This window comes from Astatotilapia calliptera, chromosome 18 (genome assembly GCF_900246225.1).
Source record: "Astatotilapia calliptera chromosome 18, fAstCal1.2, whole genome shotgun sequence".
Lineage (NCBI taxonomy): Eukaryota > Metazoa > Chordata > Actinopteri > Cichliformes > Cichlidae > Astatotilapia > Astatotilapia calliptera.
Window position 1 is genome coordinate 15339145 of NC_039319.1, and position 60948 is coordinate 15400092.

General features: G+C 40.4%; 2 protein-coding genes across 2 annotated transcripts; one reads left to right on the forward strand and one right to left on the reverse strand.

Annotated features, from left to right (window-relative positions):
- Positions 1-11869: 11869 nt before the first annotated feature.
- wnt9a (wingless-type MMTV integration site family, member 9A) lies at positions 11870-32532 on the reverse strand. Its single transcript, XM_026150162.1, has 4 exons — positions 32392-32532; positions 18746-19005; positions 18341-18603; positions 11870-15950 (listed from the first exon to the last, which is right to left on the reverse strand). Exons 1-4 carry the CDS (start codon positions 32481-32483, stop codon positions 15447-15449), a joined length of 1119 nt encoding a protein of 372 aa, XP_026005947.1. The 5' UTR covers positions 32484-32532; the 3' UTR covers positions 11870-15446.
- An 11080-nt stretch (positions 32533-43612) lies between these two features.
- wnt3a (wingless-type MMTV integration site family, member 3A) lies at positions 43613-56851 on the forward strand. The gene is made up of 4 exons (XM_026150682.1): positions 43613-43785; positions 48485-48726; positions 53783-54048; positions 54146-56851. The coding sequence occupies exons 1-4, from the start codon at positions 43664-43666 to the stop codon at positions 54623-54625; spliced, it is 1110 nt and encodes a 369-aa protein (XP_026006467.1). The 5' UTR covers positions 43613-43663; the 3' UTR covers positions 54626-56851.
- The last annotated feature ends 4097 nt before the right edge of the window (positions 56852-60948 follow it).

Genomic DNA, 60948 nt, shown 5'->3' on the forward strand with positions numbered 1-60948 from the left:
TAACAGCCAATGTCCAAAGACCTTCCAAATGCCTGGGGAACTATTGCTCAAGACTGCTTACAACAAAGCCTGGCTCCTTGGAAGCAAAACATAAAGTAACGAGTGGTGGTGCAAGACTTTTGCACAGTACTCTATATTTTCCTGCACTATTCCTTATTACTGCTTTTACCCATAAAATCTGATCTTCTAAGATTTGATAGACTGCGTTTTAGCTGCACTGTAAAACCGTCCACTGCATTCACTCAAAACATAGTAATGTGTAATTTAATACAACATATTTCATTGATGTAATTTTAAAGACGAACACCTTATCTTTCAACAGTAATTTAGACAAACTCCTCAGGTTCATGTTACATGGCTTGAGCAAACAAACAACTTTGTCACACAACAATCTAGAAAAAAAAATCAACTAGCTGGAGTAAATTAAACTTTTGTCTTTGGCCAACCAAAAAAAACCTTTTTTAAATCGATCTATTATTCGTGTCAGCAGGTGGATATCCATGTGGGCGTCTCACCCACAAATGAAAGCGCATGAGATCTCCCTTAGTCAAAAGATTTAAAGCAGCCCGAGGCTTCTGCTTACATGGATTTCTTGCACATTTCCTACATTGTTTAAAACTTTAAAATGAGTATCCACCACTGGTTCCCGGGTCTGCCGTCCAACAAGATTCATACAAATATTTCTAACCACTACCTACATAAAGAGTCTGCTACTTTCTGCATTAAATGTTGGTGTTGGAATTATATCATAGGTGCCAAATTACAAAAGGATACGTGGGCATGTTTCTTGTGTCATTCAGCTGGTCAGGAGGAGAGGGGTGAACGATAAAGACTTGGGGTCAATGTGATTTGAGACTGCAAGGTGCAACCTTCTACCCTTGCTAGCTGCAGCCAAGTAATGGAGCACACACTGACAGCTGCAGCACAGTGTTGAATAAAGTGTATGCAAGGAAACACAGAGAGAAGGAGACAGTTGCTCAACCTGTCGACAGCTTCTCCATAATTCAATAAGTCAAGGTGGAGGACCATTCCTGAGAAGCTACAGCAGCTCCAGAAATAGCTGTCTAGTATGATGGGTGTTTTTTTTCCATGGTAATCTTGCTTGTCTCTCTCAACAAGACTGCTAAGATAATTGAAAACACACACGTGAAAAAAACACAAGTATCACTGACACCAGGAATGTTTCTTTGTCCTGAATGGTTCTGCTTTGACTGTCCTGTTTTAACATGTTCCAAGAATCTCTGAATCTGTCTACAGGTCAATATATTTGACAATGCAGCCCTTGTTCCATTATCTTTAAAATGAAATTATTCATCACTATTTTCATGCATGATGACAATGTGTCTCATGTTTGCATTGCCAACGAAATACTGGCCTGTCAGTGCGATATAAAGCAAAACATTTGTGTAAGATTTTTGGCGTTGATTGTGAAGTTTTTGCAATTTGTCTTTTCAATAAGTCTGCCTAAAAAAAGTACATGTACTTCCAAATGTGGCTGGCTGTTTTGTATTTCTGTTGTGAAATATCAAAATATTACTAAAAGCAAATTACAAAGTTTAGTGTAGAAAAACAGTAAATGACTTTTTAAGAAACCTACCGCAGACTGTTGCTTCAATTTCCTCTTCAAATTCCCTCTTTTTGTCAAAGAAAAGCAGTATTTCAACTTTCCCACCATCTCCTCTCAATATATCTGCCCCGCTCCAATTGTGACTTAAGTCTCTGTTGGACCCCGGCCAGCATGTTAACTCCAGCTAAATCAGTGGATTAACAGTTTAGTCCAACCTCATCTCACACACACACACACACACACACACACACACACACACACACACACACACACACACACACACACACACACACACACACACACACACACACATGCACGCACCTTCAGCACCACCAATACTAATCTTAAGGAGCTGACCTCAGCCAACAAATGACCAAATTCACACAAAATGAAGACCCGCCCCCGTCACCAATATGGTCTTTCCTTTCTTCTGTCCTTATGAGAGGCTCCTATTGAAGCAGCCAACCACACTTGTTGAGATTGTGGTGACAGATCCTCAAGTGCCTCTCTCTTAAACTAAACCCCACTATCCTTTGGGATTCAATTTAGTTGGCAAATGCTTGTCACAAAAACAGCAAGGGTGGGAATCCAACTAAAGCAAACTATCTTGCATTTATAGACGGGATTACTATCTCCTTAGCTCATATTCCCACACCAAATTTGTCGTTTGTGGCATAACAGTTGAGGCGATGACTGAATGAATGATCGGCCTTTCCATATGCCTCGCACTTTTACCCTATTTGTGCTACTCTGTCTTAATTTGTATCCAATAGCAGCGGCTTCACCGCCTGCTGTTAGCAGGCTACGCTGGTTGTGACCCATGAGGTCAGCGTTACTGTTGAACCCGTGCCACAGCGTCTGGTACAGTCAAGCGGGCAATGTGCAGCTGTGTAGGACTCTGGGCTGGAGAGCCACTAACACACACCATGCTGTCACACTGTTTGTCATTCCACATGTCTGTCATACTGAGGTCTCTGAAGCCAACAGGAACACATTTTAGTAAGATGATGCAAAAGGAGAAGCACTGAGTCTTCCTGTGTCTGCATCAGTGTTTCCCATAGGCAAATACTCCAAGACCTACTCTAATGACACAGAATACATGCGGTTGGTTAGGCTTTATAGCACACGCAAAACCATTATGGCACCTGTTCTGACATAAACGGTAGTAACCAGACCAAAAAGCAGCGCACATTTCGGTGCTTTTTCGGTGCTTTTTTTTCCCTGAGATGTCATACACTTTGGATTCTAGCCAATCATTTTACCTTTACAAGGATAGTAGGCGGGCCCAGGTAGGTACGTTCTTTTAGAGCAGAGCTACAAATTAAAAATGCCCAAGGCGAAGCGGTCAGAAGTCTGGCTGTACTTCACAGCAAAAGATGCAAACTCAGCAGCCTGCAACAAGTGCTTTAAGGTGATACTGTGCAAAGGAGGTAAAACCTTGATTCTGACGACGAACCTGGCGACGTATAGCGTTTTGTTAAAAGCCAAGAAATGCAATGTATTTGATAGCTTGCTGCGAGACCTCACACCGGCACATCTACTGCGGGTGTGGTGCCTGTTATCGACCCGGAGTTAGCAACATCCCCCAAGAACCTGAAGAGTCCTGGCCCCTAGCCCTGCCAGTGTAGCAGAAATGATGACGGATGATGATGGCAGCAGCAGCCGTTCTTCTCTGCGTGAGTAGCTTAATGTTGTTCGAGTGTAATGAGTAGGCTAACTAGGTTATTAAATTAATGCCTGTAAGGTGAACTAGCAAACACCATCAACAACACCAGTTACATGTGGCTGTCTTCTTGTTTGTTGGCAGATACTCCCTTCACCCTGGCCAAAAAGGCTAAAATGACCAAGAAAAAGTGGAAAACAGCTAAACAGGTTTTTGGACAAAGTTTGAGTTTTATTTCCATTGTTTAAGCACTTCATCCAGCCAAGAGTGATACCATATATGCCCTATAGCTGCAGAAAAGGCTAACATTGTTATCTTTTTACAAAAAAGAGCTAAACATGAGAGGTTTTTGGACAAAGTTTGTGTTCTCCATTCTTTAACCACTGGTTCGAGCACCGTTTAAGCACCGGCACCGTTTCAAAAGTACCGGTTTGGCACCGGTATCGGATAAAACCTAAACGATACCCATCCCTACACATGACCTCCACAGTCATCTGATTTCAATCCAATGGAATGTGGTGGAACAGGAGAGTCTTATTATGGATGTGCAGCTGACAAATCAGTAGCAACTGTGTGCCGCTATCATGTAATTATGGAACAAAATCTCTGAGGGATGTTTCCAACACCTTGTTGAATCTGTGCCTTAAAGAATTAAGGCAGTTCTGCAGCCAAAAGGGGGTCCGATCCATTATAGCAAGGTGACTGTATGGTTCTTAATTCTCTGATTCTTTCTTTAACTTTGCAATGAAGTAATATGATTTCAAAGTATACAATAGCAATTTTCATTACAGAACATCTCCATACAATACTAGTGAGCATAATTAGTCTGCTTTGTTAAAGTGGTCTGTATAAATGATCTTGTAATTAGAGGACGATGCATGAAGCTAGAAAAATAAATAGGAAATTGAAGCTCACTCGTACTTTGTAATCCATCCCTGATAAGAAAACATCCTAGAAAGCTAAAGCTAAACATGAAGTTTCTATCCATTCAGCAGCTGTGGATAATGATGCCAATTAAGCCAACACTCTATAGCACAAAGTGAATGAAACATCAAGATGAGTAAATAAAGTCCTGCTTCCTTGTTAAATTGTCATATTTGTTCTATTAACTGTGAAGTGCTGTTCTAATTGAAAAAAATAACACATACAATCTCAACAGTACAACCAGCCTGTTCACTTCAATTAAATCGTATTTATAAAGCACCGATTCGCAACAACAGTCACCTCAAGGTGCTTTAAATCCTTTAAGCCCTACAATATCACAGAGAATCCTCCAACAATCAGTCGATCCCCTATGAGGTAGCACCTGGCAACAGTGGGAATCAAGAACTCTCTTTTAACAGGAAGAGACTTCTGGAAGAATGAGACTGAAAATGAAAGCAAACACTGAGTGCTAAAACCTTAAGTCATGTTTGTTTTGCCATCACCACTATGCCTCCTGGGTTGGTTGTTTTCTGTCTTTTGAAGAGGAAACCTTTCCATAAGTCATTTCAGGAATACTATTATTACTGGTTATTTAAGACGACAGGTACATATGACCTGAAAGATGGAGGCCTGATTGTGTTTTGGAGGTAAGCAAGTAAAATGAAGAAAGATGGGGGCAGCATGCAATTTAAGTCATCAGAATACAACCGCTGACTTTGCAGTTATCCAGGATCAGCATTATGCACTGGGTTATCAGAAAACCTTTGTTTTTATCATCATCACTCAACCCTTCTGGTAATTTAGCACATGTTCGTGTTGTGTTGCAATGGTGCAATAGCTAAGCCTTTAATACCTAAAGGTAGCAACAAACCCATGTTTTACGTTGGATGTTTTTGGCCTCCACAGCATCACCCGTCCATCCTTTTTCCTCCCATCTCATCTCATTCTGCATTCTCCGGGTCAGAGGCGCCTGGTCTAGCCACGGTGCCATGTATCCTAATCACATAAGCGCACAGGCTAATCCTTAGGACAGCTGGGGAATCTTTACTGCACAATTGAAGCATGAGCTGGACAGCAGCTTCATGGCCCATCTCTGTAAACCCCCACGCTTTCATTGGCCTGCCATTTTAACCCTCCATCCACCAACACACACATAGTCACCACAAGTGCACCTAATTTCCCTAAATTACACACGCACAAATGAGTGTTTCGAAGGTCAGCGCAGCTGCTGATAGAAACTTCCAGATCTTCTTCAAATTGCAGTTGTACAACTTTCCCTTATGTGCTTATATAACATCAACATTTTGGGGGGAAAAACTAAACAGAATTTGTCCCAGTTGTTAATATTTCATACATCCCTGATGCACAAAACAGGTGGTGACCTGGTTAAAGGAAATTTCTCCTTCACAATTGTAAATGACTGTTCTATTCTGACATTTAATGTTATGTAGTTATGGTATTGAATATCCATTCACTGATCTCCAAAGTACTTACTGTCTAGGTGAATTGATGGACTGAGGAGTATATATCCATCGCATACATCCTACTGGTAATACATCAGAACACTGTCCTGTCTAGGATATCTACTTTGATGAACTGTTTTCCTGAAAACAGTCTCTGTTAGAGCAGTTAGCGCATCCATCTCCTCCGAGATTATGATGAATAATGGAGTAATACGAGGAATTTCCTCAAGAATAAAATGTTTCTAACCCTGCACCTCTCCTGGCTAGCAATACAATTCTCCTGGTGCAACTGATGTCCAACCCCCCCCCCCCCAAAAAAAAAAAAAAAAAAAAAAACCAGGCATCTCAACAGATCTATGTTTATCCCATCCCCCTAGAAACCCTGCTATGGGGTCTCTGGGGCTTTCCCTGGTCTTCAAGTATGTTTGCCAATGTAAGAAACATATGCTCCATTATTATTTATAGAACTATTTGTTTGTTTAGTATTCTATTTTTTCCAGAAGGTGAATGTCAACTCAGGTCTGCTCACTTTTTCTTTTTCTTTTTTCCTTTTTTTTTATTATTTACAATTTATGTGCCATATTAAATTCTTCATTTGTGCAGAGGTAGGAGTGGAGCATGTTATAACAGAAGGAGTGTTTTTTGACAAATGAGCTTAGTCATGTGAAGCTGACATTTTTATGATTGTGAGCAAGTGTTGAAAACCTCCCGAGCCAGTTATCATCATTATCCATCGCAGTTTGTGGAGAGGCCTCAGTCATGGTCTATGAGCTTTCCCCCTACTCACAGGTTTGAAAAAAAAAAAGCATGGGGACCTCCAGTACAGAGTGATTCATTCCAGTGAAAAAAACAACACTGATAGTTTTTACAGCAAATAGTATCACAAGACATATTAAAGATATATTACATGTCAGCGGTCATGATGGTGCTTAGTCATTTGTGCAGCCGGTTCATTTTCAGTGTTTTTTTTTTTTAATGTTTATCTGAATCTGAGTCACAGCTGCTTCCGGAGGGGATACTGAGGTGGTCCTAGGCCAGCAGAGCGATATCTCCAGCGAGTCTGTCCGGGGTCTATTCCAGTTGGTCCCGCCCTAAAAACCATACGATGAAGCTTCACAGACAGATACCCAAACTGTCTCACCTGGCTCCTGGATGCGGAAAGGCAGGAGCACTACTTTTGGTTCCTCCCGAATACCTAATCCCAAATCCTCACCCTGTCTCCAAGGTTTAGGCCAGACACCCCTCAGAGAAAACTAATTTCTGCAGCTTGTATCCACAGTCCTACTCTTTCAGTGTCCGCAGCTTACGGCCACAGGTGAAGGTAGGAACATAAATCCATGGGTAAAATAAAAGCTTCACCTTCAAGGTCACGTCTTCACCACAACAGAGCAGTGCTGCACTCTTGTGCAGGATTTGAATTCCTCCACTTCAGGCAAGAACTCATCCCTTACTCAGGTAGCAAATCCACAGTTTCATGACTTGACAACCTCATAGTTTAGATTGATTTTAAAACTAATTTGGTTACAGTTTTTACTGTAGAGCTCAGATCTGTGTTGTTTTTAAAACCTTTTGTATGACTGACCTCAACTTCCAGTGAAGAAAATTTTCCTGTGGTTGCACAGGTTTGTTAAATGTGCTGCTGATTGTAAAGGGTGAGTTGAAATCTTTTATCAGACTTGGTTCATTATATATGGAGTGTTAATCTTTATGTAAGCTGCCTTGCTTAAGGACACAGCCTCTCTAAACCTTTTCACTTGTCTTAACTGAAATTCTTCAAGCAATTCAACTAAAATCATCCTTGTACAAACAACAGATCTACACCACAAGATGTTCAGTACACATTATACTGAGTAATAATATTTTTCCATATTATGGTGCTTTTTTTAAAAAAAAAACCATGTTTTGAGAGATTCTGAGCTCACATGTTTTTCCAGCATGAGGAACAAGCAGGAGCTTTGACAGGTGCTTAACAACAATCAAAAACAGTTATAAACAGGGTATGCTATTGGGCAGGGTGCAGGAAGAAGGCAAGAGGCACATACTCTTTAGACCCCTATCACACTTTCCAGAGAGGAACTCGCTTTTTCCCAACTTACTGAAAAAAAAAAAAACAGAAATCTGTGAGTTGCTCAGACCGGAGCTATGAGCTAAGGTGTTTTCACAGTGCTCAGCACATATGTTAAAGCAATGTTTTGATGTTTATAAAGCTAATGCTTGAAGATTAACTAATTATAGTAAATCTCATATTCCTTTATGCACTGATTTCGAGTGCCTTTACCTTTTAAAGTACGATGAAACTGTTCAGAGTATGACTTTGTAGCCAATGCAGTTGACCCTTGTCTAAGGGTCAAACACTTTAATAATATTTTTAACGTCAACTTAAAATTAACTATTAAAAAAAAATTAAAATAAAAAAAAATGTACTTGGTGTTGCAAATTAGTTGCATATGGATACAACTTTGTGGAGAACGGGCTCTTAATATTGTGACTAAGGGTCACTATTTACGTCCAAATTTCAACAGTATTGATGTCAACGCTCTTATTGGTATTGGATTGATACATCACTATAGGATTGTTACTTTGTTTCTATCCTGAAGTTCAGTATGTAGCCCACTGAATTTGTTGACCCAAAGTACTTTAGAGGCAGGCGTATTTATATTTAAGGTCTCTAAAAACCCAGTTTTAAAATACATAAAGAGCTGAAAGCTGTTTTTTGTTGCATTAACTAATTATTGTGGAAAGTAAAATGGAAAGTGGAAAGTAGAATTTGCAAACTGATGATGAGAAGTGTTCTCTCCCTTATAAAAGTTGCCCTTATAGGTTATTGGCAATACTGGCCCTGTACTTATTTGGTATTGGATCGATACCAAAATTTGCATTATCACACATCACTTATTTGTGACGTTCGTATTTATTTATCCTATTTCTTTATCCATTAAAACCACTCCACAATCAACACCTTTTAGTTAAGCCCTTTCAAGGCAGCATAAATGCACCGTGTGCAGAGAGGTGATGCTGGAAAAACAACTCATCTGCCACTTTCAGCAGTTCAAAAATAGTCTCTGCCTTTCTGCTTGACAGCCACAACCAGAGCAGACTAGGAGGATGACAGTGGGAATGGTAGGTTGTCAGGAGGAGGTGGGGAATGACGCTCTTTTCTACTTTTTTTCCACCTTGTGCTTTAGTTGCACCCTCTTCCTTCATGCTAACAGCTGTCAAAACGTTTTTTTATTACAGCAGACCGCAGAGTTGCAGTTCATATTAGAGGCTGGTACAGGGCAGGAAGTTTGGAGGAGTCCAGCAAGCGGGGCACATTAAAGCTTCCTAGTTTCTCAAAGCAAAGCAGCTAGGACCCAGGGGACGAATTGCTAACACCAAGAAGGTACTGCTCCCACGTTAATTTAGGTACACATGTCAGACATGTCAAAGGCTTTTGCGCTGATGTTTTAGGTGTTAGAGCAGATACTCTCGTAATTGTGTTTTGTTTTCACTACTGTATGTGAAGCTTCTATTAGCCTAAGATCACAGAACCACTTTCCTCTTGGATTAATTGAGCTTTAAGACTTACATGATGAGGCCTCCACATATTTGAAAGATTGTTGAAAGAGAAAACTCTGAAATCTCCACTCTGCTCGGGGGATAGAGCCTGTTGAAATAATATGAGTTCGACACGGTGATTCCCCAGCTGATAGCAAATGTCCGAACACGGTAAATCCAAAACAGAAATGTTTATGTCTTGCATTCAATAGTTTTAATGGTTACATTGTTTGGAGTTGATGTAAAAACATCAGTGTTACGGTAATATACAGTGTAATATGTCAGAGGCTTTTATAATCAGTTTACACTAAATCAATATAAATTGTCATAGCAATGGGGGAGCGGGGGGATACAGCATGAAACAGTGACGATCCAGCAAGGTTTGCATCAGATTCCCCAAAACACCTAACCTCAACCGTCTTATTACGTAGCAAAATCACTTTTCTTATTTAAAAGGTTGGTCTCAGGGATTTTATTTTCCCAACATTTCCCAGATGGAGACCTTCTGTGTCTCACATGTTATTTGCTGTTGTAGAACAGAGGAAAAGCTCTCAATACCGGCTTGATTTTGACTACTCACAGGTAATAATTATACCAAAAAAAAGCAAACAATTTATTGAATCTTTATTTCTTTTTTCTCTTTTTTCTCCATTTTTGGAAATTTAAGCCAATACCATTCATTTAAAGAAATCTTTATTGAAATTGCTACAATTTAATGCCCGAGAAAAGCCACCCACTCAAATGTAACTGAACATTTAAAATTAAAAATTGCACTCACCTTCCTAGGCATTGAGAACTGCCTTAATTCTTTGCGTCATAACATCAGTGAGGTACTAGAAACATTGCGCAGAGATTTTGGTCCATATTAAATGTGTGTGTAAAATATACACCATACCATTACACCACCATCAGCAGCCTGAAAAGAGACAGAAGGCAGGATAGATCCATGTGTTCATTTGATTTATGCCATAACTTAACACTACCATCTAAATGGCATAGAAGGAATTGAGGCTTATCAGAACAAGCAATGTTTTTTCAATCTTCTATTGTTAAATGTTGGTGATTGTGTGCAAATTGTAGCTTACGTTTCCTGTCCCTAGCTTACAAGAGTAGCACCCAGTGTGGTCTTCTGCTGCTGTAGACAGGCTTCAAAGTTCGACATGTTTTGACATGCATTCACAGATGCTGTTCTGTAATAAGTGGTTATTTGGGTTAGTACTGGCTTTCTACTGCCATTCTCCTTTGACCTCTGGAGGACTGCTGATCATGATCAACTACCAGAAGTTTTCTCTATTTTGAATTATCCATCCATCCATTCGCTTCCGCTTATCCTTATCAAGGTCGCGCAGGGCTGGAGCCTGACCCGGCTACCATAAGGCAAGAGGTGGGGTACACCCTGGACAGCCAACGCAGAGAGACAGACAGCCATGTAGGCAATTTAGAATAACCAATTAACTTAACCCCACTAACTGCATGTCTTTGAACTGCGGGAGGAAGTGGGGTACCTGAAGAGAACCCCCGCAGACAAACATGCAAACTCTACTGCTAGATGGTGGATTTGAACCCAGGTCTACTTTGGGCCATTCTCTGTAAACCCTAGAGATGGTTGTGTGGGTAAATCCCAGTTAATCAGCAGTTTATGAAATAGTCAGACCAGCCGGTCTGGCACCATGTCACCTTGTTTCAACTTCAGCACATTGTCTTGACTTGTTACGTGCCTAAATGCATTGAGCTGCTGCCATGTGATTGGCTGGTTACATATTTGCATTCATGAGCAGTTGAACATGTGTACCTAAGAAAGGAGCCAGGAATGAACATATTAATTTCTAGTGATGTGCGATACCACTGATTTCCTTTCCGATCCGATACCAAGTAAAATTCAGGGTGGTATCGACGATACTGATACGATACCGATACCCTATACAAAAACGTATTTAATTTATTCTATCTCAAATTATAGCGTCATAATGATTACAGGACATCAGATTACTTGTTCTTATCACTTAATAGTGCAGAGTTCATCATATAGAAATAAAAAACTGAAGTTTTGCACTATTTGAACACCTTGCCTGCCTGCAGCACTAAAGGACTCAGTGAGAGACATCTGTCTCGCCCTAGCAGCACCTGTCCACTCCTCCTCTTCAGTTCGCCTCAACATATGCTCGTCATATTCTGTGATATGATTTACTCTGAGGTGTTTGACAAGGTCAGTGGTGTTGCCACAGCACCTCACTTTTTTGCCACATGTATCGTAAACCATGCCTCAGCTGTTTGTGGAGGTAAAATACGTCCGCACATGACTCCAATTACGCTCAGCCATTCTTGTGAGTGCGCACGCCAAGGGGCTGCGACACATTTATACAGCTATATTTCACACATGACTATGAAACCCGGAAGAGGAAGTTGTTCCTTCGAATGTAGACAATCCGAATGTTATAGTTTCTTTCCACTGTGTTCCTGTTAATGATAAACTACAAATTTACCCTAAATTACTAAAATATCGATATTTTAATGTGAGAATCGATTCTAGAACATAAATGATTGGTATCGGAGGAATCGATATTTCAGGATCGATCCGCACATCACTATTAATTTCACATTTTCAGAGGCTGAATCCAGCAAATATGTGTCATCAGTAATGGAAGAACTTTAAATTCAAGGCATGATATACTAATTAAACTTCAATGCTACCAAATAATGCACGTACATATTAAATAATTTAAAAATCCATTTATTATTTCAGATTTTTTCCGCCTTTGTTATACAAAGATGTTAAATAACTTAAATACATTCTTACCAGTCATTTGTGATCTGTTTAAACCTACAAGCTATACACATGAGGTAGAGGAAAATAATTTAGAGTTCCCATAAGACATGAATAAGTGAACATGGACAAAGCTTTGTTGGTGTAATATTATCACAAAGGACAATACATAGCTGGTGTATTTTATCTTTGTTTTACAAGCACAGCACAAATCCTAACAAAAAGTACATGTACATGTAAAGTGACCCTAAGGTGAACAAGTCCATACTGATCATCAGTCCTTTCACAAAACCGCTGATTATACAAGATTAAGTTCTATAAAATATTCTTGATAACTGTGATTTTCTTTGCATGCTTTCAGAAACTGCATTACCGCGAGTGAATTAAACCAACTAAAAGTGAGCTGATTTGAATTTTGTTAGGATTTGTTAGTGCTTAGATAACAATCTTGAGATATAAAATGAAATATGTTGATAGTATACACTGCTTCTCGAAGCCTCCACCCCAAAAGGAACAAACACCCAAAAAGAAAACAGAGTAAAAAATACAGGATATAAAATCAATTTAGACTTTGAAGTTATTTACACTAAACACATGCTCATAATATATTTAAAAAATAATTTATCTTTCTTTTCTCTACAACATAGAATTTTGTACATGATCCACTGATGACTAAACAGTGCAGAGTTTTGGATTTGAGAGCGTGGATGACTGTGACATCTAAAAACCCAGCGGACTGCTGCATCATGCTCCTCTTTTCTGGACTAAATTTCTACGCCTATGTACAATCTATAAACAAACAAAAATGCAATCTGTTTGCATTTCCTGTCGTGTCTGTTTTGAATCCGTTCAATGGTAGAGAACCTCACCATGTTTGGGCTGAGGCGGAGTGTGTGGCGCAAACACACACCAGAAGCTGTGGCAAGCAGGCATTTGTGCTTTGCGTCTCTGCATAGCTATTATGGTTTCCATGTAGCGTGCAAAGTTCTATGTATATGTTTTGACCAGTCTTTATTTGGCATGCCATCTCATATCAAAATGCTTGGAATTCATCTCCTTTAGACAAATAAGCCATGCACGGTTCTCTTCTTATCAGAGGGAGCTTTGATTTAAATCACTGTGAAACTCCTTTTTAAAAATGCACTGTGCAGCATTGATGATTGAAATCCGTAATCATCTCGTTTCAGCAGCTGTATGCCGTTTCAGCAAATGCTTCACTCATTTATTTAATTTCAATTTGTGTTTCAGATGCTTGTGAGAGTTGAACATGTGCCTCACTTTTGTCTCTATACCACAGGAGAAGAAACCTTTGCTATTTACATTTTTTAATAAAAAACAAGAAGAAAAAAAGATTCTGCACTGCACTGTATCCATAAATACAGATCTTTAAATACTTTAAAGGGCTTTTGGGCTTCAGTGCGTGAATGGTGCTATAATACAAAGCTGGGTCCCTCACTCAGTAGTTAATTCACACCAATCTAAAATATGGCCTATAAGGTCCTGTATTTGATAAAATATAATGTTTCTAAGCACTAAGTGCTGAGAATATGACAAAATTTTGTCTGCATTGTTTGTGTGCACAGAGGCATTTCTCATAAAACTGTAATGGAAACAATTTGCATGTTCTTCTTATCAGTCAGCTAGTTAGCTTTGCATAAACGCCGCAAACTTGGACACAGCGAGACTGAAATGTGCCCTAAGGTATCAAAAGCCACCTTTCAGTACCTTTAAGGTTCACTGATTAACAAGTTACATCCTGTCTGTTTAATATGTACAAAAAAGCGTAACAAAGACGAGGCGTGGTTTAACTTCCTGGATTAAACAAACAAGATATAGGAGGCCAAACAGTGAGTTTAGAGGTGCTGATGGGCAAATTTTGTTAAAAGTAGCAGTTTCCTCTGTTTCTTTATGATAGGCTAAGGAAAAACCAGACTGAAGTTTATTATTTCATACCACGCAGTACTTCCTGCAGTGTCAAACCGTCACTCTTGTATGGTGGGGTCAGCATGCTGCGTTGTGTTAACTGTGTCAAAAGGTGCTCAGCAATAAGATGAAAAGGTAAAGTTAACTTATAAAAACAACTTCACTGACTTCAGAAAGAAGACAGCCGATTAGTAAAACGTAGACATAAATTTGCGGAACAATTACACAAATATTAGTTTTATAATAGATCTTTATATTAGCTAAGAGGCTTGTGCTTTCAGCTTCACTTGAACAAAAAGTCAGTCGCCCCATACTGTTTGAACTTCCACTGTACACACTGCGTGTCAATGTATTTCATATGGCTCAATCAAATTTGTGGAAGCAGAAGAGGAAGGAAGAATACGAAATAGCAGGGAGTTAAATTCCTCCAGTTCTCCACAGTTTTCTTTAGAACTACAAAGTAGATTTAAGCTTCACAAAGCTCTACACTTTTTGATCTGAGTCTCACGTGGGCCTTCTGCTGATCAAGAGATCACCTGTTGCTATGCTTTTGACTGTAATAACAAGGCCGCTGTCATCTCCACCTTGGATTCAGATGTTCTTTCTGGTTTAGTCAAACACATATAGTGGTTTAAGTTATTCCCTGAACACTGGCCGAGAATAGCCTAAACTGACTGGTTTAGTTATCTTCTGTTAATGTATGCACTAACAGCTTCATATTACAATATTACAAAAAAAGAAAAAATTAAAGATATTTTTGTTCCTCCTCATGAAGGAGTAGTCCCAAAGGATCTATAAATTATCCACAGAAAGATGTCAGACACAAGCGTGCTGCTTTCCAAAGGGCCTTGTCAACATGAATCAAAAAGAAAACTGAGCAAGAGCACACAAACAACAAAACATTTGTGTGGTTAGTGGTTTGTTTTAACATAGTTAGATAAGTGGCTTATATAATATCATTACAATATAACTGAATTTATGTACATATATATGCAAACACACAATGTGTGTGAGTGTAAATATGTGCGTGTAGAGTAATTCTTACACCCTGTCTTTTTCCTTTTTTTTTCAGTTTCCGTATATGGTTTTGAATCGCCATAAAAAGTCGTCACTTAATTTTTCCGCTCCCCCCCCCTCGCTATCTACCTCATGTTCACATGCTTACAAATACTGTACACACGTAAAAATTGACAAACACACACACACACCATTCCTCTTTGGGCAAAGCCCCAGAAATCAGTCTGTTGATGTAACTGTCCTTGTGTTGTATCCTCATTAACTGGGCGTTAATCGGTTTTCTTGTGAATTGATGACAAAGATTTTTGTTTTTCTTAAAGGAAAGTGAAAGCGTCTCTCTTCAAGGTAACGCTGTGATAAAGAGCTTGAGATGTTGACCCAGTTGTCTGAGAAAGTTTTTATTCTGCAGGACCTCTGAAACCCAACCCACAGAAATCCCTCAAAGTGCTTATTGCTTCTTGGCTCGCTCCTTTTTTGCTTGCAGAATGCTGCTCCGACACTGAAAGCAAAACTCTGCATGAGAAAAAAAAATGCTCCTCTTCAACACAACCACCTTCCTCAGACTGAAAGGGCTGAACGGTGCCCCGTTTACCCCTTGCAGGTGTAGACCTCCTCTCTCTGTGTGCACTGCTTGCATTCAACGTAGCAGCACCAGCGCACCTGGCATTGGCAAGGCCTGGTCACCTCCCTGCTTTGAGTGTTGTGGCCTCGCCCGCAACAGATAGCATCACAGTTTTTGTCCTTGTAGCATTTGCGGGCTGCGGTGCCCGGTGAATATTTGGTGGGTCTACAGAAACTGGGTGAGTCCTCGATGTGGAGCAAGTCCATAGTGCGGGGGATTTGATCGTTCAGGCCGGGCAGGGGCTGTTGTTGTTGCTGCTGCTGCTGCTGCTGGTTGCGGCCCGTGGAGATCTCTCCCTCCCCGGTGGCCTCGTTGGTGGAGCTGCCGACCTTGACGGAGGTCTCGTAACGCTGCTTCAGCTGCTTGCCGATCTCATGGAAGGGCTGGAGCTGCCTCCAACAGGTCTGGACGGTGCAGGAGCCAGATACGCCGTGGCATTTGCAAGTGGTCTCCACTCCAGCCTTGATTACCTGGACCAGAGACAGAGCAATACTGTTAACCACTGAGAACCAGTGAAGGCACACAATGAAAGGTATGCAATTTAACAAGCTTTTGTTTAGCAAACAGAACTTGAAAGAGCCAATTCATTAAAGTATTCTCACAACTAGATGAACTGGGTGGAGTACGGCGGCTTGGGAAGGTTATAGACATATATTTTACATTCATTGCTCTCTTTCATATCATAATTAAAGGGGAAAAACTTCACTTATTGCTTGTGAACTAAAGGAGAACAATGGCGTCTGAGGCTTCTTGTATAAAAGAAAAAGAGAATTATAGTTTGTGGGAGGATTGATTTTGTTATAATAACCACAGATGAAATTTTGATTAAACAGTTGTGGTTATTATGATAAGTGAGGGGAGGTTATGGGTAAGAAGAAGCCACAAAACAATCCATTCAGTCAACTATGGGAACCCTTCATACCTCCTCCTGTACTGGGTACTTTACTAAAATGTGTTTTTTAAGCCCAGAGTTGATCAACCCAGCGCTATAGTGCGGTCATTTTGGCATAACCCAGAGCAAAGTCACGCAAACGTTTGGGAAGAGAAAGAATATCGAAGAAACCGTTTTTTGTCTTACACAAAATCACACATAATTGCAAGTGAAACAGAGGAATTATCAGCTAAAGAGACCACAACACGTTACTTTAATATCACTTGACCCCCTAGCAGTCAGCCAGAGTTCATTTCTGCATCCACCACGATGTGTAAAGCAGAGTGTGTCCGCGAGAATCAATGACAATAACATATTGTCTTATACAGGGTTTGGAAACAATTTACAAATCTTTTCTCAGACTGTGAGCGAGATCGGGGAGCAGGAAGTGCATATTCATCACACCAGCAGGTCAAGAAAATTTGATAGGTCAGCCTTTAAAATGTCGGGGGGATGCAGAGGCTCGCACATTCCAATTTTGTCCTCGGCGTGGGAATTTATCCTGAGCGAATGCGATACACCTCGCTACATGTGCAAATTATGAAAAGAAAAAAACAAAGAAGGAGCCAAAACAATGTTGTAAATCTTTTATCACAAATAAAATCTCCAAGGAGGCTGGATTTAGGAGAGCCAAGTTGAAAAGGAAGAGCTCGCATTCGTTTGGGGGAGAGTTTTATATCTGTTAATATTTGGGAAGTGTGCTTTAGCTGTAATTCATTTTGAAACCAAAATGAAAAAGGCCACAACAGGCACAAAGCACAGTAAAAGAAATATATTCCAGACCATTAGTTTGCTTTGGCTTGACATATTAGGAGCATTTATTCTGCTATTAAAAACACTTCCAAGATGAAAAACCCGTATTTGCTCACCACAAACAATCACTGAATTCTACCAGAGCACAAATGAGACTCTTAGCCTATCTAATCTGAGAGAGAAAACCAAATATTGACTAATGAACACTTTCAGATTTCACTAAAATTTACAGCAGCATTACTCTGGGTTTCTTTTAAACTTGTGTGTTGGATTTTTGAAACACTTCACAATTTTCAATTGATTTTGCTCTCCCAAAATGCCCCAGTTAACATCATCCAGGTGTAGGGAAGTTCAGGTCCCATCTGGTGATCCTAATTACATATTTGGAGACAGTTAAGATGGAGCAGTTTGAGTCAAACAGCAGTGCTGTAATGTTTAAACTCCAGTACAAAAGCAAAAGCCAAGATATGGAAATGCAGTGTATCCGGGATATGGCGCAAAATGAATCGGTACTTCACATTGATGTTTGCCGACAAAAAGAACTCAGAGTATATTGTATTAATGCTATTTTCCCATCGTTTAAATGATTCATACAAGCAATTAGCAAACCTTTCTGTTTACATAATGTCTGTCTCGCCATATGAACTCTGACCCTCTTCAAACTGAAGTGTGTTTCCTAGTTAGATTCATGTGTATGGAATAACTCAAAGTCTGTAGAAATTGCAGCGTTAATAAAAGGCGAGTGAAGCTGACACTTTGGGTAAATATACTGCTATGAAATTAGAGTTTGATAAATCTTTCTTTTTCTTTGACTGTTACTCCTTAAAAGTTTTCCAACATCGCTGACATGTAGATGAATAACTGTCACAAATTAAAATGAAGTCGAATTTAATGTTTTCAATAAATTATTAGCTAATATTGTTGCTGTCACAGACCATCATATACCTCTAAGAGGCAACAATGTCGTAGAAGGAGTTGGAGATCTGAGATCAAAGCAGCAGATGTTGAGATATTTGCTTTTGTTGCGTCGGCTGACTTTTGGCTCGAAGCACGGGTCAAGCTCCAGAACGAATGAATCCCCCATTTCCCATGGTGCAGCTAGATCGCGTCATTGGATAGACCAAGTAAGTAAATAGTGCTATCGGTCGGTACGTCATGACCATTTGACGCACTTACCTTCATGCCCACGTTCGTATTGTGCATGTCCACACGTGCACGTAGATCCTTGTTCGAGCGTTTGCCCAGGAAGTCCTTGACAAACTTGTTTGCGTATTTGAGGTTGTCTCCGCAGCCTCCCCACTGCCACGCCTTACGGTTCTCCAGGTCGGGGGCCTCGTCGCATGTACAGCGCTCCATGCGTCCTGCGCTGCAAGCTTTGGCCATGGCATGAGTTAGACCCGCTGAGGAGATGGCGTACAAGAAGGCCGTCTCTTTAAATCCTAGAGAAGCCCGATGGAGAGTGGCAATTGGGAGACAGGAAAATAAAGGGTTTTCTAAAGAGTTGGCTCACTCACACATTAGGTTTTAAGTGCACAAGAATAAAATGCATATTCAAATGGGAAGAAAAGTAGTAATAATCACCTCTTTTTAATATGTTGGCTCGGTGGCGCCCCTCTAAGGTGCAGTTCCACCTCTCAAAGCGGAATTGGTACTGGCATTCTAGGGCGCTCATGGTGATGGCCTCTCTTAGAGTCTCCGCCACGCCCGGGTCTCGTCTGCACATCCTGCGCTGCTTCTTTTCTAGTTTGAGCCGGTCACACAGCTTGAAGTGGGCCCTGCCTATGCTCTCCTCTGGTAAAGAGTTCAGTGGCAGGACAGACAACGGTTCATTACCTGTCAACCTGGAAGAAAGCATCACAAGCCATTTGGAAACAGAAAGATACTGGGATTGTCTTGATAAAGTATTCAGACAGAACAACAGGATACTGACAAAGCTATACTGCATAAACAGCACAGGAAGCACAGCTGCTCACATAATGCTCAAAAGTTTGGTTAATGTTCAAATGAATTCAGCTGTTCAGTGGTTAATGTTCAGGGGAATTCAACATTTGCTGGAGATTGAGATCAACTCTCGGTGGAGGTGTGTCTGAGTAAAGAGCAAATTCTCTGCAGTGGTGGAAAAGTCAGGTTTACCATGTAATTCTTTTGAATTTTGGATACCTAAAAATCCCGTTGTAGAACAATGGAGTTATAATTAGCTTTTGTTTTAAAGCAAAGGAGAAACAAATTATACTGTTAGCATTTTTGTGAGAAGTTTTTATCCACGGGGAAATTTAAAAGATACGGGGCACTTAATGTAAGAGTGCCTCTGGAGTACTTTCAAAAAAGAAAATGTACTCAGTAACTTTTTATTTCAGAAGCAGGGAAATCAATATCTCTGCCCCTTACAATGTAAGTACACAGTATTATTAGTGGTGTGGGCTTTAAAAATACCTGTAGTTGTAATTAGTTTCTCCTCTCCTTTAAAACTGAAAAAAGGTTACTTACTATGTTTTTTTTACTGTAGTGACATTTTAAGTACCAGTAGGAACACAAGTCTTTGTACTGAAAATTGCAACCTATTCACAAAGATTTACATGGGCAACTGGACCGTAGGTTATGGGCTGTATATTGACGTTCTACCAAAGGTTCCTGAAATCAATTTTTTTTCCATTTTACAGCAATAAACTTACAGCATCAGCTGCATACTGAACACTTTAATACTGCAGTACGAGGTTATAATGTGCAGATGACAAGGCATTCAGTTAGTGTGGGGACATTTTAAACATTTGTACTCTGTGATCGTGTCTGTCGTGTTACAGTAAAACAGTAGCCAGCAAATGGTTGGTTAAATATTTATACCAGATCCTTCAGATGGGTGGCAGGTTGTACCTCGCTGTACAGATTTAAACATGGCACACAGTATTGCTGCTGTCATTATAAAAAGTCTTATATATCGTATAAAAGTCTTTACATCTGAAAATCTAGACTTTCTGTAGGGGACATAAAACGTGGTGATCTTTTTAGTTCTGTGTTTCTGTCCCACCTCACTCTGGGCTAAACTCTCATTTATGATGTCATCAAGGGGTTTCACTTAGGGGCAGACTGGAACAGCAATTTGACTCCATCCCACGCCACTCTGTTCATGCAAATTGTAATCGAGTACTACCTGGTCATCAGGCTTTTTACTACATAATTATTATGTCAAAAGATTATTGGACATCCACTTTGGAAACTGGAAAGTATGTTGATGGTGAAAGTGTCGGTATCTACAAAGAAAAAAATGAAATAAAATAAACTCTACAAAAGAACAACAAGTTAATTCATGTGCTCTTTTGTATTTTGTGATGTTGACATAATATCTTTATCTGATTTGACATAATGTCACAGTTATCATTAATTATGGTATGTAGCAAAACCCCGTCACTGAAACTGGCCCACTTATCTGGAATAAATGTTAACAACATTATAAACACAATGGGACCAACCAGCCAATCTCAACACTGAGGTTTTCAGGTATGCTAACAGTGCTCTCAAAATGCCCACAAAGAAAACCTTGAACTCTGCAGCTTTATTTTTTGACAAACAAAAGTATCAAACAAAATCCCCCGAAACTGAACTTAAGATACACCGCCACAAGAAGGGTGTGTGTTTAAGCTACAGTCCACCCAGACCCAGACCTTTTTTTTAACCTTTTATATTGAAGAAGACCTTCTTAACAGGTGTTACCTGTTAAGAAGCACTCCCTTGCAGAAAGCGAGAATGAGCAGATTCAAGTGCACATCTGTGCAAGTCTTTGGGGTGTGAACTCTGATGCTAAGCATGCTGTGGAGATGCATGCAGTCTGCGGGAGTCAAGGGTGTCTGAGAGGTCTTTCAACTCACTCCTGTTTGCTACATATAATGTAGCAAACTGTCAAGATGACTGTTCACAGTAGCCCAAAGTGGCCCTCAGGCTACTGGGAAATGACACGGTGCTCCAGACAGCCAATGGTTAAAGTTAATCCCAGCGCTCTTGATGAAGCGAGTACAAGTTAGAAATTATATTTTTAAATAATGCTTAAACAAAATTTGTTGTTTATTATTACGCTCAGCAACATTTATGAATCAAACAAAGGCAGACCATCAGGAATGAGCTTAAGACTCTAAGAACAACTGCATAAATGAGGCACCTGTATTACTTGCTGTACTTTAAATACAGCAAGTAAGAATTTCAATTCTAAACATGGTATGGAGAACATGTGGCAGACTTGCACTCCTTTCGTCAGTTTATTTAAGGGATGCATATATAAAACACACAAAGCGGGGACTGCCACATAGCTGGCAAAACCTATAACCAGCGTTCTGAGGTTGTGATGGAGAGCGCAGGGCATTACTTTCATAAACACACACGGGGGACATGACTGTCAGCCTGTGACCATTTTGGTCACACCAACTGACAGGACTGGCACCCTAGTTGTTCATTATGTGTAATTTCTGGCCTCCTTTACACTGTTAAAGTGAAACTGAAGAATAAATGGATTTACTGAACTCACAAAATGCACAAGCTCTCTGGCCTGTGTGCTTTTTGCAGCCGGACTTCAGACTTTTGAAGGATACTCGTGCAAGGAGCGACACAGTATTTATCAATGAGATTATTTATCAATGATCTGGACTTCTGGCATTCAGTGTAGGCTGAATTTTCCAGTGCACTAAGGATTACAGCTTGCACATGTCAACACCAAGGCACAACATCTGAAAAAGCGTACTTGAGAGACAGTGAAGAATTATTTTATTTTGAAAAGAGAGCAATCGGAACTGCATTTATTTTTTGGGCCAATGTTTGCTGCTTTCAGCTGTGATGACAAAACATATTTAGCATTTAAGATTAACACTTTAATCCTTCATATTTCCACTATCACAGCACTAATATACCAACAGTCATAAATTGTTGTCCATCCGTTCCTGGTTGCTAAAAGTATGCATACAGCCAAACCAATTAAAAGAAGTCCAACTTTATAACTGTGAAGCGTAACCGCAGCAAATGGGAACGTTGCCTCACAGTTTACTACAGCCAAGCAGTCTGAAAAGAAGATGGAAATAAATTCTGCAATATTTTTGTAAAGGTGCAGAGCACCTGCTCACTGTCTACACCTGGTTAGTTAATGTACCAGAAGCGATGAGCGCTGATTCGCATTACTCACATTTTAGACTTCTTTATTATTTTTCAGAGAATATTCTGTCACCACTCATGATCACTTGAGTCACGAACAGAAGGTCACAGGATTTATTCAACACAAGATTTGTTTTATTAAGTCCAATAACCGACTGAAATGTTTCCCCTCGAGTGCTCAATTTAATATCAGTGAACTTAATAGTTCACAGATGTTATTTGATATTTTTCTTTACAATAAATTCATAGTCTGGTTGAGAATCCGTGTAGTCAAATCAAAAAAGGAGTCCTCGGGGTTTGCTTTCAGAATGGGTCGAACGGTTTTCTTTTTGCAAAGTGTGTTTGCCTATTCTTAACTTGTCTGACAGCAAGTTCAAATGGAAACCTGGCAAGCTGCGTCTTGACAGAGATCGCCCTCCCAACACACTTGGAGAATAAGAAAAATGTATGGTTTGAGGCGTACGCAGCGAGGCAAAGGGTGTCTTTCTCTGAACAACTGACATTTTCCTCTAAATTGTTTCACGCTTTGTTAAGACACTCTGATTGCAATGTCAAGGAAACAAACATAAAGTCTCTAAACAAACAAATCCAACGGGCCCGGCGTGTCGCGTACGATTGCCAACCTTTCCTCAGCACTTCTTTTGCAAGCGAATGTCAGGGATTGAATAACGCTGCAGAGCAAAGAACCTGTCATGTTAAAGAACATGTAAGACTTTTTTTAATGCACACAACATTTTGCTCATGCAAATGTCTGGAAATGAACACAGAGACATCGATTAAGTGTACTGCTTTGGAAAGACTGCTAATGGTAGCTGAAATATACGAATACCAATATGCTGTGGACATTCCTCAGAAAGACATGCACAGTAACACGTATCAGCTCAGACCTTCCCAAACCCCTACATGCCTGCAAGTATTAGAACGACAGGCCTCAGATGCCTCGGCAACGTCTACTTGTCTGAGACAAAAATGATGGTAAGCGTGAAGCTGGAGGGAAGCCAAAGATGACACGACACTGATCTCAGCACCATTGTCTCTTTTTCAAAGAAAGGTGGGGGGGGGGGGGGGGGGGGGGGTTCTAGCTAGCTGCAAAGAAAGCCTGAAGGCAAAGCAAGGAGGAGAGGGACATTCGAGCAGAGAAATACTTCTTCACATCTCTGGAGAAGAAACTACTGGCCAAAGCTCACTCTTGTGCAATGTTTCCACTCTGTGGCAGACGAGAACGCAGTCAAATAGTATCGCAGATGTACCGTGCTTTATTTTCTTCTATATTTAAAAAAAAATGTTTACAAATGGATGCACTTTTTAATACTTGATGAGAGGAGCTGTTCATTTTAATCCGATTCAAATTCGCTGGATTCAAGATAATATTTTCCCTGGATGAAGGACAGTGACCCCTGCTATCACACAAAAGGGTCGCACACATTCCAATAAGATGATCTGAGAAAATAAATAAATAAATAAATCACACTGCTGTTTGCTGAAGAATGAACTCATTCAACTCGCTAAGAGGAAAAGAATTGGATAAGAGTTAACCTGGGTCAATCATAAAGTCGACTCTGAGACTCGGACAAAAAGGAATAACTGGAGTCTTCCTGCAACGGTGACAACAATCGCTCGCTCCATGAGAGCGTTTCTTAAAAAATATGGGACCACTTTTTCTAGAATAAATGTAATTCACAGAAAAGGTCAAAGGTGAACGACGCAAAGACAGCTGCTAATATACCGTGTAGATATCCAATTTTTTAAAGTTACCTATAATTAACCTTGTCAGATTCGTGTTCACATCAACACATCCAACAGTTTTCACTCCTACATGTCGTTTATATCACGTCCATTAAAAGCATCCATCCTGAATCCACGTGATTATCACGAAACGTGCGCGCTTCAAAGCAACGCGCATGCATCTTCGCAGTATCTTCCCCACAGTGAATAAGAAAGCACGAACATGTGTTTTCACATCACGGTCCATTTTCTGTCGTGTTTTTGTTTGAGGTGTTGGCACAGCAACACCAATTACACACGGAATATAACACCAACATATAAAACTCATTATTATCCCATGTGAGGTGGGATTCCTGCTGATGTTTGCTCAGCTTTGCTTTTTCCATTCACACTCTTGCCTCTACACACTGTGCAGACATCACTGACCTACTCTCACGCTGCACCTCCTCCACTGTCTTTCACTTGGTAACAGTGCAGTTTGTTTAGTCCTTTCTCTCCACCTGTCAGCACCTCCCATTGCCCGTGACATTTACTTTATATACATTTTCCAATGCAGCGGGTTCAGCGAAAACGGCCCATTTCACGCGGCGGAGCACGACAGTCAATCCTTCAAGGAAATCATTGACTAACTCTAAACTTTGCCATCATCACTCGCTCTCTGACTTTACATTGCACTCCTGGAAGTGACCCTCAGCTGGTAATTCTGCTCTTTCTTTATTAGTAAGGTATGTAGACAGCTAAGAATACCTACTATCTGTCATAGTCAGAAAAAAAATCCTATTACTTAAATGTGCTAGGCCTAAACAAATTCTTTCTCAGACTACAAACGCAGCTTGTTAATTACTCGTGGTGCTCATGTGCCCACAGAGACATATATTAACAGTCTCTGTATAGACATTAATCTCGAGAGTCTAAAGTTGAAAACCTTAGAAAAAGTAAATCTAAATCAAGCAAACACGCCAAACATCTGGTTGTTGAATAAGAGGTTATTTTCTCCTTTTTGTTAATGTGCGTTTGAATTTTGAACAGTTGGCGGCCAAACAGAAATTTTTGCTGACGATACATAAGAAGGGATGAGTCTTAAAGAATTAAGAGAACGTACAGGGCTCGAGCTGCGGCTCTGTATGGATGCTTTCTATGTTAGGATCTGCAGCCTCTGTAGGAGATATCCATATTCAGTAAACATGATATTACAGATTGCTGACCTAGTGTGTAATCACCCCCTGGAGATAAGAAAACCACCTGCTGAGCAATATCATTGAAAATATGTTTTCTTAAATAAAACAACAAGTTAATACAGTAAAACAAACAAAAAAAACTTTCAGTTTTCTGTTTTTTGGGGTAAGAATTCACGCAGCTACACGCATGGATCTATGTGCACACGCACGTGGAGTCTTACAACCTTAAGTCAACACCTACAAGTTGTGGCTAAATGCGCCCAGACAGGAAAAAAAAAAAAAAAGCACAAAAGCCACAATTTCTCCATCAGCCTCAACTTGCAGGTTGTGTGGTCTACTGTCTCCTAGATCACAACCAACCCCCCTCCTTCTTCTCCTCCTTTTTTCCCCTTTTCTCCAAACTTCCCCTATTCCCACTGGTCAGTTAGTCTAAACGAATGTCAATCATTCCAACCCAGCTGTTGGCTCAAAACAAAACGGTCTCTAGACAAAACTATTGCCGTCTACGACCTTAACCTACACAAGACAATGATAGACGTGAACATGTGTCCTGAAAAAGTTTAACTGTGATGAAGACAAACTGCCGTGCTCACCTGATATTAATATGTGCAATGTAAGAAAGCATATTACTCTGAAACTCTGAGTTTTTGCAGTAAATTAGGCTTACCATCGGCGATCCCTTTTTCTTTTCCTTTCATTTTTCCTGCTGCCATAACAGCATTTAAAAATCCTCCTTTTGGGGGGGGAGAAAGTTGTGTGCTTTTCTCAGAAATGTTGGATGAACTTCAGACCACCCTGCCCAAGTCCCATCTGGTGTATCCCAGGCCATGCCAGAGGTAGTAGGAATGTGAGCGTGTGTAGTGTTTTCCCACTGGCCCTCTCTAACCATTGCTGACAATCTGCTCCACAGCTTAGACATGAATAATTGGAGAAACCATGTATCAGTGTCGAATGACTCTCTGGTTGCTGTTGTTCACCTCCAAGAAGAAGTGTAAGAGAAGAAATCCTACACTGACCTCAGGCGTTTTCTCCATGGTGAAAGAAACTGTTAATTCCCCGAATCATTAAAACAAAAACAAAAAATGGGGGAAAGAGTAAACGATTGTGTATATGGCTAAGATAAGATAAGTCCCTAGTTGAAAGCGCTGGGTGTTGTGATTGCTTCTAACAAGCTGTGACTGACACAGTGCAGTAACACGACAAAACAAAGTGGTACTGGCCTGGGACTTAAGTAAGTCATTATTAGTTGAGTAATGAGCCTTTCTGCGTAGTGGGAATGTCGTGCAATGTCTAGAAGTACTGCTGTTCACAAAGCTAGGGGGGGAAGTCCGCTATCTTGTATGACTTAACAGGATATGACCCAAAGTTATGTCATCTGCTGTCGTTTCTGGTCATTTACAACCCACAGAGGGTATGTCAGACTACTCCCATAAAGTATCTGAAGGAGACAGGACTCTGATATTTTAAATGTATATGATACTACGCATGGGTAATAAGTTTCACTAGAAAATACTTTTGTTTTACAGGTCAAAAAAGTAGGAAAAGGGGGGGAAAAAATCTAGTGTCCAGCCTAACTTTTTAATCCACGACTGTGAATGTGGAAACTGGTAGCCGAGTGGCAGCACTATAGGATCTGGCCCTGGGAATGGGAGTGCGGGGCATGGTAAGAGGTTTAACTGCTATGTGAGAACTCGAGGCTTCTAAGGTCAGCAGCTCAGTTATAGTCACTGTGTGACTGGCACAGATTGGGCGTGCAGCAGTGTCCGCATGACTCCCCAGTTCTAGCCCACACCATGGCACAGAGTAGCCCTGTACCAGCGCACCGACACACCAAACACACTCAGGCACACATACTGTACTCGGCTCTCACCGATTCCACGTGCTGAACCACACTGTGGCTATTTGGTGAGACTTTAAGGTCAGAGAAATTCAGCAAAGCAGATACAAACACAGTACTTTTTTTTTCCACATATAACATGTTATTCCTTTAAATCTCATTTCAAATATTAAAGCCCAAATACCTTTTGTCACAGCATTTTTCAAAGTTAAAGACGCGAAGTGTCGATTAACCGCGTCTGACAACGATTTTTTTCGGCTGTTTTTGTGCTCACTCGTGACTCGTATGTTAACGGGAGTGAGAAAAGTTTGACTCTTGACAAGTGCTTGATGATTTAAAAAGCAGCTGAACGTCATGCAAATGGGCCACTTTCAACGTGAAATGAAATCTGCCCCAGGGTGAATCGCAGAACGTCTTCCGTGCCTTGGCCTGTTCACATCAGTGTGTGTCTCACTGTGTCCATTCTCAAACTAATATTCTGCCTTTATGGATAAATAAGCCTTTTGGGAGAATCTTAGAGTATATAAGCACACCCATCCCAGTGAAGCATCTGAGTGCACATCAGCTTAGTCTTCTATATGATCGTGTTTATGCAAGATAAACTCAGGTTACCCTGCAAACAGGTGGATGATACTAAAAAAAGGGTTTTATGCTGACTGCTGCAGAAATAATCTGTTTGATTTTTTTTTTAAAAGACACTAAATGTATCAAAATCTATTTTTCTTGGATGTGATAAAAGCAGATATTCTCTGGAAGGCCAAAGTTTTAAGTGAGGGTTTTGACAGTCTGCTAATCTTGTCACGTGTGAGGTGCCATGTCTCTTCTATCCCCACAAACTACGCAGAGAAAACTCGCCTGTGGTCAAGGATGGAAAACACAGGACATAGTGGTCACACTAACTAGCATCATCTCGTCAATGCCTGACCACTAAAAGTATCTTGAGTCTATATTAGTTTTCCTGTTTTGCAAATTGCCCATGTCTCCAGCTCCATCTGCAAAGATCATCATATGTTTGCATTTTAACCAAGAAGATTTTCCTCTCCGTATCTTCAAGCAATCCATCAATGAAATGTACGCCTGGACCTGCTGCCCTTTTATAATCAAGCGTCTCTTAATTGTGGTCTGTTTGGCATCCTGATGACACGAGAACTGTACCTCCTTCAAATGTGAGCACGCCAAACGCATTTTGAAAGCCTCTCCAAACCATTCAATCTTCAAAAATATCCATCACAACCATGTTATTACACAGTATGAGCCCCATAACAGCCCACATCAGGGGCCACCGAGCTCTTCTTAACAAAGGTGAGTACCAAGCTCTGTAATTACTGATGGTTCAACCCATAAAATCAGCAGCTACACTATGCATCTTCCAGTTTAAAGACATGTAAATTTGTGCAAAAAAAAAAAAAAAGTACAGCTTTGCTCTATAAGCTTAAGTTCAAAGACATTTTGAACCCATCATGCAGGATGACCACAAGTGGGCATAAGCCAAGTAAATGTTGCACTACATTTACATTTAATGTTTTCACGTTTTGTCTCCTATTTATACACAAGAAAGAGCTGATGGAAGACCATCCTGCACTCTCAGACAGTACTGCACCACCATGTGGTACCCACTAACATAGCAGGACTCCAGAAGGATGTAACAGGGTACAGAGCTCAAAGCAAAGCCTGGCTTAGCTCAAATCTGGATGTATCAAACAGAAATATAAAGAAAACAAAACTCTCTTTTAAGAGGGACGAGCGGTCAGCTATCTAAGCTTCCAGGTTCGCGTGATCTCACTACACTACACTGTCATGAGAATCCTATCTTCTTGGCTCATGCTAAAGTGATACCCTTTGAGGTGTGGCTTTGGCCACAGGATATCCTATGTAGTTGGGAAATCCCTCTATCAACGGTGCTCCCCGCCCTGCTGCACGTCAGGGCTAATCAGTCCTTAAGGCCTGGTAATGAGACGCTTGCCACCACTGTCTGCCAGGCAACGCCAGCCTGAGCCCGCACTAACTCTGCTCCTTCTAATGAGTGGTAATCACCCAGAAGCTCCCCACAAACCACTGCAGGGATGCCAGCACGCACATAAGGCAGGCAAGCCAGAAGACAGGAGGGTTGGGGGGGAGGAGGGAACCAAAGGAAATGGTTAGATGGAGCTGCTTAAAAAACAAATTTTAACATTTTTGCACTGTGCTCAAGAAGTAAGGCTCCTTTGAAACTTAAAAAAAATGCCGTTTGATACATGCCAGGAACTAAGTCAGCAAAATGATAAAATCCTCAGACGGGCTGCACACTGAAGAAAAAAGAAAAGAAACATCACTCCTCAATAAATTTACACACATCCCATTTGCTATCCTGTTGCTCTTGGCTTACTGCCTCACTTAATGGAGCGCTGAAAACAATAATTGCATCTGAAAGGAGCTCTACTCTTCAGGATCAAACCGATGATAGAGATTTTAAGGATATTGCAGCAATTAAATAGCAACCGCTATATTTGCTTCTTCCGGATGCTGCGGCGCGTCTGTGATTAGTAAATCCCAGTTGCATGACTGTGGGCAGCCTTCCTGTATATGTCGCATGTGTGCTAAAGAAAAACAAACCCTTGACTCAGTGTAAGGACTCACATCCAGCACAGTTTACAAGACCGCAGAATGACAAGCCTTTTACCAAAACTTAAATTTAAACCAACAGAGTCGTCTCAGAGAGCACTCTAAGCCCTCACGGGGTCACCTGAGCAAACAAATCATCCCCTTTGCTGACAGTTAACGCCATATCTAATCAAGGTGCTGTAACCTTAAGGTAAGTAAGGCAAGCTCAGTGAGCATCTCCAATTCAAGCTCTAATGATAACGGATTTAGCAGAACCAGCACCTGCCACAACAGGCTGAGGGAAAGAAAATGAGTGTTCACATTCTTGTGGCAAAGGATGACAATTTAAGCGGGTGCTTGGCTACGCCAGGAATCCCACCCCACCCTCAGCTACAGCAGACTAGAGGCAGGAGAGATTGTGTTTATGTTACACTTATGCTCCACCGCACTTTGGAAATTGGGTATGCAACATTGACCCTCTATTTTGAGTAAATCAGTACCCAGGGATGCCTCGTGCTCATGGAATACTTATTTGAACAGGTTTGTGTTAGTATGCCCCCTGGTCAAAGCTGAGCAAGACTGTGCTGGAGTGTCACCGGTGTCGAGTTTCTGGGAAGCCGGCCACGGGGCAGTCACATTTTGTATCTGTGTCACCTGCGCAGGCTCTTTCAGTATGTTTCATGTTCCTCAGCAGCAAGGCTAAATCATTCACTGACACTCATTCATATTCCTTTCTCCCTGGGCCACAGAATAATAAATCTGGAGTATTGTAATACCACATGTCTCTCTGCACTACACATGCCACAGATAGAGAACAGACTGACATAGGTAATTGAAAGCAAGTGCTAACTGAATAAGTAAATATGCATTACCATTAGAACCATTAGGGCTGATTTTGGTGCCAATTTGGCACGTCATCTTTAATACAAGTGCCTGCCAAAGGGCGACACTGCAACAGGAGGGGAGACAGAAACAGAGAGCAGTGATACATTTGTCCTTCTAATGCAATTTTAGAAATGAATTGAAACCAAAGACCAAGAGGCAGAGAGAGAAACTACTTGATACGTGCATGAGTATTAGACATGATGATGCTTTGCTCAGAAGGGGCTGAGATATTTCCATCACACGGAACTACTGCAGGTGTCATACAACTTGCTTGCATCACCCAGTTTCCAAAATTAGTGCCAACACTTTGTGCAACACTCCACCCCCACCCCCCAACAAAGAAAAAAATATTACCCAGAGATCTGAAAAACAGTTACTGTGAGATACATAGCGTTTTACTACTTCCAAAACTTCTTTTGCCTTGACTCAATAGCAAATACATACTATTCAGATAACATTTGCCTCCAGGAGAATGTAAAACCCACTTCAACAGGTCGGCAGGTCTGACATACTAGGCTAATGGGCCCTTAGGGGACAGTTCTTGTGCTCTCTTGCAGATTCACATCAGTTCCCAGATCACCTAACACTCCTGGATCCTGCACAACACCCATACCTACCATAAATTTGACTCTGCTGGCAAAGCTTCAAGTGTCATCACTCTGCAGTCTACAACCGTTTGTCTCTGTGTGTCTGTGTGTGTGTCTACCCTGTAGGGGAGCACTAATAGCACCCATCAACAGAGATATTTGTAGATAATACAGAAAAGCACCAAGATCTTAAATGTGTTTAATGTGCATTTCCACTTGCACAGGTACATTCCAGTCTGTGGGTTTCTTTTCGGATTAAAACTCTCCAGCTCCAGGTGAAATATGGCTGTGGTCCCACCTGACATGCTGACCTCATTTGAATGACCTTGGCTTCCCAGCACTGTTAATGTTCTTCTGTAACTAAGACAGAAAAGGAAGCTAAGAGTGTAGAGTGTACGAGTAAGCAAAGTGCAGCATGAGTAGCCACTCTGAAGTGGAGGTCATAGTGGGCTACACCTAAAATCCAAGGCGTTCCCTGGGAATGACTTACTTTGAAATATACACCCGTGTGCGCTTTCTAAATGAAACAATGTTAAGTGCGGGACGCGATTCACGAAACGCTAAATTTTTCAGATTAGTTTCCTGACACGTGTTCCAGCTGTTTTCGTTTCTCCCGTTTTTATCTGATGGAGGTAGCAGAAGAAGAAAAAAACTGCCAAAGTTGTGTGATGTTTTTGCTGGATGGGGGGATTTTTTCTGTGCAAGCTGAGCAGACGTTTCGGCCACCAGTTCAGTCAGTCAGATCGCTTTATTGTTACCAGCTGTTGAGTCTGAGGCATATACACTCACCTTTCGGCTCCACGGCTGTTTTCAGAGTCGACTAAGGATATGATTTTACAAGTGTTTCAGCAAAATAACCCCTTGACCGCTACCTGCCACTCAAACGTGCTGCGCTCACTGAACAGTGGGCGCTGGCTCAATTGTCAGGGAAAGAATGGAGGGGAGGGGGCTCTCACCGGTCAAAATCATACATACTTCCACCTATATTATATTAGATTATATTTGATTTAATGTCATTCTAAGATAACCAACACACTGCTACTTTTTTTTAATTAGCAGCACCTTCACTGAGGTAAATTCTTGAGCAGACAACCGGCTGCACACACCAGCTGTGAGGCCTCCAGGTGATACCTCGCTGACCCGAAATCAGTGCTTTAAAAAAATAAACTTCCTTATTCCACTTTCTAAACTCACTAAAGAGTTTTCAGTGACTTACGACATTTAAAAAAAAAAAACCTGCTTTGAACCAATCAAATCAATGAAAAGTAGCATCATGGACTTAACAGTGCGTCTGTCATCTCTTACCCGAAATATGCTATGGTGGGTCCAGGCAAGTTGAGAAGATACACTATAACTGTGAACGATAACCATCCCAGGAGTAGGTGTCCATCCAGCATTTTGCTGCGGCTCCAGGGCAGATCATTTCGTTTCTCCTGAGTAGCTGTGTAAAATCCCTTGTTGAACGTTCAACACTTCTTATACAGAGAGGAGCTGCTCTGCGCTCCTCCCATCAGCGGAGAGAGAGGGGGGGGGAGGGAGCAGCACCGCGATACATACAACCCAACTGATTCACAATTCCCCTCTCATGTTTCAGAAAGATTATTCATCTCAGTGCGTCTTAATTTATGATTGGTGTGACAGTTTCTCCTCTGTGGGCGTTTTAAGCACCACGCAGTCGGTGTTTGTGCAGATTGAAGTCGCTCTGAGCCGGACTGGACGGTGTGATAAAATACCTGCACTCAGTGACTGTTTATTTCCAGAATGGCAAACCAAGAATTGGTTTGAGTGCAGCACAAGCAGCACTGAAATATCGCAGCAGTGTTATTGTAGTCTATACACTGCCCTACATAGAAGTCCAGGTGTGTTTTTGTTTTGGATTTGGTGTTTTAAAATGTCTTTCATGTGCACGTGTTGGAAACTAGCTGAGGGTTATTGTTACAAGTACTCTACTCAGATACTCAAATACTATAAGTATACTTAAGTATGCACAGCTGATGAAAAACCCTTACCACAAGGGCACCGCTGACTACAGAGGAAGATCATGTGATTTTACTGAAAGCACCAGAGCAGCTTCTGGAGTAGTTTTTATTATTATTATTATTATTATTATTATTATTATTATTATTATTATTACAAGTGTATTTTGCATGGCAATTGTGTTATAAACTCATGTTTGATTTGTTTAGGTTAGAAGTTTTATATTGCTGTTATGGGCAATTCACTCACACTCATTTCTGATACTTTACAAGTATAATTTTACTCGTAGTATAATTTTACCTTAGAACTGAAGAAGCTTCTCGGATGAGAGGTGAAACTTCTTCAAGTAACTTAAAGAAGTCCAGACGCTTTTCTTTGCAAGCTCCTTTGACTATAATTTTACTCAGATTACTACTTACAATAATGTTGTTGTTGTTGTTTTGTTCTTTTTTGTATAAGAAAAAGATTGTGTGCATCCCTCTGTAGACATTTCTATCCTCCAAAGTGTGTCATACCTTGGTTCTGTAATCAGGATTTTGGGGTAGTTCACACATTTACAGCTTCCTGTTTTGTAGATCTTGCCTAAAGAGTGTCTACTGAAGTTAAATATCCGTCAGGTCTTGCCTTTTTGCAAGACGCGGTGATCAGTTCTGCTAAACCAGCTGCGCTGAGGTGAGTTCACCCGCAGTTCACAATGAAGTAAATTTGTCCGCAAATATAACTGTAGGCGATTTCACAAGAAATCTGAAAGCAGAAGATGAAACCTTTAATCGCTTTGCAAAATATCATATTGAGCATCATAAATCAATTGGCAAGCTATCAATCGTTCAAGGAAGTAATGTGAACCTTTTGGCAGGCCTGCTCCTGAAAAATATTTACTCTTCCTACGCACCGATTGCTCAAGATTTTGAGATTACCAAAAGTTTTGGTTATTGTCACAGAATGCCTTCTTTAACATGCGATCACCTCTGCCTCACTGGTGTTTGAAACATGTATGCTTGTAGAACATATATGGCCCATGAACATATACAACTGCAAAGCTTTATTTAATGAATGCACATTTTATCCTCTGATGATACACAATTAGGTTGTTATTTATTTTTCCCAGAAACACCCGGCTGATAAAACAACAGCGTTCATAGATTTCTACACAATCAGTGCAATTACAGTGGGAGTGAGAAGCAGCACTGGTTGACATAGCTGACCTCTTGATTTGTAAATAATATCCACTTACTGTTTGCCAGCTGAGAATATCTTTAGGCAGGGACAACCCTTCTTAACTCCTGTGTAAACACCTTTCAATCGCTCAGCTACCAACTAACATCTTTTGTGTCCACACACACCTTGATTTTTGGCACGTAAACAGAGAGAGGGATCTGAACTTGGGACGAGTCCAGGTTTTGCTCAGCTACACCTGGGGAGCACTCCTGCCAGGATTCAAGATGAAGTCTATTCATTCCCAATCTCAAACAATATCCAGCGCATTCAGCGCAGATGGGCCAAGTGACTTCACCGAGCCAACTTTCTACTTACTGTGTGTAAACACAACAGCACCTCAAATTAAAGATTAAAGCCAGCAAGTTTTAAAATTATCATTGCACGCTCTGGGTGATATTGGATCTGTGCTGATCACTCCCCAAAAAGACACATCAGCAGTTATTAATCTTTCAAATTTTTTGCGCAATTAATCTTTCGTTCAGAGGTTTTAAGCACTGACTGAACTAGTGTGGAAAAGTGTTTATGAGCAGAACTTTGGTATTTTGGGTTAAATGCTTATTAGCTTTCTAGGAGAATATGCAGCTGGTTACCTTAGCTGAACAGAATACAAGCTTAGCTTACATTTGGCTGACCAAAGGTTAAAAAAAAATTTTAAATCCACCTACCAGCACCTCTAAATATCACATATTGGTTTAACAATCCATAGAAAAATCAAGGTAGTTTGACATTTTACATTGATTTATGTGTTGGAAGAACACCACCACAGTCCACAATAAAACTACGTGTTGATGTTTTTATACTCTAGTTTTTGCAATCAGCTAAAGCTTCAGAAAGAGAAGGAGATTGTGTTGTATTTAAAATATACCTCCCTGTTTCCACCCTTTTTATTTAGGCGATGCTGAATATAAAGATTAAAAGATCTTCTCATCTTACTGCCCATCTGAATGCATATTTCTAGTCACTTTGTCAAAGCAGGTTAATCAAGACAGCTCAAGCTGTAGTTCTTGCAAGTTTATTTTTTGCATGATTTCCCTTTCAGTTTGGACAGTGCTCAATATAATCTGAAAATTCGCACAGGTGAGCACATGAAAGCACAGGAATGCGCTTTTTTTTCATCATTATAAGCTTGTCAGTCCTTCCTAAAGGGCAGTTATTCAAAAGCCTATAGGCCCCCTGTAAGGGCCTTGCTTCTTAATAACACCTGGTGTTAAGGAGATCAGCGGGAGGGTTTGTCAGTACATGACAAGAATGGACACTAATCCCAAGCAATACCCACTGGTCCTGCATGTCTCTTGAGTGGGATAATTGATTCCCACACCCTTCTTAAAACATACTCGCCCCCTCTTCTCAGACCGAGCAACCGAGAAAACAGAGCTTGTTTCATTCTGGCGTCGAGGGAACACCGCTATGAGGACAAAAGCGTGTGCTTTTTCTTTTTCTTTTTTACTTTCTTTTTTCCCCCTAAAGCTCCTATGAGAGTTGAACTGAAGGCTGTCATAAGTGTTGTAGGTGGTAGTAGAAATTTGTTTGGTAATACACCCTAATCTCTTCAGGTTGTCTGGAATATTCCTCTCTTTGCTGTTGCAGATCCCGTAGCTAGGCCTCCTCCTGCTTCACAGACCTTCTCTCAGAGGAAAACATGCATATAAGGGAACTAAATGCATTTTTTTAATAGATTAAGACAAGTGATACAATGCAGAAAAAGAAACAAAAGCACACAAAAAAATTCCACCAACTTTGTTTCAGCTCCAAGTGTGACCAGAATACTCATTTCAGATTAGAGTGTTAGACTGCAGTGTTACATTTCTTTGCAATTACAATGAGGTTCCCTTTGGGCTTTGAGGTTAGTCTGACCATTGAAATAAGTTGGAATGTAGTGTAGGATGTAAATCGAGTCTGGGGTATTTCCTTGAGAAGGCGAATGCATTCAAAACATCTCAGTGTTACGGCACATATTTTAAGAAACAGGGTATACAAGGCAAATTAGACAATAGGAGGTGATCTAGAAAGATGTAGGCAATTAGCTTAATTCAAGGCAGATTGCATCTCGTAAAAGGTATGCAAAGTTCACGCAGAAATATGGTTTTGCATTCTATATAAAATGTCATTTTGAGTAAAGAGCAAAGATTAGATTCCTCCTCCCTCTCCTCGGAGACTTGTGTATTAGCCTTGGTCTGACCTTGTCTTGATATCACATCCCTGGAGAGGAATGTAAATCGTATCCGTCCAATCCCAACCCAGTTACCACCAAACTCCTTGTTCTCACCACCTCTACTCCGCTGCAGGGCCACATGATCTTTTCCATGTACCAGACATAATTTGTGGCTTAGGTTTGGAGGCTGACGGTGCGTCTGCGCCACTCTGCTGTTTCAAGCAACCGGCGCACCATCTGCAGCAGTTCTCAGCATTCAGGATACATACAGGAAGAGTCCGTCTTCGTGGGCTATCACGAGAGCTCTGGAAACCTCCAATCGCATCCGAGACAGCAACAGTTTGGGGATTACTGATCAATACATTTAACATGTTTTTCTTCCACTAGGAAGATTTTTTTTGCAAGTTAAAAAATAAAGGAGCAAAAAGCCCCACTAAAAAACACGCCGCTCTTAATTTAGGAGACACCATGATTGTTGTCTAATTCTCACTCTTGGATTTCTTGTGCAAAAACAAAACAGTAGCTGCTCTCTCTGTTGTGGAACTTAATCCCAGTCCTTCATTTGTGGCAGTTAACCTATCATCCATGCACATTTTCTAGTGAAGTGTTATGACACACCTGAACCAAATTGTATGCGAGCGTGTTGTGGCCTGAGAATGTTTAAGTATGCACATCTAAGCCACTGCTGCCATGCAACTGCATAATGGATACTTTCCTTCCAAAAGGCATATTTTGGATTGTTTCATTGTATAACAAATTTGTTATGTAACAGCTGTATTAAAACAGTTTTGCTCACGCAAGCCTACATTATGCTTTCTTGTAAACAATGACATTAATATCAGACCGCAGGCTGCTATTGCCCAAGCAGCTTGAAACAATCCACCTCATGGTTTTCCAGCCACGTGTGAAACACCCAGCCTGAGAGGTGTTTGCAGAATTGCAGTTTTCTATTTGCCCTTGAACAAGCATTGCTATTCATCTAGGTTGACTTCATTCGACTGAAGAGAGCACCTAGAATGACACAAAGCAGTCTCAACAGTAAAAGCCAAGACATGTCAGCAGTTCTGTGCCAGGAAACTACAGGTTGCTGTACATAGACAGACGGGATGGTAAATGTATAGTGAATGGGTCGCGGTCCTGACCGGCAGGTGTTGTTGATGGAACGGTATGATCTGCTTTGCTTAGCATTAATGAAACAAGACAGAGTCCAGCCGAGCAGCTGCAGCCGGTGCAAGTCTCCCCCTCTGCTGATTGCAACCTGGGATGACCCCAGGAAAAAGTGTCAATGTGTGGGAAAAGATGAGTGAAGAAGATCAAGAAGACAGAGGAGAAATGAAGACTTTGTCGTTTTCTCAGCAGCTGATAAAAAGCACTGCTCCCTGATATGACATGCAAGGCTGTTCCTGTAACGAAAGCTGTTTTGTCTCTTCGTGCTTTCTGGCCCCCAGAGCTTCATCTCACTGCCCTAATGTGTGACTTCACCACTAAGACAATTATCTGAGTCACTCTGAGGAAAAATCTTATAACCAAAGACCTCCACCAAAGACTGATTTAGACTTGCTTTGACCCACACAGAGAGACAATCATCTATTTGCTTCTCAAGGTTTCAGATCGTGACCTCCTAGGGAGTTGTTTTATTACATTTAGATCAAATTCAGCTTGACTTTAACTCTATGTCTACATATGTGTGTAACAGAACCCTGTATATCCTCTAGTACCCCTTTCACCGATGTGTTTTTGTCTTTTAGGCAATTTTAGTATTAGATATGTTTCCCTTTTATGCTAATACTTCTCTAAAGGACTTCTCTTTGAAGCTCTAATAATGTCTTTTAGATAAACTAAGCAGTTAGTTTTAGATTTGTGACTCTACACTCAGTCAAAATCCTCAAACTTTGCAGCATGAACTTTCTGGGTGACATCTGATAACTAGAGTAATTTGAATTCATTTGAAGTTACTTGTCCAATTTTTCTCCAATTTGCAAAGCAGATTCCTCCCTCACTATATTTATAACTGGCTTCTAGGTTGAGATCTGGTGACTGAAGGCTATAACACACAGTATTCTCACTCATGTTTGCTTCTATTAGTTTATCCTTTCAAAAATGTCTTTAATCTTTTCGTTGCATCTGCTTGGCCCTCCATTCTACTGATCGGCTAAGATGCCATATTACAATAAATGACGTGCTTTAGGTGTGTAGTTAAACACAGCAAATGTGACGTCAACATGAGTTTGAAGTTCCTGATTTCCCTTATCAGGAGGCTTTTTACACCCTGTATTGCCAAGAGGCAAGCGGGGCAGATAGAAACGTCAACGCCTGTGGTAATGCCCATCCTGAAGATAAAGTCAAAGCAGGGGCAGAGCCTTAGCTTTGTTTCCCATGTCTGGAGATCGTCAGAGAAGCACAAGGGAAAGTGATGAGTTGTTTCCAGGTGTGAGCTCGTGGGGCGTGTCACATCTTATTGAGGCAGCACACAGCAAACATGTGGTATTGTTTTTAATGATCATTTACAGGAAAGAGCATTTGTGGTTGCGACACAGCACAACAGATGATGATGATGAGAGAGATCAGTGCAGGCTGTCGCAAATGCTCAGCTTACATCTGTTTTGTTTGTTTTCTTCTGTGCTCGCCAGAACAATCAGAAAACATTATCAAAGTGAACCACCACAGATCAAGTCTGATTTGATAGAAATATTCAATAATGTCAACGACGCAGCTACATAGCTCTTTATTTCCTGACGTTTAACTTGTATTTGTTATCTGTTACTGCATTTCCAACCAATTGGGGTTTTTTTTAATCTAACTTTATTGAATAGATTTATCTTTGATTTTATCTTCTTTTATATTGCTTGACATCAACCTCCCTTCCTTAGAGATATAAAAGTGCTTGCCTTTTTTAAATTTCAGATCTTTACAAAAGCAACCAAAATGTGTGCATACACGCTTCAAATTTAGATTTTTTTTTTCTATTAAAAGCTCAGCAGTGATAGAAGAGCGGATCACAATTCCACTACAGCGGTGACATCTAGTGGTGCTTTTGCATTTTCACGTAGCACAGACCTAGTTGAGTGCAGTAGCTGCATTAAATCCTTTAAATCCTTTAAATCCTTGTTGTATTTGTTACATCTTATGTAAACACTTTAGTGTAAGAATTAGCATTAACAGCTTCATGTTACACCAGGAAAATATTTGTGGAAAATTGAGTGAAGTAATGAAAATGTGATTAGTTCAGATATTTTTCTATGGCATGATGTTAGCGTGGCTGTGTTTTGTCAAACAGGGGGAGGCCGATGATGCAGAGCAATGACAAGACTCACTTGTCAGACACGACTCCCTTCTAAGGGTGCTTTTCTAAATGTCATCACCATCAGAGTGAGGTCACCATGGGCACACAGAGGTGCCCTGATGTCCTTCTGCTCGCTCCGGGGGAAAACCTGACTAGATGGGCTGCAGGGAATGAAGTAGAGCTGTGAAAGATGGAGAAAAGAAACTGAACACAACCTCATTTACGTTTTGTTAGTGAGCCGGTTATTATAAGAAGACATGTTGATCGTGTGACTATGTAGAAATAACAACATGTTTGCACTCAAATCTTTAAGGAGCTATTTCTACTTCCTGGTAAGTCTTCTATATTCAGGTGCCATAAGCTTAGCAGGCATCACATTTTTCTCATGTATTTAACATTCACTGGCTTGGCCTCAGTACCAGTGCTGACAGCTACTGACTCAGTCCATAGCTGCTCCAAATTCCAGATTTCCACCTCTGCGGTTGCCTAAAACCCACTGACTGTACAGTGCATTTCTCATTTTTATTTAGTGTTTGGTTTTATTTATTTATTAGCAAACAATTTATATTTATGGTAATAGTAGATGAGTTATTTAAAGCAGCAACGACAGTAGGATCCGCAACATTTATCTGACAGTTTGCCATCGTTTTGCTTTAAGAACTGCTTTAATTCTTCAAGGCATAGATTCAATAAGGTGCTGCAATCATACCTCAGAGATGTTCTATATTGATGTGATGACATCACACAGTTGCTGCAGATTGTTGGCTGTACATCCATGACATGAATTTCATTTTCCACCACTTCCCAGAGGTGTTTTATTGGACTGACATCTGGAGACTGTGGAGGTCATTTGAGGCTGTGGTGTTTAAACTGTGTTCACTTTGTACTAAGGGGCTTAAAGTTTGCCAAGAAAATATCCTCCAGACCATTGCACCACCACCAGCCTGAACCCTTGATGCAGGGCTGGATTTATCTGTGCTGTCTTGGTGTTTATGCCAACTGTGTTTAAGAAAAATCCCAGTAGATAACCAGTTTCAGAAATACTGAAACCAGACAGCCTGGCAACAACAACGAAATCAGTAAGATCACCTTTCTTCACCATTTTGATGCTAGGTTTGAGCTTCAGCAGGTCAACTTGTCCGTGTCTACATGCACACAGTTGCTTGCAAAGTTGCATTAATGAGTGGTTGAACATAACAAAGTGACTAGTGAATACATACTGTAGACTAATGCTGCTACTATTATGACTAATGATACATAATAACAACATGATAATAGTAATAATCCGATTTTGATTAATGTCCAAGGAAATAGCAATCTTCAGTTACTGTGGGGAAATATATCCTCTGCTCTTGTTTGAGATTTTTACTTAACATGAGAAAGTTCTCCTGTAGTACATGTGTTGTAAGCAAGTACATGCGGTACTTAAAATAAAAAAAAATAATAAATTTAAAAAAACTACTTCTTCTGTGGCATCATTCCTGTTTTAACTATAATAGCACATATACATACAAATCCATACACCAGTTAAGTCCAGGCAAGGAGTAAAAAGAACAAAAAAAACCCCAAAACGCAGAAACTGTATAAACTTCAGTGTCAGTAAAGAATGAATACTTTAGTAAAAGTAATTGTCTAATGATCATATTCAGGCAAAACATTTACAGACTTAACTGCATTCAAGTCATTTAAAGCTGCCTTACATTCATCAAGTGAGACTCGCTCCTTTAGTTTTAGATGATTCCAGGAGGAAGGAGCTAGGTGCAAATCTTAAGGCTGTTTTTCCAAATTCATTGTAGCAGATAGAAGGAATAACTCTTGGGTATATAAGACAATAAATTCCCACACTTATTGAATATAAGTCTGTAATTAAGATGGGAACAAACCAAGAATAGCCTTCTAAATAGGAATAAACCAGTGCTTGGGTCTATGACGCGACAATGCAGACAATCCAACCTAACGTGCAGTGGTGAGTAAGAGCTTTAAAGTTTGTACTGAATCTTAGTGCTCCGTGATAATGGTATTGCAGCTGATGTTGTAAAGTTAGTTTTATTTGAAAAGATGTGATTACCCTTTGCTTGACTTGCAATGTACAACGATGTCAACTAGATGGCGGTAACATCTAGTCTTCGACCCCATTAAAGGTGTTTTTTTCGTTCTGCGCTGGCTTTCAGCCTTCTGCGCCTTCGGTTTGCCAGCAACGTGAGGAAATTTGAAAATAATGGCAGGCAAAGCTGAGTGGCCACTATGTAGCCAATTAACGAGTCACTGAACCGGCCAGGGAACGGCAAAATGAACGCACCGGGTATACTTATTTTGAAGCAGACCAAGTATGACGGTGTGGAGACCGTAAGAAAGTGTGCAAGACGCACATGGAACAGCTGCATTTGTGCAGTAAAGCAAATAAAACCTTCACTTTGTGCAAGCGTATTTTCTGTACAGGGTAGTCACAGCTATCAAACAATCCATGGCTGGGCATGTGTTGATGCTGCTGCAGCTGAAGCTGCCGTACATTAATCCAGTTTTTTAATTTTTCCTGTTGTTGAACAAATTCCCCCCAAATTCCAAAAAAAGCAATAATAATGCATGTGGATGTTTACTGAAACTGAACTCACTACTCTCGTAGTTACGATCATCTTCATAGCAACGACAGGTGCTGACTAAAACACTGAAGTGACTGAACTTAACTAAAACTTGAAGTAGTGAATTTGTTCCCCCCTCTGTATCGCGTCACCAGCCTCTGATATTGCACAACAGGCAGCTTTTTCCTTTCTTCCTTTTTTAACTCCAACGACAAGCATCACTGCCTGTAGATAAAAGACCGGTCCACCTCATATCAGCTATCAACAGCCACTTGACACTGAGAAGGGAAAAACCGACAGTCAGCTTTTTAGAGTCAGTGTTGCGGCCAATTTTATCGGATATTTTCGTTGGAATGGCAATCTGACAGCTCATCATACAGATAGTAATATTCTTAAGTGTGTAGCATTAGAAGTGGATGAGGTAATACCTTTTGGGAATAAAAGAAAATGTTGCTAATCAGTGGCTTTTAAACGCCAAGGTGCGCCTAATTTATCGGCTGATAAAATAGAACTAGAAAATAAATAAATAATACAATTAGAGCATCGTTTTCACATTTTACAATTTCAGAAACTATATGCTGCTGACAGAAATCCTGAGGTTTTATATATTTTTCAGATTTTAAACTATATAAAAAGATATTAGCTGTTTATTTGTAGGGAATTTAAATAAAATTTTGTTTTTGCTATTTTTTTTTATTATGGCCAGATTTATTAAATTAAGCCAACCCTTCAGCTTGTTAGAAGCACTTCCAAACCTCTAATTTTACATTCATGACAAAGAGGCGCACATAAAGGACTGGAGAGGCTTAATTGTGGTCTGAAGCAATTCACACATATTTATTTCTGCATTTTAGAAGCTTCAAGCCAGGGAGTGAAATCCGGACAGGTTGTTATAGCTACGCAATCCACAGGGGTTCCGATGTCTATTTAAAAACCTTCAGACCCTCCCTCTCTCCTTTAAACAACATTATATATCACACACACGCTGCATGCTAATGCCGAGCAATTCTCAGTGAGCACTAAAACACATCTTAAAATTAGCTCATTCTGGTGTTTGAGTTCAAGCTCCCTGACATGGCAACAGAGGGAACATATCATCAGAATTCCCCCTTTGGCAATACCTGCTGATTGGGTCCTAAAAAAAAAAAAAAAAAAAAAAAAAAAAAAGCAAGCGGCTTTTAACTTTTAATATTTGGCTCTGAGAGTTCTGCCACGAGCACTCGCGAAAGAGAGAGTTGCCTCTGATTTTTCTTCTTTCATTTTTTTTCTTTTGGAGAAGAGAAATAAAAAATTGCCAGTGCAGCTTCGTTTTCGTCTTTTGTTTTTCTTTTCTTTTTTCTTAGCACTTCGGTTAAAATCCGTACGCGGATGAGTGCGCATGTAGGCATTCTGCTTGAGATGTTTTACGAAACTTTAAGGATGATATACCTTGGATGTTTCCTGTTGCTCTGTGGGCTTACGCATGTCATGGCAAGCTATCCTATCTGGTGGTAAGTTTAATTTTCATTATTTCCCGGACAAGAAGTGACACATTAAAAAACATGCGGGGATTGTGGATGACCTGTAATTTTGAGTTGTTATAGTTGTGACTGCTTGTCTGTCAGCTGCAGAGCTTTAGCGTGTGGTGACGGTGATCTTTTAACGTTACTTTTTATAATATTATAAGACATGCACAGTGTGACTTTCTAATCGGGTCATTAAAATGACATTTAGTAACCCATGGAAACCGAAAGTATACAGGCGAAAGGATGGGCTGAATTGTAAACGCAAGAGATGAACGAAACGTGCAACTTTGCAAATCGGGAGCAATTTTGATCTCCAGAATGCAGCAGGTGCAAACTTTATGTGCTTGGAAGCGTGTGTCTATGTGTGCTCGTGCGTCCAGTGTGTGCGTGTGTCTGTGTGCGCGCGCGAGCGTGGTGATGGTGATGTTGTCATTGTATGTTGCCATGTGTTGTCATTTTTGCACTTAGCTCCCGACTTCATGTTTTCAGTCTTTCTGCCATGTAAATGCCAAAAAGAACCAAATGCGTGACGCTGACATTAATGAAGCAGAGCAGAGCTGCGTTAAAATTACGATAGTGTAATTAGTTAAAAAAAAAAACTACAGGATTATTGTATTTTGGTATGTTGTGCTGTTTTGTAATATTTCAGCTTCATCCATCAGTCTTAGCTGTTATCAAAGCACAGAAATATACACATATATATATATATATATATATATATATATATATATATATATATATATATATATATATATATATATATATATCTGCCTGATTTCTAATAAATCATTCAATATTTGGAGGACGCTTAATCTACTTTTCTTAATGGGTCCCCTGGTGGTAAGACTGATGAGAAACTAATTACATGCTCAGCTGGAAGGAAATCCTGATATAAAAGTGGGCCCTCTGGATGGAGCGATGGGGGGACTGCACAAACTACTTTTTTTTTTTTTTTTTTTTTTCCAGTGTAATTGAATGTTTGGTTTACTTTATTTATTTGATGCCAGTGCAAGATAAAGTTTTGCATTTTTTTTCTTGGTACTTTGGCAAACACAGCCAGGGAAAACCTTGAAATTCACCCTTCATAAGAGTTTTCTTTCTTCTTTTTTTGTGGAGCTTGTTATGAATGACACAATGGAAGAACAGTTTTCCATTCTGTCATAGCTGAAACCCTGCAGCAAGCCCAGAGCTAACTTCTGTGTTGATTGTTTGATTTTGGAGGGTGCCAGTGATTGAAGGGTCTAACAACAGGGGTAAACATAATGGAAGCAAATTTTGCTGCATCACTCCCGCCTATACAAATAATGTCTAAGTGCAAAAGTAACTCATGAAATCACTTTTCAGTTCTTTCATTCCTGACACAATGCTGAACTTTTTTTTAACTTGAAAGATTACTTGAGTGATTTTTCTGTCTCATGGCAACTCATCCCAAGTCAAATAATGTGGTTCCTTTGGGATTGCACTTAGCATGCCTGCATTGTCTTTCCGTTTGCTAACAGCATGCCAGCCATCTATGATCTAGACCTTCTGTGAAAAGCAGCTTACGATGTTTTGCTGACAGAAGCTTGCCTTCAAGCAGCCATGGGAGCTGCATCACTCTCAACCCCTGCACCGCAGTCGTTCTTGGGGATACGGCTCTGCACTAAGACAGGTTCATGTCTGTCTATTCTCGACCTGCCATGACATAGCCTGGCTGCACCCGCCACCCCACCACCTTCTTCACTGGTCCACCCCACCTTAGAAGATAAATACCTGGAGGTGAAAGCTTGCCGCACATTCCTTTTCCCAAACATATTCTCTTGATGTCAAAGTCGGCTCCAAGGCCTCAGGGCCCACAAGTAAAGTGGTAATTCTAAGGCACCCTGCTTGGGCTTGCTGAAATATGCATTAAACCTGTACTGGATAAACTTAGATGAGTGGGGGAAACTTTGTACTGAGGCAAAAAGTCATATACATCGTATATATTTTGCTTAATTTATCTGTAACAGTTATCACTAAGGTGCTCCTTTGAAAACAATAGCCTTAAGAGCATGAGTGAATCCTGTGTTTCCTCATTAGTTGTACTAAACATCACATGTGCAACATCTCTGCAAAGCAGGAGAAAATCAGTGGATTTCTTTTTTTTTTAGAAAGAATTAAAGAGATTAAAGTTGCCAAGACTCAATAAATACCTAAAATCTAAATAATACAGCAGGTATTTTAAAATAGTTGTTGGAATTAGTATCCAACAACACAGTCTTTTGTGCAATAACTTCTTAAAAAATCATAAATCATCCATGGTGAAACATGCCCCGCCGCCTCTCACGGGCCATTTCCTAACACAGAAAAGAGGTGGCAGGGATTACTCAGCCCCAATGAGACAGGCATGGAGACTCTTGAGCCAAGCAGCCTAAGCACACTGACTCACATTGAGCTTGTGGGGTACAGTTCAAGACAGTGACAGGGCAGAAATACCTCTGCTGACCCTCATTGGTGTGAGTACAAGGACCTTTAAAGTTGCTGGTTTTCCCAAGATGATATTGCCACTGACCTTCATGATTACCTGCTGTTGAGATGCACACTTGCCAAAAAAATTTGAATGCAGGTTCAAGAAGAGACAGAGAAAGAGCTACAACTGACAACTCCCTTCAAATCCATTAAAAAAAAGAGAGCTCTGCTCCTAACCTGAACATCTGTACCAGTTCTCTTTGGCTGATGAACTTTCACCAGTAAAAAAGAGGTCAATTGTAGTAGGAAACTGCCTTGTGTATTGTTGTTTGTAGCAGACAAAAGGCAGATAAATGCGATATGTTCTGAAGAGGTTTTTAGCATGCCATTGCTCACTTACTGGCTGTCTCATTTATGATGAATTAGGCTGGTGTAGTCTGTAGAAATTAGGCAAGAAATTCTGTTGAAACCAATGTGACTCATTGCTTTGATGTTTTCTTGGGAGAAATAACAGGAGTAACTCATTGGGTCAGTTCATGGCTCAGGAGCACCTTTGACACCTGGCAGACATCCTTAATAATTACAGAGAGCTGAAAATCAACCTTTGAATGTAAAACCTAATTGAGGTATTAAAGGTTGGTACGATGAAAGCCATCAGAAACCGTCAACATGTGGGGTCATTTGACTGTGAGGCTCTTTCTTTTCTTCAGGTTAAAAAAAACCCTGCCTGAGGGCCAAAGTCAGGAATTTGGTAATCTTGTTTTGATCAGCGATTAGTCCTTGAACAGCAGTGAACAGGTCAGCAGATAGTGAGCTAACTGCAAAGCAAAACACTGCACACCTGCTCTTAAGCTGCATTTATAGAGAATCTACATTAACCATTATGACTCCAGCATCGCCCAGGGGATGACAAACTGAACACTCCTTCCAGCGTTCAGTCCTTAATAGACAGTTGATGTAAATTAAGGGCTTGTCTTGATTGCCAGCAAGCTACTTTGTAGCTACTCCAAAAGGTATTTGCCAAAGATAACAGGAACTGTGCTATTCAGTAATTTGGCTGTTCTGTGCCATTATGAAAGAGTCAAAGTGCTGATTTGATAATTTACCACAGAAGGCAATTACTGCAGGCCAGTTATTCATGCATTAAAAGAAAAAATGTCATTTTCATCCATCTGTTTTCCATCCATGCTTCTATCCAGCTTATCCCGGCCAATTTATTAATTTTTATAGATATATATATATATAATCAAATGTATTTAAATGGAGAGTTCAGAATCCAAATTCAAACCTGTTAACTGCTTTTATATTGGTAGAAGAGAAGAATTAGAAGCCGGAAGTAAATATTTGATTTGCTTTGGAAATCTGTTTTTTAAGTCATTGAGGGGCAGAGCTTTGCTGTTTTTAGGCTAAAGACAAATCGAATCAGCCTCCAACACTTTTTGCACTGCTTGGTTAGAATTCTAAGAAAACTATATAAAATTTTAAACAAAATGGCATAAATCAGTATGCCTTTTGTGCAATGCGGAAATTCCAAAACATGGCCATGCAAGCACCCTGCAGCGTCTTTTTAAGTCCTTCTTAAAAATGGGTCATTCATAAAATGGATATCCAATATCTGTGATTACTACCTGCTAAAAGTCTTAATTGAGAGGACACAGAAAATAAAGACAAAGAGAAAGCAATACAGGCACAAAGAGAGCAAGAGAGAGAGAGAGAGAGATGTAATCAGTGAACCAAGTTTGCACTTGTTGTATCCCAGAATACCTTCCTCAAAAGAAAAAAGGAGGGGAGGTTCAGCGTTACTCTTAATACACTCTCTGAAGTTTCAGCGTAGGGTTTGCACTCTTATTACCCTAAGCTGAAGGCCTGTTAAGTGTGCGGACAGTTAATAACAAGGTGCAGTTTTCCAAGTTGTCAGCTTAAGGTCTATGAAGACCTCTGGATGCATAACGGACTTTCATCTTAAACAGAAACACTGCCTGCTTCTGAGACTGCAGGGCTGCAATTTCAATACACACAAAGGCCAGGTGCCTGCAGAGAGGGTAGTTGAAGGGATAAAGAATGGATGTCTAATGGTAGCATCTGATACAGAAAAATAAACACACACAATCAAACGTACTCAGACGTAAAATTACACTGCACCAGGAGGGAAATTAGTCCCCCACTTGAGTGGTGTTATATCAGTAGATAAAGATGCAGACAGATAAGATATAATTATCCAAATGCACTGACAACACGACTTCCTTTCTGCTTGTAGGTCACTAGCAGTCGGCCACCAGTACTCATCACTGGGCACTCAACCTATCCTTTGTGGCAGCATACCAGGCCTAGTGCCCAAGCAGCTGCGTTTCTGCCGGAACTATGTGGAAATCATGCCGAGTGTGGCTGAGGGGGTGAAGATTGGCATCCAGGAGTGTCAGCACCAGTTCAGAGGCCGACGCTGGAACTGCACCACGATCAATGACAGTCTGGCCATTTTTGGTCCAGTGTTAGATAAAGGTAATGTTACAAAGCACACAGAGTTTTCTTTCCTGCTACTTTTCTGTCAAAAAATAACAATTTGTAGAGTCCTTAAGTCTATAAAGATATTTTCTTGAAGAAATGCCACTTATCAGTAAAAAGTAGGCAACACTTTTTGCAGAAAGAAAAACAAACTATGCCTTTCTTTGACAGGAAAAGATGACCAGAGTAAAGTAGTATTATTAGCTTATGATGACTCCACTGTCTTTGAATATGTATTTGAGAATGTCTTAATCTCTGCAAAGTTCTTGGAAGTATTTAGCTCTTTAAACCGACTGAAAAAAAAGAGCAATAAAAGTGACTTATCATGTCTCTCTCCTGATTAACTCTCCCATTAACAATTCTATATTCCCTTTGTCTTATATTTGCATTAGAAGAGCTGCACTCCCAGCATGCATCATTCATTATGCTGATTCAAATCCTTGTTTAAATAGACTTTAGACTGAACAAGTCTCGGGGGTCTGCATGCATGCAACGATGTACACGACTAGCCTAAGTCGAGTGAGTTCTGTCTTGTTGGAGTTTTCTTTAGGAGGGGATCCCCTGTGATTGCTGGTATTTTCTTCTGATGTACTTTACCCAAGAGATGAACTGAACTGAAGCATAGAGGTTTTCCAAAATACATTTTAGCTTATGCAGTGATAATTTTCAGGCATGTGTCTAATCATGAGCTCAGGCAAGAGAAATCCCCATTGCCCAGAAAACTAGCCATAAAACCAAGAAAGAAAGAAAGATGATATATGTGTATATTTAATAGTTAATGCAGTTGATCATAATAAAAATTTTAAAGAGTGAAATATTTCTTAGTAATTAATGAGGGGCTAGTGCAATATTTAGTGTGCAGACATAAGTGTGATCTTTTTACTTTATTCCATCTCCCAGCAGGAAAGCAAATGAGACTGTTTCCCAAAACATCAGATTCACACTTTGATTGGATAGATGAATTCTTCTTCCTGATTTCTGAAATGAGTTAAAATCAAGAATCCATGCAGGCCCCAGTGGCTGAGGGTCGTGATCCAAACTCGTCATCTAGTTTACGGAAGACTGATGTAAACACAAGGGGGCCGGGGGTCACGTAGGGCAATTGCTTTTAATAAACTCTTGAGCCAGTTGATAGAAGAGGCTGGAGTTGAAGTAGGTGGCTAACGATATGGGGTTCTCAATCCCACTGCTATTGTGGTGCAAAATGCCACCACGTCTTTCCCTCTGCATCCCCTCCCAGGCCTAAATTGCAGGGGTGCTGACTGGAAAGAGAAGGCGGCTACTGGGCTCTAGTAAATCATTTTGATTGGATTAAGGTCACTCAGGCCCTTAATAATGTGAGAGGTCAAAGTGGCTGGATTAAGTGCCTTTGTCAAAGGCTGAGGAGAGTAGCTCAGGGGCTCACAGGCCTTTGATAGGACTTAGTAGGAGAGAGCTTCCATTTCATTGGATTTGATTGATGCTAGTGTTTGTCCATGCAACCAGGCCATTGTCCTCACTGGTGTCAGTTTGTCTGAAATTCAGATTCTTGTTAGTCAGTTTCCTCCTTCCTTTTTGTTGCCAGATTTGAAAGGAAGAGTAGGCACCTTTATTTGCTACAGAGGCTTAGTTACTGTCAGTTCAGTGCATCACTGCCCGTGTCCACTTCAACTCCACTGAGAACATTAGAAGTTTGTTTTAAAGAAGTGGATTAAGAGGGACTAAAGGAGTAAAGCCTTTACAAAAAAGAAGGCAATGTAGTAAACGGAGTTGAACTACAACTAAAAAATCAATTGAAATGAACAGGTTGTGCATTTTGAAGATAAGTTTAATGGGTTACATTAAACTATATGCACATAAAAATGCTCTTACTCAATGTGAGCATACATTAGTTGACCACACAAACACTCATCTAAGAGTATTATTACTTTAGAAAAAAGCATATCTTATATCATGTTCTCTCCTTACACATGGTCTAAACCTCTTTTTTTCTCCACACCCCTGCCTCCAGGCTATGTCTGCGTCAGTGCTCATTAATTTACATTAACTAAAGTGTCAAAACATGCACCACTGGAATCTGCCTGTGATGAAAGGTAATAGAAAGCTGCACAGGTGTTCCTCAGTCTGCAGAGCCAATCCCAGAGCTATTTCGGCATTCTTGGTATTTACAGAAAACCTGAATGCTATATGGGTATAATCAGTTTCCAGTTTATGACTCATGTGATGGGATTAGGTTTCTTTGCTATAAAAAGTGGACAGTCACAGTTTCACAAGTCTTAACACCCGTACAGGAAGTCAATGCACCGTCATTTTTCTTTTTGAAGATAATGAAGTTCACTGGAAATTCCTATTATGTAATTTGTTAGCGATACTGAAAAGTTTGACACTATTGTAGCTCTAGCTTGTCTTCATTCACTGTGGGCACGTTTGCACTGGGCAGGATGCTTTGTTTGCCAGGAAATACAGATACCTAAATTGATCTAAATTATTAAGTTCCATCTAAACTAACCAGGAAAAGGCCAGGGGATGTGGGTTGTGACCTATGACCTGAGGATGAGAAAGAGTAACTATTTAGGATGAGCCAAAAGGTCCCTGCATTTCATGAGACGTATGTCTCTCCATGCTGGGGGAGGGAAGCTGGCTCACCAGTATATCATTAACTCTGTGCAAGAAAGAAAGAAGGGATGTGGTAAATGGAGTTGATGGGGGGACCTTAGCCCCACTCCCCGCTGGGCACTGCTCAGAGCACAATATCTTCGCAACCATGAGATTAAGCAGGAGAAAAAGTGCTTTTCCCCATTCACACGCCCTTTAGATTGTTTTATTAAACCATTTGAATAGGGATTTCCCTGTCTGCCGACAAGCAGGGTCCAGCCAATGCATAGTTCTCTGTTGCTATGACTTAACTTGGTCCCCACTAATCACTAGCCAGGGCAAATTTCATATAAAATATCTGGGGCTATTGTGGGACTAACACAGCGTGACAGTGGCAACACAATAGGGGATTCAACCCCCCAGCAGGTTGTAGGGACCGCTTGGCCTGCCAGAGTCTGGCAAAGTTTGGTGGAAAAGCATTGTCTGAGAAGAAATACCACAAATTGGTCATAAAACTAAGGAAAAGCAGTGGAGCTAATGTCACAGGTGGAGTTTCCAGGTACAGTGAATGCTGTCAGAGGTGGATTTAAATCCAAATGAAAACACGCGTTTAAAAAAATGGGTGATTGTTCTGATTAAGTTTTCATTAGTACCTTCCAGTGAGTTTTTACTGTCATGTATAAATGGGCCACACACGAACAGTGATACCATACCATCGAAACTAAATTTAGAATGTGTTGTATGTTTATAGTCAATATCAACAAAAAAGGTAATCTGATGAATCAGAAGCTTGCAGGTGGGGCAAATGGGGCAAATTTTCAGCAAAGCTCTTCAAAATTTTAGAGATATTTCCATTTTCTTGAATGCTTATTCATTTGATAACACCAGGCTTTGTGAAGATCTTGTAAAGTAGCTTGTGAAAATTGTAAATACTATATAAGAAATCTATTATTTCACACAGAAATGCCAGGATATTTTTCGTGTGCTTCAATCCTTCTCCACTGACTATTTTACCACAACATTGCACTCCCCTCACATAATTCTATGACAAGTTCACAGAATATCTATGCTGATGGCTGTGCGCTTTTTTTAGTAGCACAGAAGTATGTTCAAAGATATTTTCAGACACAAATGTTAGTTCCAAAATCCTTTTTCGGCATTTGAAATTAAATCTGTTTTCTAAGTCACTTCAGATTTAATGTAAGCCAAACACCTTAGATATTCACTCAAACTGAAAACACAAAGCTCATGCTCAGTCAGCTTTAGATGAAGCATGGTGATGTGTAATTAATCACTGTAGACAGTTCCTTCATGGCGCAGTCTTTGGCTACTTTGACTTTTCACGAAAATGAAACAACACCAAATAAAAAGAAACGTGTTGGATTCACAAAGTGGGATTTGAGGAAGGAGAGCATTAGTTCAAATATATTTGAACATTAGTAACCTTGTGTGTATACAGTAGTGGTAATGAAATGGGTGGTGAGGGATGCCAGTAGACCTTTTCTCTTGCATCATTGTTTCTAATGCCCTTTAGTCCTGGAACTGGTTGGAACCTGCTGTAAGGGAGGAGCTCGTTCTCCCCTCAGCTTTATATGCCTTTACTTTTTTTCTTTTCTTTCTTTCTTTATCATTTTTTGTTCTTCAGACAGAAACGTGCACTGTTTCTATCAAACACATACTCAAACACATCTCACGCAGACAGCGCAAGATTTCAATATTGATCTTAAACCATTTCTTTTACTCTTTTTTTTTATCTTTAGTGTGTTCAGTTCATGTTTACTCCTGAAGTTTCCACTTCATCCTGTCTCTTCTCCTTCTTTGTCTTTGCTTGTGTTTTTGCAAGACCATACAAGTACATATATTCAAAGCAAACACTCCGTCTAATGATTCATGTTAAAGCAGCAAGGAAAGGATAGAAGGAAAGTCTTTCCCTTTTTGGAATGGTATATCTGTTCGCTAAAGACCCATCTCCATGTTGTGTCTATGAGCTGTCCCCTCAGTGTGAGGCTGTTTCCTAACCTTTCAAAAGCTTAATTGAGTCTCTTAATTATAGGCCTGTCAGGCCCGTCTCTTCCTCTCATCTCTCTGGAAGATCCTGATCCCTCTGACTCATCAGTTAGCTATGTCAGACAGAGACGTAGAGGCCTTGCTGGCCTTATTTAGAGACAGGACGATTGATGTCTGGTTAAATTAACCCACACACTGTTGCGATATAGTAGATACAACCCAAATACAAGCAGCAGACAGGAGTAAAGGTCTACTTAGTTTGTTTGATGCTTTCTTGTTTTGTTTGGTTGAAGATGTTTGCTGCCAGCATATCTTACATATTATTAAATTTACACATTGTATATATTATATATTATGTATTAAAGCTATATCTTTCTTATTCATTTTTATTTAAATTTAATATAAATTGAATTCTGGAAATACTCAAGAGATACATTATCCAAGTGATGCTTGTCTGTCTTTGTCTTTCCAGCCACTCGAGAGTCAGCTTTTGTTCACGCTATTGCCTCAGCGGGAGTGGCGTTTGCGGTGACCCGTGCCTGTGCCGAGGGTTCAGCCAACATCTGTGGATGTGATACACGTCACAAAGGCCCCCCTGGTGAGGGCTGGAAGTGGGGTGGCTGCAGTGAGGATTTGGAGTTTGGAAGCATGGTGTCCCGGGAGTTTGCTGATGCAAGAGAGAATCGGCCTGACGCACGCTCAGCAATGAACCGCCATAACAATGAAGCAGGGAGAGTGGTTAGTTCTCTTATTCATGTTTTTGCTGTGTCTGTGGTAGCAGTTCTTCTGCTTTTAAAAGTTATATTAACTAAACTTTATTTTTTTTAATCTGTAGTCTCTCAACGACAACATGTTTCTGAAGTGTAAGTGCCATGGACTCTCTGGCAGCTGCGAGGTCAAGACATGCTGGTGGTCTCAGCCTGACTTCCGAGTTGTTGGGGACTACATGAAGGACAAGTATGACAGCGCTTCTGAGATGGTGGTTGAGAAACATAAGGAGTCCCGTGGATGGGTGGAGACCCTGAGACCCAAGTACAACTACTTCAAACCCCCTACAGAGCGTGACCTGGTTTATTATGAAAGTTCACCCAATTTCTGTGACCCCAATCCTGAGACCGGCTCCTTTGGCACTCGGGATCGCATCTGCAACCTGACGTCCCACGGCATAGACGGGTGTGACCTCTTGTGCTGCGGCAGAGGTCACAACACGAGGACTGAGAAAAGAAAGGAGAAGTGTCACTGTATTTTCCACTGGTGCTGCTATGTCAGCTGTCAAGAGTGCGTGAGGGTGTACGATGTGCACACCTGCAAATAGAGAGGTTTTTGTCTTTTCTCACCAAAACATAATGACTTCACTGGGTTGAAGAAGAAATGCAGATTCCCACCTGCAAGACCAGAGAGACTGTAAAGCTCTGTGACATGTGCGCGGACAAAGACACAACTGCCTCGTGTTTTTGTTTTGATGCTACAAAGAGTGAGTCTCTGCCTAAATTAACTGAAACAGCTGAGTAGGTGTCAAAGTCCACGAACGTCACCCTGATGGATGGATAGTTGTGATGATGGCAATAATGTTGATATCCTTACCGAGCATGAAAAAGGTGTCCTGATGTAGGAAAGGAGAACTTGACAAACACCATATTGGTGATTTTTTTCCCAGTGTAGTTACTTTTAATCAAGAATAGTCCAGCACTACCAATGCTTTCAAATCTGCAAGGCAAAAAAAAAAAAACATTAAAAAAAGGCATTTCGTTGAAAGTGAACGTTTCCTTCAGTGTGTAATCATCGCTTGTTTTTGCAGTGAAAAGTAACAAGAGTTGTGAGCAGGTCACATGATCAGACACTCAACAGCATGTTTTCTCCTCCTCGACATGACTACTTTATTTGCGTATTTTTGAACACTAACACGATCATTGTGTGCGTGAGTGTTTCTTTTACAAAGTGTTATATGTTACTGATGTTTGGGTAAGAATGCACTTGCACCTGAGTGAATGTAGTTGTTTGCTGTGATGTGTTTACATTCTCAATCTCTTAAGCTAACCAGTTAATATCTGCTTTAAACCACTAATTTTATTCGCGAGTAGAAAGGAAGCCACATCCAACAAGCGTCGGCAAAACGAGAATATAGTACGCAGTCTGCACATTTCCTGAAAGGCCAGAGAACACCTGGATCAAAAAAACCATCAAGAGTTATGACCAAAGACCAGAAAAGAGCCTCCCCATCCACCGCATGAGGCTGTGATAGTCAGTACCATTGATGAATATGAAGCATGTTCTCCTTATTCTTAACAGTATTAGTGATGTGCCACGTGACTCGGTGTGGGGAAAGCTGTTATTTATTAAAGGTGTATTCCCATATACACATATAATATAATATTTAATCAAATAGAAGCATACTCCCTGGTAAACACAGCACAAATGGTAATTTAAAAAAGCAAAAAAAGAAAGCAGACAAAGCTGTATTTTATAAGCTCTCAATATTGCAGTGTAATTTGCAGTAATGTGATGACCAAAACGTGTGTATGCGATCATCCTCAGCCGTGGCTTTTTGTTCCCAAACTAAACAACAAGCAGCATCACTGAAACTATCAATACTTCCTTTGTTTTAATGCTGCTACGATAATATGTGTACGTGTTTAGGTCCTTACACACAGTTTGTCCTCGTCTGTCTGTTTAATATGTGTATTCTTTGGCATGTATTGATTCTTTCTGTGAAAGAAATCTATTATAAGTAGTTTGGGTTAAAAAAAAAAGTGAAGTTTTACTAATTTTTGCATACAGTTTAACCAAATAGACCAGAATAGAGTTTAATATGTTATTTTAGTCATCTGTTACCTTGTAGTCATGCTAAAACACCAGGGCTAAGATGAAACATGTTGTGCTCTCTTAATTTGAGAAGAAATACAAAATAAAAATTCTTTTTTTACTTACGTGGAAAATATAAAACTACTGAAAGCTGAGACAGAAAGTTACACAAAGTTTATGAAAAGTGCGTTTCACTGATCGCCTCCACTGTGGAGGAGTGTGTAGAGTTTCTCATTAATGTTTACAGCTAATGTAATGCTACGTCTCAGGCGTGCGCGTTTAATTCAAAAATGCCCACCCAGGATTCGATAACGTCACGACTGAAAATATCAATAAACAGCCATAACCAGTTTCACATTTTAGATCATTTTTAGCAAACTACGCAACAACCAGCATTCATACTAAAAGAGCTGTTACAGTACACTTTTTCTGTGAGTGATCGCCTGTATGGATAATTTGGTTCGTTCTAATTTGTTTTTGTTAAGTCTTTAAATCCAAAGTTTTGTACAAACTAGTTCTGTGTTTTTATGAATTTCTAAAAGCCGATGTTTTTTTATAATTATTTATTTTATGCTATGTACATATTAGTAATTAAAAGTATATATTTGCGGAAATACATGTTTTGAAATGGTGTTGTGTGACTTGTAACTTGTAGCCTTTTTACCTCATCTCTGTTGTTCCACTGACTGGATACAGGTGTTTGTCCTACTGCCTGTAGTAGATTTCTAAACGTTAACTCTGTAACACCAAAATAAAAAAAAAATATTTTAAAAAAGAAAAAAAAGAGACAATGTTTCTTTTTCTGTGGTTGAAGATTTTTATTACAGTTTTTCTCAGTCGCTTTGGTGCGTTTCTCAGATCGGAATTGAAATTCTCATAACTATTAGTTCAACCTCCACAACACTCAGTCATTTGTGCACATCATAGTAGCAATTTCTCCTCTCTCTGAACAAACTTCAAATGATTTTGGACATGAATCAGTTGCTTCCATACATTTCCCTGCTGCTTTCTGACATTTCCATTTGCTTATGTCATGTCAGTCAAAAGTAATCATACCTATGGATGCTGAATAGTCGTTCCCAATAAAACTAATAGTCATACATCCATTGCTTGAGTCATCACACACAAAATTGTTGAACTAGTTATCACATGCCAAATATTGGCCATCTGTCAAGCAAATCTTATACCTTTCTGTATCATTTTTCCTGGAAATGTCTCCGAAATTGAACAATTGATCTCAGGTGAATTACAGCTGTCACTCATGAGGAGGCGTGTGAAAGTTTAGTTGTAACCAATGACAAACAACTTGTTCACTGTCAATTATGGATGAATCCTGTGAATCCCCAATTGGCAAGCATATATAAACTGCGCAGGAGCTAGTGTGTACCATTTCTACACTTCTGTGACACAAAATGGAAGGTCAGCACCGTGGAAGAGGGGTGAGGATGCGGGGAGGAAGGGGAAGGGGAAGAGGGAGAAGAGGCAGAAATAGGCAGATTCCTAATGAAATAAGGGCTACAATTGTGGACCATGTTGTCAATCACGGCCTCACCATGGAGGAGTCTGGTCGAAGGGTGCAACCCAATATTGGAAGAACTACTGTCAGTTCAATCATTCAAACATTCCGTAGGGAAAACAGGTATGCAAACAGTAATACACTGTACTGTACTGTGCCATCTCAGACACATCACATGTTACTGTACTGTATTTGCAATTTCACAAAAAGTTCACTCTGCACCACATAGGATTGTAAGATAACCTCGCGGAGGCGGAAGAGGGCCCCTTTTTACCCCACAGCAAGAAGAAGCCATTTGTGCAATGGTCATTGCAAACAATGCAATAAAGCTGAGAGACATACAAAGCGCTGTCATAGAGAATTACACGGTATTTGGCAATATTGAATCTGTTTCAATTTCAACAATTGACAGAGTACTCAAGAAAAATGAAATCCACATGAAGCAATTGTATAAAGTGCCATTTGAACGAAACATTGACAGGGTGAAGGAGATCCGTCACCAGTATGTGCAGGTAAAGCTGGTCTTCTATGTTCTGCACTGCAAACTGTTTTACAGTACTTCGTAGTTTCATGCAGTACACTTGCAATTCCACAGCACATACTCTACAATGTGTTTTACTAAATGCATGCATTACTGTTTGTTACTGTACACAGGCATATTGTGACATTGCATTTCTGTCTCTCTCTAAAGCGTGTACTGGAGCTGGAAGCCAGGGAAGCACTGCACACATTCATATATGTTGATGAGGCAGGTTTCAATCTGGCCAAAGGCAGAAGGCGTGGAAGAAATCGCATTGGACAGAGGGCAACCACTGAAGTCCCTGGTCAGCGCGGAGGGAATATTACCATGTGTGCAGCCATCTCAGACAACGGCGTCCTCACCCATATCGCCCTTCTTGGTCCATACATTACCCAACATCTCCTGACATTTTTAGACACTCTTTACAGGGACCTAGTCCCTGAGAATGAGAGAGGTGGAGGCCAACTCAGCAAGTATGTTGTTGTCTGGGATAATGTCCGTTTTCACCACTCCCATCAGGTCAGAGAGTGGTTTGCAGCACATGACAGAATTCTGGTTGAATATCTCCCTCCATATTCCCCATTCCTTAATCCAATAGAGGAGTTTTTCTCTGCCTGGAGGTGGAAAGTTTATGACCGGCATCCACATGAGCAAATGGCCCTGCTAGAAGCCATGGATGCAGCATGTGACGACATCACAGCAGGGTCCTGCAGAGGATGGATTCGCCACTCCAGGAGATACTTTCCTCGCTGCATTGCGAGGGATAACATCTGTTGTGATGTAGATGAAAATATGTGGCCAGACAGACAGGAACGTCTGGATGTGCCAGAATGATTTACTGCACTGTTACATGTGCTGTTTATTGTTCACATTAGTGCACAGCTCTACCAAATGGGTGATTTTATGTTTACATGTATTCTACAGTGAACAAGTGACTGTAGCATATTTTTCTTTTGCACAATTCTGTAGGATTACAAACACTTCTACACAATGGAAATGTGAAACGTACGTATTCAGTGTCTCAGTTACTCCCAAGACTCCCATAACATCTACAGTGACTTTACTGCACATTTCAGATGGCTGTACAGGTAGGCCATAGTGCTGTCGTCAGCATTTTCAGGTGTCACCAATTGTTTTTGCAATGGGAAACACTGAAATTATAAACTGTCATAGTGGAAACATGACAATGCCATTTGACTATCTTGTTCATAAAGATGGTGTCAAGACTTTTCATTTTGATGGCACTGACAGTTTCATTGACATGGATACTTGCTTTTGAGGTATGGATAATCAATTCTGTGCATGTGACGTGCTTTTGCAGGCTATCCACTAGGTTTTGCAGTTTGCACTAATTGTTTTGGGAAATGCACTAACTGCTGTGCAAATGTTAGTGGTGTTCTGAGGAACGCACCAAAGCGACTGAGAAAAACTGTAAAAACATGCACAACTGGTGTAGAGCACTCTGAATTACGTTGTACATGTACAACTACAATAAAGGCTATTCTATTCTAAAACAGGGGCGGCCAATTCATTTCCCCAAAGGGTCAGATTGGACTGGGACTCTCTAGATTAATTTTATCTCTTCATAGACTTATTGGGGCATGTGCTCATTTTGGCCCTTGGGAAAATGCCAACCCATTATCAAAGATAAAAGTGAAAGATAGATAGATAGATAGATAGATAGATAGATAGATAGATAGATAGATAGATAGATAGATAGATAGATAGATAGATAGATAGATAGATAGATAGATAGATAGATAGATAGATAGATAGATAGATAGATAGATTTATCTTTTAAGCAGAAAATTAAAAATTGGTATGTTGAGTTAGTCATAAACACCAATAGATTCAGATCCTAATGCCCAACCACAGGCTTTGGATTTGTTGTGGGACAAAAGAAGAAAAAATAAGGCTGGACTCATAATTTGATTCCTTTGAGAAACTGCAGAGGCCAGCTGTGCTTTTTAAGAAACAATAATGGCAAAAAAAATTCTTAGTAATGAGAGTTTAGAATAAGATGGAGCTTTGTTGAGGAGAAAGACCTTATCTCAAGATAGATTAGGAGTTGGGTGTGAATAGAGCCCACCAGTGTTCCAGCTCAGCTGCTGGACCCCTGATAGTCTTTGAGCCCGGCAACAATGTCACCACCAGAGGCCAGGTCTCAGTGCTATCTAACCCTATTATCACACAGAAAGATTGATACACACCCCCTCCAGAGTGGAAGCACCACAAAAAAGTGATACCCTTCCGTTGTCATTCATGTGAATTTACTAGTGTGCTCACCTCCACATCGAGCTATATTTTAAGCTTTCTGTCCCAGTTTAACTCATTACGCGGGTGCACTCAGACACTCATTAGAGTGCTGCAGCTTCTAAACCCCTCCCCATGACTGAAAATGAATAAAGACAAGTTGAAAACTCTGTTGTGTATGAACCTGGGAGCCAGCCAGGTTCAGGAGTTATCTAACGGCCTGGAGGGTGTCGGCAGCTCATTCCACAATGCAACCTTTGACATTTTTCACACCAGCTCAATAGGCGAATGAGTAGAGAACATGAAACACATCACAGGATGAACAGAAACTCGGGCCCTGCAGCAACAGTGTGCTTTCGTTTAAGGAAATAGCCCCTTCAGTCAGACCCTCCTTGCTGCTTTGTCACACAAGTGAGATGAACATTGTTAGCAGATAGTTGTCAGAGGAGGCTGCAGAAGCTGCACTGAGTGAGATGGCATCCTGACTGTGAGAACTTTGACGCGACCAGACTGCAAGTGCCGCCACCCAATAACCATATAAATGGAA

What these genes read in the sequence shown, in the direction of transcription:
- wnt3a (XM_026150682.1), top strand. Translation starts at nt 43,664, where the DNA reads ATGAGTGCGCATGTAGGCATTCTGCTTGAGATGTTTTACGAAACTTTA. An exon ending in GCAAGCTATCCTATCTGGTG is followed by an intron (nt 43,786 to 48,484) that starts GTAAGTTTAATT and finishes TTCTGCTTGTAG; the next exon opens with GTCACTAGCAGTCGGCCACC. An exon ending in TGGTCCAGTGTTAGATAAAG is followed by an intron (nt 48,727 to 53,782) that starts GTAATGTTACAA and finishes TTGTCTTTCCAG; the next exon opens with CCACTCGAGAGTCAGCTTTT.
- wnt9a (XM_026150162.1), bottom strand. Translation starts at nt 32,483, where the DNA reads ATGCTGGATGGACACCTACTCCTGGGATGGTTATCGTTCACAGTTATA. An exon ending in AGCCAACATATTAAAAAGAG is followed by an intron (nt 18,604 to 18,745) that starts GTGATTATTACT and finishes GGGCTTCTCTAG; the next exon opens with GATTTAAAGAGACGGCCTTC. An exon ending in ATACGAACGTGGGCATGAAG is followed by an intron (nt 15,951 to 18,340) that starts GTAAGTGCGTCA and finishes TCTCTGGTCCAG; the next exon opens with GTAATCAAGGCTGGAGTGGA.